Source organism: Nicotiana tabacum, chromosome 17 (assembly GCF_000715075.1).
Source record: "Nicotiana tabacum cultivar K326 chromosome 17, ASM71507v2, whole genome shotgun sequence".
Lineage (NCBI taxonomy): Eukaryota > Viridiplantae > Streptophyta > Magnoliopsida > Solanales > Solanaceae > Nicotiana > Nicotiana tabacum.
Genome location: NC_134096.1, coordinates 12,707,747 through 12,779,835, shown reverse-complemented (window position 1 = coordinate 12,779,835; position 72,089 = coordinate 12,707,747). Strand labels below are relative to the sequence as shown.

Below are 72,089 nucleotides of genomic sequence, written 5' to 3'. Positions count from 1 at the left end.
CTTATTTACACTTACCAAATTTTTTTGCAATACTATAATAGCCAAAAAGTAGTAATTTTTCCAAAACAAATCTACTTCATTTTAACTCTTAGACTACCACCTTCATCAAGAAACTATGAAACTCCAATTTCACTATAATAATTGTGTTCATAAACTTACGCTCAAAGATAAAGGATCATTTTTGTCATTTTCTCAAAAAAAGGAGTACAAAAAAGCAAATAAGAGCCATTGCTACAGATTACAGAGATTATAAATCATCCAAAAGTGAAAAGGAATTATTAAGAAAAAAAGAAACTTACAAAACCTCAAGACTTGAATCTTGATGATGAATGATCCAAAAGGATAATCTCAGTCTTTCTGTCTCCTTTGGGCAGTAATTTGTTTTTGAAAAGGAAGTACTTTACAGTTCACTTTGGCTGTTGGGCACTAGTAGCCGATAACTAGTAGTACTGTAAAGTGTAAATAAATATCTAGATCAAAATGAAAAAGAGATCAAATTTGGGGTATGGTATGTTGTATATTGCGTCAAACTAATTGGTCAGACAAGTTACCAATCAAGTGGTATCAAGGAATACACCAAAAAGAAAAAAGACAATAGATATTTTTTTGAACGGCACAATACATTTTAAATGTTTGGACATAAAAATAGTAATTTTTGAAAAAGTGTAATATTTGAAATTATGTTTGAACATATAATTCACTTAAAAAATATTGTAATTTTGTGAGTGGCGAAAAAAAATTAAAAATTTTGGAAAACCATTTTTTGTTTTTTAGAAACTCATTTTCGAAAAAAATTCAAAAATTTACAAAATTTCAAATTTCATGGACAAACACATTTTTGAAAAAGAAAATTGATTTTATTTTATTTTATGGACAAACGGGTCCTTAGTGACTTTGAAGTCAATAACATATAGTACTCCATTTGTCTCAAATTATCTGTCATTTTAGAAATGCAAGACAAATTAAATTATACTTTTCTTGTTTTGTCCTTAATAATATTTGTTCTTGAAAATTGAGATAGCACATACAATGAGTAAATATTCAATGAACAAAGATCATATCTTAAGACATAAATAAGGGTAAAATAGTCTAAAAATCCTCCTAATTATTATTTTTGAGGGACGTGTAAAAGAAAAATATGACAGACAATTTGAGGCGCTATTCGTGGTTTTGATGTTGTTTGATATGATTTGAGGCCTCGAGCAGGTCCGCGTTATGTTATGAAACTTGTTGGTATGTTCGGACGGGTTCTTGGGGGCTCCGGGTGTGTTTCGGATGGGCTTCGGGCCATTTCGTCATGTTTTAGAGCTGCTGGTTTTCTGATGCTTCAGGTACTATGCGATCGCGTGTATGCTGTCGTGATCGCGATGTGTTGCGGGAGCTGGGCATGGTTCTTCTTCGTGTTCGCATAGTTGTTTCTGTGTTCGCGATGCATGAGTTGTTTGTAAGTCGTGTTCGCGTCATGGAGATAGCGATCATGTAGTATTGTGGAAGGAGGCAGGCTCGTTGTCTTACTCGTTCGCGGAAGATGTTACGCGTTCGTGCTTCTTTGGTTCGCTGGCCTTCACGATCACACTGTTTTTCTCGTGATCGCGTAGTGCATTTTTTGGGCAATTATTGTTTCCTCTTCACGGTTGTATGTGTATTTCCGCTATCGAGGTGTGCAAATGCCTGGGCAGAATATAAGAACTATATTCCGATGGTTTGGCCATTTTTATCATATCTTGAGTTATAGACCTCGAATTTGAGCTATCTTTTAGGGGTTCTTCACGTGTTGGATTGAGGTAGGTGTTATTTACCCGGATTTGATTTTCTTCCATGATTCCATCTTTGTTTTTATCATTAAATTAGTGGTTTGAGTTGGGGAAAATGAGAATTTTGTGAAAACTTTCAAAAATGTAAAATGATGATTTGAAGGATGAATTAATGTCAGAATTGGATAAATTTGGTATGGTTGGACTCGTATCAAAATGAGTGTTCTGATTTTATGATTTTATCGGGTTTCGAGGTGCGGACCCGGGATTGACTTTTTAGGTTGACTTTTTAGTTTTGATTAAAGATTGAAGCTTTATTATCCGAAATTAATTCCTATAGTTTTTATTTATAATATTAAGTTATTTTGGGCTAGCTTTGAGCCGTCCTAAGGGTGTTTCACACGAGAAAGTCATTTTAGAGTATCGGTCTAGCTTCTTTGAGGTAAGTATCTTACCTAACTTTGTGTGGGAAAACTACCCCTTAGGATTTGAATCGTTTGTGCTATTTGTGTCATGTGAAAGCCGTGTAGGCGAGATGACGAGTACGTACTTGGGCTTATATGTGGAAATTGATCGGTCTAGAGTCTTAAGCATATTTTATGTACTTATTTAGAACTGTTAGCACTTGTTATATCTTTTATTCTTCATGTCTACTATCACATTCTTTATTTGAAATTGTCGTTGCATGCCACATTCCTTACTTGTCGAGTTTGCTATTATATGCTTTATTTGGAGTTGTTATCACTTTTGTCATTATGTGATTTCTTTTATTGTGGAGCTACTCTTAGTTGGAATTCTCAGCACATGATATACTTTTGTTGCCGGGTTATTTTCATGCATTTAGACGTAGTACCAATTCGTGCCATCTCCTTCATTGTTAGCCTAACTCATACACTAGAGTCTGAAGTTTGCCATTTCATGGAAGTACTTTCACTATCGAGGTTATCCTTAAACAATTAATTGGAATTGAAGTTATTGAGAGTCATTAATCTATTCTAATTGAAGTTGTGTTTAAAGGGGGTGTTGTTCCTTGTTGAGTTATTTTTCCGTTCATTTTGTTGTTATTGAGATTCTATATACGTTGTGTTGAGCCGTGGGCTATTTTTTGTAAAAATATTGATATTGTTGAATCTTTGGAAAGGTTGTAGCCTACAGGCACTTGTGATATGAGTTGATATGTTGTGTAGTTGTGATGATAGCACATGTGAATTGTTGTGTGGTTTGGTTATTGTTATACGAAGTATAAGAGTGGCATTTCACTATTGTTGTCATTGTCCGGACAGAGCGATAAGGATGGCTATTTTACGGAGTGATACAGATGGTTATAGGAGAGATAAGGGTGCCTAATGATAATGTCAGGGCGGAGTGATACATGTGGCTATAAAAAAATATAAGGGTGGTAATGTCAGGGATGTTGTGTGATGATTTGTAGACATTGTGCTGGTGATTTTCGTGTGGTGGTGTGCCTTTCCTTGTGTTTGTCATACACCTTGCGAGACTTGCTTGGTTGTTTCGATGAGCTATTCAATGTATTTGATATTACTTGTTGATTTGGGTTGCAGTAGTAGACTCGCACAAGCATACACCGTAGCATGTCACTTATACTAGCTCAGGAGTATGAAACTTGACATTTATTGATCATGCCCATGTGTTCTTGTATTATCTGTTTTTGTATTGATATTAAGCATATGACTATGCCGGGCAGATTGTGAATGTGAGCCTGAGATCATACCGGGCGGATTGTGAATATGGGCATGTGATCATGCCGGATGGATTGAGATTTTGGCACGTGAGTTGTCCGTGAGGTTGTGATGCGAGATATGGGCATGAGGTGCCGTGAGTATATGATGGTGGTTGAGACCCGTGACTTGTAACTATGAGATGAAGTATCACTGAGTGATTTCGGTATGAAACTTGTGTTAGAACGACTTGATTAATTGATTTTCCTTTGTGTTCCTTATTTGGTATCAATGCAACTTCATGATGTTCTTATTGCTTTACTATTTATATCACATGTTGATTTTGTTGCCATTTTCTGATTTATGCTTTCTATTATTTGATTTACACTTTTATACTGCATAACTTATTTTGTCTAGTGAGTGTCTTGACTTGTACCTCGTCACTACTCCATCGAGGTTAGTCATAATACTTACTGGGTATCGACCGTTGTGTACTCATACTACACCTCTGCATATTTTTGTGCAGATCCAGGTACTTTGGAAACTGTTGATTGTTAAATAGAAGATCAAATATTACTGTGGAGACTTCAAGGTATACCTGTCGTCGTATTTGCAGGCCACAGAGTCGCCTTCAGAAGTTATTTATGTAAAATTTATTTCTATTCCGGAATAGTTGTACTTAGAGAGTTTCTAGTGAACTCAATAGAGCTTATGGATTGTACTACCGGTTTTGGGATTATTGGCTTTGTATAGAAATTTCTATTTCATATTTAATAGTTGTTGGTTGAATTTTGCCATTAATTCAGTAAGTGTTAGGTTTACCTAGTCTTAAAGAATATGTGCCATCACAACATCCTGTGGAGGGAAATTGGGATCGTGACAAGTTGGTATCAGAGCTTTTGATTCATAGGTGCTACAAGTCATAAGCGAGTTTAGTAGAGTCTTGAGGATCGGTACGGAGACGTCTGTACTTAGCTTCGAGAGGCTACAAAACTATTAGGAAAAATCTCCACTTCTTTCATTCATGTCGTGCGGATTTTGTTTATTTCGAAGTTTTACCCTTTGTATCTCTATTCTCTCACAGATGGTGAGGACACGCGCTATCGGATCAGCTAAGTAGATACTTGCGCCCCCTGCTATAGCCGTGAGAGGCCGGGGCTGAGGTAGAGGCCGAGTAGGGGCACACGCCGCAGCTAGAGCACCTGATAGAGCAGTAGTTAAAGAGCCGCTAGTAGCTCCAATTGGGGGGCAGGCACTGTAGGCGCTCAAACCCCCACCGCTCGTACACCAAAGAAGTAGGCTCATATTGGTCGGGTTCGGGTGTGGTGCCGGTATAGCCTGTTATTCTGGTTCAGCCTGAGGTCAGGCCAGGGGCATTAGAGGAGGAACAAAAGAGGCTTGAGATGTTCAAGAGGTATAGTCCACCTACTTTCAGTGGCACACTATCAAGGATGCAAAAGGATTTCTAGAGAAGTGTCAATGTATTCTCTGCACCATGGGTATTATGGAGGTGAGCGGAGTTTCTTTTACTATATTTTAGTTGTCAAGAGCAGCGTATCAGTGGTGACAGGTTTATGAGGAGGGTAGAGCAGCCGATGAAACATTACCCACTTGCGTTCAATTTTCGGAGATGTTCTTGAGAGAGTTTGTTCCCCAGACCCTTCGGGATGCATGGCGCGCAGAGTTTGAGCAGCTGCGTTAGGGAACCATGACGGTGTTAGAGTATGCCATCAGGTTCAGTGAGTTATCCCATCATGGACCTACTTTGGTTCTTACAGTCAGAGAGCGAGTCCACAGATTCATTGAGGGGCTCAGTTATGATCTTTGATTCTGCATGGCTCTGGAGTTGCTGACTGACACTCCATTTTAGCAGGTAGTGGAGATTGCCAGGATGTTAGCGCGTATTTGGAGTGAGGATAGAGAGGATAAGGAGACCAAGAAGTCTCGAGGTTTTGGAGGGTTCAGTGAATTATACTCTTCAGCTATGACTCATCATGGGGGAGGCTCGGGCAGTCGGGCAGTCCAGTCTGCACTTCAGACTACTCGTGGTGCTCTAGTTAGTCAGGGTACTCATGTGGGGCAGTTATCTTTTAGTGCACCACCAGCACGGGGTTCCTACAATGGTTATTCCAGTTATCCGGCACAAACTCGGTACGAGCAGCCATGCCCCAAGAGTGGTTGTTATGAATGTGGTAATAAAGGCACATCATGAGAGATTTCCCTAGACTCGGGTGGGGATGATTTCATCATAGCACTCAGGCTACGGGCTACATTCCAGTTGCTACTCCACCTGCACAGCCAGTTAGGGGTGGAGGACAAACGGGTAGAGGGTGCCCTAGAGGGGAAGGCCCGGCCCGTTGATATGCTTTCTGTGGTATGGCTGAGACTGCTACACCAAATGGTGTCGTTACAAGTATGGTTTCGATTTGTTATAGAGGAGCATCATTCTTATTTGATTCGGCTCTGCTCATCGGGGTGAGTCCTCCTATCTTGCTTCACATATGGGTGAGTTTTGAAATTTTGTATTATGCTTATGTGTTTTACCCCTATTGGGAGATTCTATAGTTGTAGACCGTGTCTATCATTTTATTTTGTTCACTATTGAGAGTTATGAGATTAGAAGTGACTTTCTGTTACTCATCAAGTAGGTTTTGATGTGATTTCTGAATGATTTGGTTACATTTTTTGATTTATATGCTTTACTGGTATGGGGAGTGCATTACGTGTCGTGATTTATTTTTGCGGAATTTAGTTAGTGGAATTTTTCGGTTTGTGTAAGGTGTATTCTACTTGTGATCCATAGTTGAGGATGAGACCCTCGCGCTTTCATGCGGTTTGTTATGTTTGGACCGAGTTGCGTGCCGCAGTGGAATTATATTAGGATGAGATCCTTGTGATTAGTTCATATGTTTTGATTCTCCCTTGTGAAATTGATTTGTAGTATGGTACTGATAGGGAGTTGTGCCTTTTGGGCTTGTTTTATAGTTCTCTAATGTGTCTCTCTTTGCATATTTAGTCATATTCACGTTGTGCTAATGGGGTTTTAGCTTACGAGGTGTGTTCCTAGGTTTGGGGGGTTTTGACGGCTTATTAGCACATTTTAGCTTTTGTTTTAGTCTAAAAGCATTGAATTGTGTTCCCGAAACTAAAGAAATTGTGCAAAATTGCAGGAATGCTGCAAGTTGGTCTCCCGAGATGAAATCCGACTAAAAAATGAGTAATCTTAAGTACAACGCAATAAAGGGCAAAGAAGCACAAATGTGCGATCCATAGAAGGCATTCAACGGCCGCAGAAGAAATTGTGGACCGCACAATTCCATCTACGTCCACAAACAAAGAGGAAAAATCTAGCGGACATTTGCGCAAAGTGCGGACCACATATGAATTGTGCGGCCGAAAAGCTGGGCTAAGAGTCGATGCTCAGGGAGTATGCAAAAAGACCAAGTCTAGGAGCTTCTGTGAATTGCGGTCTGCACAAGATTTGTGCGGCTGCAGAAGAGTGCCTTGCGGCCGCATTCCTAATTATGCGGACCACAGAAGTGTTACCTTGCGGCCGCAGTCTAGAAATGTGCGACCGCAGAAGAATGCCTTGCGGCCGCAGTTCAGAAATGTGCAGCCGCAAAACTCCAGTTCCTGCCAGATGAAGAAACTTTTGGACCGCACATGGAATTGTGCGGCCGCAGAACCTCCCGAGATGCATTTTTGTCCGAGATTTTTAGTGTTGTATAAATAGACGAGTTTCACAAAATTAGGTCAAGTTTTGAACATAGAAAGTTGTTGTAGCCGTTTTTCTTTGCTATTTTAGGAAATTTTAGCTTATTTGAGTATTTCAACATTAGATTTCATCATTTTAATATTCCATTATGAGTTTAATTAGCTTTTCATCTTTATTTTCTTCAAATCCCATAAGGAGTAGCTAGATTTTTACAAGGGTTGAGACCCAACCCTAGTGTGTAAACCTTATGGGTGATTAATTTTATGTTTTTTTATGATTGAGTGTTGATTATTTAGCTTAGTTCATACTTCAATTTTAGAATTAATGGTTGCAAACATTGATTCATGCCTGTTTTTACTTAGTCTCTACTTGATAAAGGGGGACCTAGTCTAGAATAACTAGGCTAACAAAGAATTGGATCAATTGAGAGATTGATTAACCTAATTAAAGGGTTCAACCTAGAGATAATAATAACCCGACTTGAGCTCTTATCAATTGTTTCGGGTGATACCCATTTGGTCTTCAGAAAGCCAAATTGGGTAAAACCACTCTCTGACTGAGAGGTAGTGAGTTGGTAATTTAAAGTTGAGAGCTATAATACACCACAATCGACAAAACAAGCAGTAAAGCCTTTATCCATTAGTCAAACACCTAGGTCATGGTCACAACCCTAGGACTTTTATCTATTTGGAAAAACCTTAAAAATAAATATCTCTAGTCTTGTTTCTTTATTTTGCAATCATTAGTGTAACATTAGAAATACAAACAAATCCTTGTTGTGGGAGTACAATCTAGATAATCTAGTTGCTCAACTTGAAATATATACCCCTAACTCTCATCTTAGCTCCCTGTGGATTCCACCCCGACTCTTAGTTGTTTGCAATTGAGAAGTTCCGCTCGTACTTTATGGGTGCAAAGGTCATTGTCCACACGGATCATGCGGCACTTCGTTATCTTATGAGCAAGAAAGATTTCAAAGCTCGGTTGATGAGATGAGTTCTTTTGTTGCAAGAGTTTGATATTGACATCCAATATAGAAAAGGGAGTGAAAACCAAATGGCGGACCACTTGTCTCATTTGGAGAAGGAGGGGAGGCCGCATGATGGCCTTGAAATCAATGATTCCTTCCCCGATGAACAATTCTTGGCTATTTCAATAAAAGAGGTGCCATGATTCTCAAATCTAGCAAATGTCCTTGTGTGTGGTATCATTCCAGATGAATTCTCTTCAAACCAAAGGAAGAAGCTCAAACGGGATTGTCAAGATTATTATTGGGATGAACCATACCTTTTCCGAATTTGTACGGATAGGGTGATTAGAAGATGTGTACCGGAAGAAGAGCAAGGTGAAATTCTTGGAGCTTGTCATTCTACACCATATGGTGGCCACCATGGTGGAGTAAGAACGGTGACCAAAGTGCTAAGTTGTGGTTTCTATTGGCCCACTCTTTACAAGAATATTAGTGAGCCCATGAAAAGATGTGATGAATGTCAACGGGTTGGTGGAATCTCGAAGAAAAATTAAATGCCTCTCACCACCATTTGGATATTGATATTTTTGACGTGTGGGGTATTGATTTCATGGGTCCTTTTGTGAGTTCTTGTGGAAACACCTACATCTTGGTCGCAGTGGATAATGTGTCCAAATGGGTGGAGGCCGTTACTCTACCCATCAATGAAGCGAGAAGTGTGGTGGCCTTCTTAAAGAAGATTATTTTCACAAGGCTTGGTACTCCGCAGGCTATTATAAGTGATGGGGGGTCACATTTTTGCAACAAGGCTTTCGACACTTTACTTATCAAGTATGGTGTTACTTATAAAGTCACAACTCCCTGTATTCCACAAGCTAGCGGTCAAGTGGAAGTCTCCAACAGGGAGATAAAGAGTATTTTGTCCAAAATAGTGAATGCTAACCAGACGGATTGGTTCAAGAAGCTTGATGATGCATTATGGGCTTATCAGACGACTTACAAAACACCTATCGGAATGCCGCCGTATCGTTTGGTGTTCGTAAAAGCTTGTCATCTTCCGGTAGAACTTGAGCACAAGGCTATGTGGGCTCTGAAGAAGTTAAATCTTGATTGGGATGTAGCCGTTAACTTGAGGGTTGCACATTTGAATGAATTGGATGAATTTCGGTACCATGCCTACACAAGTTCATCCTTGTACAAAGAAAGGATGAAATATATTCATAACAAATATATTTGGAACAAAGAGTTCAAGGTGGGCGATCTCGTATTGTTTTTCAACTCAAGGTTGAGGATGTTTCCCGGAAATCTAAAGCCTAAATGGAGTGGTCCCTTTGAAATTGTGGGTGTGACACCTTTTGGTGCATTGGACTTGAAGAACAAAAATAATAAAGTATTCTGAGTCAATGGTCACCGGGTGAAGCACTATTTAGGAAAAGTTGGATATATCCATGTCGTGGCGGTCATTCATTTCAATTGATGGTATTCTATGTCGTGTTGCGACTTTAAAACAGGCGCTTCTTGGGAGGTAACCCATGTTTTTTTTCCTTTTTTTCTTTTGTAGTTAGGTGTTATTTTTATGCTAACTTGATTTGAAGTATGATACAGGGTTGTGTGTGACTTACAGGAACTATGGACAAAAATGAGGATAAGTATTGAAAGAAGTGCGAACCGCAGTTTATTTGTGCGGACCGCACAATTTGGTGTGCTACAGCAAGAGTGCTCTGTTGCCGCACAACTATCTTGCGGACCTCACAAATGGAAGGTGGAAAATTCCTACTCTCTGAAGTTGGTCTGTCAGAAAAATGGTCAATATGCGGTCGCAACAGGAAATTTGTGGCCGCAACAAACAATCTGCGGCCGCAAGTAGAATTCTGCAGACCGTAGACAAGACACTAACTTAAGTTCAACAGGTAATAGAGTGCGGACCGTAACTGAAATTGTGTGTCCGTACTCGCTTCTCTTTCCCTTAGAAAATCACTAGTATAAATAAAGGGTCAGGGCAACTGTTACTCTTTTTTCTCCCAGAGCACAAAATCTTGCACTATATTGCAATTTCTTAGTGAATCATTTTCCCACACGCCCAACAATTGTGATCACTCATCCCTTGCACTCATTCACATCTGGTATGCTTAAATTCCTTGTTAGAATTTTTCATTTTTTAGTTTAATTTGTAGCTTTTTAATTAATTTTAGGCCATTTGTCAATAGAATTCAATTGTGCATTCATGTGGGGGTAACTCTGTTGTGGGTTAAATAATACATGCTCATTGGGGACTAGGTCAACATAGTTTCATGCCTTTATGCTGTTACCATGTTAAAATTATACGGACCGCAAATCCTTACCATGCAAGCATACTGTGTCTATGACCCTCATTGTGTTTTCTGGTGTATTCTTGTATATCTATTGTGTATGCCTGAACATCGAATTGCAACTAACAACCGTCTTTGTTTGATTCTATCTAAAGTTAGATGCGACACATCCAAAGGGAGGGGTGAACCTTCTCGGGGACGAGGCAAAATAGCTTTACATTTTGCCCAACGGTAGGAAATCAGAAAAAAGACAACAACCTGGAGAGAGAGAGAGGTGCAAATCTCTCCGAGACGAGTTTATCGCCCCGTCTAGGGACGTATCAGAGGACACCTCAGCCTCTGTTCTAGAACAACCGGTAGTACAGTCCAGTCCCCCAGAGAGACTTCAACTTAGGAACGAGTCGTCCTCATCTCACAACACTTCCAAGGGATTGGAAAGTTCTAGTCAGGCTTCTGAGCCTTCAGCAGCACTAGTCCCTAGGACACACGATACACACATTCAGGACATACCCGATGATGGTAGAGGGGAGATGCCACAACTGCTGGGATTTAAAGAATAAAGATGAAAGAGGTTTGGGTGGACCGATTTGTTAGCCTAGCATATTTCACTAGTTTCCGCACATGGTGGTCGGCGAGGTTGCTAACACTTAAGCGACAGTTCTTACTGACAGATTTAGAGAAGTACAAACTGGCCGTGCTGAGGCAGTTTAGAGAACGCAAAGGGTGGATGTGGTTTAACCAGAGTGTGGTGGATGCTAAGGAATACCTTGTCCGGGAATTCTACGTGAATGTGGCGCATATCAAAAAGGGGACAAAGGTGACAAAAATGCGAAACCTCAAAGTGCAATTTGATCAGCACACACTAAACACATACTTGGGAGTTGATGATGTCTAGCCAAAAGAATATCTGGAAAAATGTGCACTTGGGGATGCAGTTCGTCCTTGGTTAGCGGAGATTCTAGTTGCACTAGGGCCACCACCACCATGGATCACCGCTGGGGTTTCTATCCACCAGAGCACACTGAGCTTCGAAGCAAAAGGGCGGCAATCATTTGTCTGCAGCAGACTGGACCCGAGTCAAAATGAGACTCACTTGACGATTCCTCAGGCAGTCTTAATTGCCTCTATTATGTTTGGGTACCCTATCAATGTGGGTGTCTCAGTGATCTCCCGACATGATGACTCTTCCTACCCGTACCCAAACACCATTACATAATATCTTATGGATAAAGGGGTGGAACTAAGGGATTTTGATACAAAGGTGAGGCCGAAGAAGCCTTTCTCATGGCACTCACTTATGGATGCGAACAACCCAAAGAGAAAAGGTCAACCGTCTACTACCACAAGCCAGTCTGATGAGCCAGTTGTAGTGATTGCGGAGACAATTGATGTTCCATCCACTACGACTGGGCCTTCCTTTAATGCTGCAGTTATGCCCCCACCATCATCTTTGAAGCCGGTGGCCATGCCTACAGCTCCATTTTCTATGCCGCGAGTCTCCTAGACATTGGCAAGCCTCAAAAACTGGATGCAAACATCAACTGCAAAGTTGTCTAACTTATCCATTACTGTTGCAGCATAATATACTATTCAGGCACCTCAGTTTTCCCTAAAAGTTAAGGAGACATTGAATAATATCCTAGAAAACCAGAACACCATCATGGCTACCTTGGTACAAAACGGGTCAGTTATGGAAGAGTTGAGAAAGGAAGTAAAGAAGATGACGAAGTCCCAGGCCAGCAAGAAGTCAGTGGACAATCTCCGGAGACAGGTGACCAAGCTTGTTGCAGCCGGAGACATCCCCCTTGACATGTTGATTGACCCACATGCTTCAGGCTCAGACCCTACAACACCATCAGCACCGGTGGCACCAGCTGGACAGTCTGAGGATCCAAACTCTGTTGCTGACACTGCCGAGGCAGTGCATCAGATGTTCACCAACCCAGTCACACCCAGAGTTGAGGATGATAAGATTCAGTTGGATGAGACTGAGGGCGGTGACATTGCTGGGGACACAGAGATGTCCGAGGAGCCATAGGGAGTTTTCTTTACTCTTCCCCCTCTTTTACTCATATTTTGTTAAGCATCGGGGACAATGTTTATCTTTATTTGGCGGGGGGGAGGTGGAGTTTATTGATCATATTTTATATATTCTGAAACATTTGGCCCGTAATAACTTGATATTAGTTTCTATTTCTTTCTTATTCTGTATATATTCTCTCTTTTTCTTTCATTATGTATATTCGGTAGTTTTTTTATTTATTAGCTTCTTTATTTTTGTTCCTTTGTTAGTTCTTAGTTTGAGTTTGTAGCTTCTTTGTTTGATTTAGTAGCTTCTTCTTACGTTCTAGTAGATAATAAGCCTTTAGTTTTCTTAATTCCACAGTTCTTTTCAAGGTAGTTGTTGTATGAACTAGGTGACTCATCCCAACGATGGATGGCGTGTCAACCTTCTTAAGGGAATGAGTCCATTTGTGGTGTTTAGGTAATAGTATTAGTAGTAATGAATATAAATACCTAATTAAGTCATGCTCTAAGAGTCAAACATGCTTCAACGGGTACCAACACACTTAACTACGTGCTTATGATTAGAAACAAGGTTTATGAAAGAAATAGCTCTAGTTAGTAACTTTGTTACTCTTGTGTTGACTTTGGAAACCATCGAATGGTTTAATTAAACCATAGTGATTTTCAATCTTGGATGTGGTCATTGTGGGCCCTCGAATCTATCCTCTTTAACAATCTAGTTGTGTGAGGGGTGAGATGCTTTATTACTAGTCCAAGTATCCGTGCGAAAGGTCTAGAATTTGCCCCGAATGTATTTTAAGGCAAAATCTTAAGTTTCGCTTGGCTTGAGAAGTGATTGTAGGATTTCCTTGGCCTGTTTGAGTTTTCTATTGCCTACTAATGTTTTCATCCCTATTCAACCCTTTTGAGCCTCGAGCGTTTCTCATTTGATAACTATGTTACAAGCCTTTACCCGTTTTGTCGTGACCCTCTCTTGGCACCTGAGCTTTCCCTAACACTCTTGAGAAACAAATAGCTAAAAATGTAAGTTTGGGAGAGAGAGAAGGAACTTGAAAAGGGTATCAAGCCACAAAAAAGATAAAAGAAATTATGAGAAGGAAATGCAAGAAAAGAAAAGAACAAAAAGAAAAATGCAAAAAAAAAAAGTTAATAAGTGGAAGAGTTGAAGCCAAACATGGAGAAATCAAAGAGAGAGAAGATGAATGTAATGATAAAGAAAGAGTGATGTTAAGTCTCTCTGGTTCCCCAAGGAAAAGAAAGTGCCTCAAAGAATTGGCAAAGTGTTAGCCAAGAAATAAAAAATGGAGTACTTAAGGAAAGGTGTAACCACTCACCCATACTGTATCCAACCCTAATTCAAAAGCCTTCATTACATCTCGAAAGAATTCATACTTGATTTTAAGCCGAGTGAGATTACATTAATAACAATCTACATAAGGGGCGAGCCTATGGTACTTGAAGCCGTACTTGCGACATTCTCTTGAGAGAGATGAGTGAACCTTTCATAACTCTTTGGATTGAGTGCTAAATTTTTTAAGTGAGCCAGGCAAATAGAATGTAGAAGAGGAAGAGTTTGGAGTCCACCATGACCTACATTATAGAGCAACAGTCCTTGATGAGTAAAGTCAATTCTTGCAGCTCAAATGTCATATTATATTATATGTGCATGAATGTTTAACTTGTCTCCTTGTTGATAATACATGAGTAGTGTGGGTAATTGTTGGTCCCAACTGATTTGTGGATGACTCATCTTTGACTCGTTGAAATCACCATTAACTTTTGGAGGTGGGAACTAATTTATTTACTTGAGGACAAGCAAAGACTTAAGTTTGAGGGAGTTGATAAGTGGGGGTTTTGACAGCTTATTAGCACCTTTTAGCTTTTGTTTTAGTCTAAAAGCATTGAATTGTGTTCCCAAAATTAATGACATTGTGCAAAATTGCAGGAATGCTAGAAATTTTTCTCCCGAGATGAAATTCGACTCAAAAAGAAGTAATCCGAAGCATAATGCAATCAAGGGCGCATAAGCACAAATATGCGGTCCGAAGAAGGCATTATGCGAACGTAGAAAAAATTACGGATCGCAGAATTCCATCTGCGGCCACAAACAAAGAGGAAAAATCTACAAGACATTTTCACAAAGTGAGGACCGCACATGAATTGTGTGGCCACAAAGATAGGCTACGAGTCGAAGTTCATAGAGTATATCCACGAGCTTCTATGAATTACGGACCACACAATATTTATGCGGCTGCAGAAGAGTCCTTGCGGCCGCAATCCTAATTGTAAGGACCACAGAAGTGTTACCTTGCGGCTGCAGTCCAGAAGTGTGTGGCAGCATAAGAATACCTCACGGCCGCAATCCAGAAGTGTGCAGGCCGCAGAAGAATGCCTCGCGGCCGCAAAACTCCAGTTCCTGTCAGATGAAGAAATCTGGGGATCGCACATAGAATTGTGCGGCCGTAGAACCTCCCGAGGGGCATTTTTGTCCTAGATTTTTAGTTTTGTATAAATAGACGAGTTTCACAAAATTAGGTCAAGTTTTGAACATAGAGAGCTGTTGTAGCCATTTTTCTTTGCTATTTTAGGACGTTTTAGCTTATTTGAGTATTTCAACATTAGATTTTATCATTTTAATCTTCCATTATGAGTTTAATTAGTTTTTCATATTTATTTTCTTCAAATCCCATAATGAGTAGCTAGATTTTTACTAGGGTTGTGACCCAACCGTAGTGTGTAAACCTTATGTGTGATTAATTTTCTACTTGTTTATGATTGGGTGTTGATTATTTGGCTTAGTTCATACTTCAATTTTAGAATTAATAGTTGCAAACATTGATTCATGCCTTTTTGAATTAGTCTCTACTTGTTAAAGAGGGACCTAATCTAGGATAACTAGGCTAACATGGAATTGGGTCAATTGAGAGATTGATTAACCCAATTAAAGGGTTCAGCCTAGAGATAGTAATAACCCGACTTGAGCTCTTATCAACTGTTTTGGGTGATACCAATTTGGTATTGAGAAAACCAAATTGGGCAAAACCATTCTCTGACTGAGAAGTAGTGAGTGGGTAATTTAGAACTAAGATCTATAATACACCCCAATCGACAAAAAAATAGTAAAGCCTTTTTCCCATTAGGCAAACACCTAGGTCATGGTCATAGCCCTAGGCCTTTTATACATTTGAAAAAACCTTAAAAACATGTATCTCTAGTGTTCTTTCTTTATTTTGAAATCATTAGTGTAGCATTAGAAATAGAAAACAAATCCTTGTTGTGAGAGTGCAATCTAGATAATCTAATTGCTCAACTTAAAATATATACCCCGAACTCCCATATTAGCTCCCTGTGGATTCGACCAAGACTGTAAGTTGGGTTTCTATTATTGCATACGACCGTTTCATACCTCTTTTGAGGTGTTCTTTGGACGTGATCAGTGGCGTTAGAAGTGACTTATTGATGCATGTGAATGGTTATGAGGTCCTCATGTTTCTTGTATCGTTGTTAGCATTGTAAAGGTTTGGGACGAGGTTTAAGCTGAGATAGGGTTATTCGTCGGTGCTATAGTTGATTATAGGCAGCTATGGTGGTCAGAGATATTGTTATGGACTTATGTGTGATGTGTTATATCATGTGGTTGTAGGTGTATACATGAGTTGTTGCAGTTGGTTGAGGTTGATATCATGTGTTGATATGGGAATCGAATCTTTGGGAAATGATCGGATAGTGAAAATTTTGGTTCTAAGGCTTATTAGTGTAGGTTCGAGGAGAAAGTTTCAGTTGATATGGTGTTGTCGGGATATGTGGATTGGGGTGACATGGGATCACCCCGCAAGTATATGTACGGTAAGTTCATTCAGCGATTTGATGACTTTGTAACGACTCTTGGCACGTTTGAGGAAGAACGTTTGTTTAAGAGGGGGATGATGTAACGACGCGACCAGTCATTTTGTGAATTATCATCCCGTTTGGTACCTTAAGGTCTCGAGCAGCTTAATATTTTGTATTATGACTTGTCTGTGTGGTAAAGTTTGGATTTCAGATGATTCAGGATTGATTTGGAAGGATGTTTCTTGTTTAAGAAGCTTAAGTGAAAAGAGTTAGTTAAAGTTTGTCTTTTGTGTAGATGACTCTGGAATGGTGTTTTGATAATTCCAATAGCTTCATATGGTGATTTTGGACTCAGGCGTACGTCCGAATTTAGATTTGGAGGTCCATACGTTAATTTGATGCATTTTGGCAACAATTGGAAAGTTGAAGGCTTGGTAGGTTACAAGGTTTGACCGAGAGTTAACTTTGTTGATATCGATTCAAATTTCGATTTCGGGAGTTGGTATAGCTCCGTTGTATTATTTGGAACTTGCATGCAAAATTTAACTTCATTCCGGGTTGATTTGATATGATTCGACGTGAGTTATAAAAGTTGAAAGTTCATTAAATTCGATTTGAGGCAGGATTCGTGATTTTGATGTTGTTTGATGTGATTTGAGAACTCGATCAAGTCCGTGTTATGTTATGAAACTTGTTGGTATGTTCGAAAGAGGTCCTGGGGGGCCCGGTGTGTTTCGGATGGGCTTCGGACCATTTCGTCATGTTTTAGAGTTGCTCGTTTTCTGATGCTTCTAGTACTCTATGTGATCGCGTGTACGTTGTCGCGATCGTGATGTGTTACGGGAGATGGGCATGGTTCAACTTCGCGTTCGCATAGCTATTTCAGTGTTCGCGATGCTTGAGTTGTTTGTCAGTCGTGTTCGCCTCATGGATATCGCAATCGCGTAATGCTGTGGAAGGAGGCAGGCTCGTTGGCTTACACGTTCACGGAAGGTGTTGCGCATTCGCGCTTCTCTTGTTCGCTTGCCTTTGCGATCACACTATTTTTCTCGCGATCACGTAATGCATAGTTTTTGTAGCTATTGTTTCCTCTTCGCGATCGCATGCGTATTTCCGCGATCGTGATATGTAAATTCCTGGGCAGAATATAAGAATTATATTTTGAGGGTTTGGCCATTTTTATCATATCTTGAGTTGTAGACCTCAGATTTGAGCGATATTTATGGGTTCTTCACGTGTTGGATTGGGGTAAATGTTCTTTACCCGCATTTGATTTGTTCCATGATTCCATATTTGTTTTTATCATTATATTAGTGGTTTGAGTTGGGGGGAAATGAGAACTTTGTGAAAACTTTCAAAAATATAAAATGATGATTTGAAGGACGAATTCATGTGAGAATTGGATAAATTTGGTATGGTTGGACTCGTATCGGAATGTGTTTTTGCATTTTATGAATTTTATCGAGTTCCGAGGTGCGGGCCCGAGATTGACTTTTTTAGGTTAACTTTTTAGTTTTTATTAAAGATCGAAACTTTATAATCCGAAATTATTTCATATAGTTTTTATTTATAATATTAAGTTATTTTGACTAGATTTGAGCCGTCCGAATGTTTTTTCACATGAGAAGGTCATTTTATAGTATCGATCGAGCATATAGTTTTTATTTATAATATTAAGTTATTTTGACTAGATTTGAGCCGTCCGAATGTTTTTTCACATGAGAAGGTCATTTTATAGTATCGATCGAGCTTCTTTGAGGTAAGTATCTTGCCTAACTTTGTGTAGGGGAATTACCACTTAGGATTTGAATCGTTTGAGGTATTTGTGTCATGTGAAAGCCGTGTAGGCGAGGTGACGAGTACATACTCAGGCTTATATGTGGAAATTGACTGGTCTAGACTCTTAGGCATATTTTATGTACTTATTTGGAACTGTTAGCACATGTTATATCTTTTATTCGGCATGTCTACTATCACATGCTTTATTTGAAGTTGTCGTTACATGTCACATTCCTTACTTGTCGAGTTTGCTCTTATATGCTTTATTTGGAGTTTTTATCACGGTTGTCATTATGTGATTTCTTTTATTGTGGAGCTACTCTTAGTTGAAATTCTTAGCATATGATATCCTTTTGTTGCCGGGTTGTTTTCATGCATTTAGACGTAGTATATTGTTGAATCTTTGGAAAGGTTGTGGCCTACGGGCACTTGTGATACAAGTTGATATGTTGTGTTGTTGTGATGATAGCACATGTGAATTGTTATGTGGTTTGGTTGTTGTTATACAGAGTATAAGGGTGGCACTTCACCGTTGTTGTTATGTGGAGTATAAGGCTGATATTTCACCGTTGTTGTTATGTGGAGTATAAGGGTGACATTCCACCATTGTTGTCATGCGGGGAATAAGGTTGGCATCTCACTGTTGTCGAATGTACGGAGTGATACAGGTAAATATTGTATTATTGTCCGAACAGAGCGATAAGTATGGCTATTAAACAGAGTGATATAGATGTCTATAGGAGAGATAAGTGTCCCTAATGATAATGTCAGGGCGGAGTGATACAGGTAGCTATAAAAAAGATAAGGGAGGTAATGTCAGGGATGATGTGTGATGATTTGGAGACATTGTGTTGGTGATTTTCGTGCAGTGGTGTGCCTTTCCTTGTGTTTGTCATACACCTTGCGTGACTTGCTTTGTTGTTTCGATGATCTATTCGATGTATTTGATATTACTTGTTGATATGGGTTGCTGTAGTAGACTCGCACACGCATATACTATAGCATACCACTTATACTAGTTCAGGAGTATGAAACTTGACATTTATTGATCATGCTCACGTGTTCTTGTATTATCTGTTTTCATATTGATATTAAGCATGTGACCATGCCAGGTAGATTGTAAATGTGAACCTGAGAACATACCGGGTGGATTGTGATTGTGAGCCTGAGACCATGCCGGGCGGATTGTGAATGTGAGCTTGTGATCATGCCGGGAGGATTGTGAATGTGAGCATGTGATCATGCTAGACGGATTGAGAATTTGGCATGTGAGTTGTCCGTGAGGTTGTGATACGAGATGCGGGCACGAGGTGCCGTGAGTATATGATGGTGGTTGAGACCCGTATTTATATCACATGTTGATTTTGTTGCCATTTTCTGATTTCTGCTTTCCATTATTTGCTTTGTACTTTATACTGCATAGCTTATTTTGTTTAGTGAGTGTTTTGACTTGTACCTCGTCACTACTCCATCGAAGTTAGTCTTGATACTTACTGGGTATTGACTGTTGTGTACTCATACTACACCTTTGCTCATTTTTTGTACAGATCCAGGTACTTTGGAGTCTGTTGATTGTTAGATAGCAGATCAAATATTACTGTGGAGACTTCAAGGTATACCTGTCGTCGCGTTTGTAGGCCTCGGAGTCACCTTCAGAAGTTATTTATGTACAATTTATTTCTATTCCAGAACAGTTGTACTTAGAGAGTTTCTAGTGAACTTAGTAGAGTTTATGACTTGTACTACCGATTTTGGGATTGTTGGCTTTGTATAGAAATTTCTTTTTCATATTTAATAGTTGTTGGTTGAATCTTGCCAATTATTTAGTAAGTGTTAGGCTTACCTAGTCTTAAAGATTATGCGCCATCACGATATCCTACGGAGAGAAATTGAGATCGTGACATTTGCTTATTCTACTTTCAGTATGCAATAATAATCATTATATATACTTTTAATTTTATTTGAATATTTTAATTTTTGTGTTAACAATGCTAGATTTAAAATTCGAGTTATAATCAAATTTTAACGTCATTAACTTAAAGATGTTGATAACAAGCACCTTTAAAATGTACGTTTATAAGGTGATTTGTTGAACATTTGCTTAAATCAGATACAATATTAATTTATTTTATCAGTTTATTATATTTTATCTATCTCATTATGGCCAAAAAGTTATAGTTCGATTTTTCTATTCTCATGTATAAGGTGTTTATTAATAATAATTATCCAAATTAAAAGTGGTAATTTTATTTCCCCTATTTAAATTGTTCCCAAAACAATTGCCACAATTAAATGGAATGAGTTAAATAAAATAAAAAGTAACAGTGGGAAAGATGGAGAAAATCAAAGAAAGAAGAAAAAATATATAGAAAAAAATAGATGTACGGATAGGGAGAAAAAGGAAAGAAGGAAAATCAATAGAGTATAGAGGATGAAAATTGAGAGGGAGACCGGAAAATAGCAATTGGAAGAAGAAAGAAAAGCAATATGTACATGAAACAATTAGGAAATATACATAACAAAATTGCAATTCAATCACAAACTATGCAATTATACTGCCCCACTTATTTTCTTCTTTTTCTTTTCTTGTATTTTATTTATTTACTTTTGGTTTCATGTTCCTGTTATTTGAATAGAATTGTTTTTAGAAAAACAAAACATTTGTTTATATTACGAAAGAATAATAATAAATAAACCAATAAATTAATTAGTTAATTTGTAATTAGACTAATATAATTGTGTATTGAACCCAAAAAGATACATATATAAAAGTGAAAGTTTTCTTTAAAAATTATTTTTTATAAGCAAATTTGATAATAAGAAATGCAGTTCAATATAATGTATACTTTAATTCTAATAATGATATTTATATTTGTAATTTCATTAATATATTAATACTTTTTATATGATATACTTGAAATATTTTTCTCGACTAACTTTATAAAAATATAATTTCTCAAATTTATTGGTGTTTTTCACACGCCGTGAAGCGCGTACAATTATACTAGTTATCGTTTGAAAGATAAAACATCATATGATTAAACATACCATGCAATAATATGTAATTCCTTTATGTCCCTTCCTTTTATTTGATCTCACTTCTTTTATGAAGCATGAGATATGAGCAAGAAAAAACTTATACCAACACTAAACGTATGTAATAGGCGTAGCTAATTCTTCTAAAAACATTCTCGAAAATTTTCTTACAAAATAATTTACCTTTGCATTATTCTCTCTTCACTATTTTTTTTTCTTCAAAACTTTAATGTGGAGCTAATGCTCGAAACTTAGAAATGAAGAAATTTTTGGTATGGAGCCCTTGCCTTTTAATAGGTCGTATGCGGTGCAAATTCGAACTTGTTGTGCCAATATCTACTATCTCAAATGGTTAAACCAAAAAAAAGCCGAAGATTTCTAGAAAAAGAAAAGTAAACTTAATTGCAGCCTACTAATAATTAAAAAGAAAAAAGAATTAAATTGCTCAATATCTTACTGGTTTATGGGGGCCAATATGTGGTGGATAATTAGCTCATCTATATAATGGATAGAATATGTTAAGATTTGTTATAAATGATTAGGTTAATTGCATCAAACATTCTCAATGATTGTGTCTTAATAATAATTCTGAATGATCAATAAAAGTAACAAAATATTTGTTACCGCCCATCAATTTTATCTCTATTTGACCACACACATCAAAATATACCAAATCAAATATATTTTAAAAAAATCGGATGATGTCTGAAATGATACTCTATGTTGTTTCCGTATAAACAGTAGTCACGGGGCATTATCGTTATACCTTTGGCAAAAGAGATAAATAATTTTCTGGCAAGAATCTGCAATCCCTTCTCGCTTATATGATCCATTCTTTTGTGCCACAAATATGCATAAATCTCATCTTGTGCCTGTGATGACCTGATAGGTCGTTTTAAGCACTAGCCTTTATTTTTGTATTTCGAGATCTTCATTAGCTCCATTTGATACTTTTATTGTGTGTGTGAAGTACGTGTCATTTTTCAGAAAATTTTACGTAAAAATTTGAGAAAAATGTGATTTTGGGCTTTAAAAACAACTTGAGTTGACTACGATCAACATTTTGGGTGAACGATCTTGGATCTATATTTTGACAATTTTGGTAGGTCTGTATTGTTATTTTCGACTTGGGCATATGCCCGAGATTGAATTCGGAGGTCCCGTGGTTGATTTGACTTGCTTTGCCGAAAGTTAGCAATTTGAATGTTTGGAAATTCCCTAGGTTTGACCGTAGGTTAACTTTATGATTATCGGGTTCGAATTTTAGTTTGGGACTTGAAATAGGTTTGTTTTGCTATTTGAAACTTGTATTCAAAATTTGGTACAATTCCGAGTTGGTTGATAGGAATTGGACGCTTGGTTTTGTGTCTAGTTACTCTTGAGTTTCCTTTTGAATTTCATGTGTTTTGATGTCTGATTCATGGTTCCCGATATTATTTTGGTACTTTGATCGCGCGAGCAAATTTATATAATGTTATTATACTTATATGCATGTTTGGTTTGGAGCCCGATGGGCTCGGGTGAGTTTCAGATGCGTTACGGAGGAGTTTGAATAGTTTGAGGACTACTGGTATAGTGCATGTATCTGGTGTCTGATTCATATCTCGTAATTGCAAGGTCTGGCTCGCATTTGCGAAAAATAGTTCGCATTTGCGAGTAGGGGCATGGGCTGGGGTGACCTCGCTTTTGCAAGGAAATGGTTTACATTTGCGAACTAGCTAGGGTCGCTTTTGTGATCATCTTGGTCGCATTTGCGACCGCCGACAACATAGGACAGCTTCGCATTTGCGAAGCTTTGGGAGCATTTGCGATCAATTTGTCGCAATTGCAACTTCTGGGTTTCTGACGCACAATTTGCATTTGCAAGCTATGTTTTGAATTTGCGATGGTCGCAATTGCGAATAAGAGTTCACAATTGCGATACCTGCAGCTGGGTAAAAGAGGAAAAAACATGAGTTAGCTCATGTTACACCATTTCTCAATCCTAAATACTCTAGAGATGATTTTTCAAGAATATCTTCTTCCCAAAATTATTGGTAAGCAAGTCTAATCCACTTTCTTTCAATTCCCCATTACTTTTTATGTGTTTTTACATCAAATCTAGGATTTTTATGGTAGAAATTAGGGATTTGTGTAGAATTTGGAGATTTTATAAGATTGAGATTTAGATCTAAAGTTGAGGTCGGATTTTGAAACGAATCACATAACCGGACTCGGAGGTAAATGGGTAATCAGATTTTTGTCCGAATCTCGGATTTGACCATGTGGGACCGAGGTTAACTTTTGTTGACCTTTTCAATTTCATCAAATAATGAACCTTTTTCATTCATGGTAGTTTCTAAAGATTATTTTGAATGATATTTGGCTAGATTTAGTTGATTTGGAGGCTTGTTCGAAAGGAAAAGTTGTGGTTGATTGTTGAGTTGGTTGCGCAAAGAGGTAACTGTTGTGTCTACCTTGACTTAAAGGAATTAGGACTTGTTGAACTACTTGTTATGTAAATTATGTGGGAAAATGGCGTAGATGCGAGGTGACGAGTGTATAAGCATCGTCATGGGATTAAAGCATGCAGGATTGTGCTATTTACTTCCATATCTTCATTTATCCCATGTTATCTCTTGTCGCATATTTTTACTTGCTTTTATTGTTCTTATGTTAATTGATGCACTCTATTATGCTAGTTCGATTATGTGAGCCATTAGCTATTTCAGTATTAATGTTTTGCCAAGGTTTGGGAATTTTGAAGTATTGGCTAATCTATGTTTGTACTATTAGTTGAATATTGCTCTGCACGTTTCATTTCTCTTTTGTGTTGATATTTCGTAAATAGTGGTGATTGAATTGTTTATGTTGAAATAAATTTATATTAGGGGATCGGGTTGCGCGCCACAACGATACTGAAATGAATTGATATTGGAGAATCGGGTTGCACGCCACAACGAAACAGGAAATGATATGATATTGATATTGGAAATGAGTTGTACGCTGTAAAAAATATTGTGTTGAAACTTGGGATTGGATTGTACACCGCAACAGATTTGATGTATTATAGTTGTTTATGGCTGTAGATTTTATTCTCGGTATTGTGATATGAGATTTGAGATTATGTTATATTGGAGCCCTTTGGTAGTTGACTTTCGGATCCATTTATATGAGTTTATTGCTTTATTTCTATTCTTATTATTTTTTTTGTTATTATTATTATTATTATTATTATTATTTCATATAGGTTATTTGTGTGTGACTTGCCATAGCCTCGCCACTACTTTGTCGAGGTTAGACTCAGTACTTACAGAGTATATGGGGTCGGTTGTACTCATGCTACACTTCTGCACTTCTTGTGCAGATACCGATGTTAGTCCCAGCGGTGCGTAGCAGAGACTGATCAGATTCACTGCTTCCGGAGACTTGAGGTAGAGCTACTAACGTTCGCAGTACCTGAAGTCCCCCTCCTACCCTTCCTTATTTTGAACAGTTGTAATACGTTCAAATTTTATCTGTAGAATTCTAGTATGCTCATGTATTCGTGACTCTAGATTTTTAGGATATATTTAGACTAAGCTACGTTGTATTTATCACATCTATTTCAGACTATTACAACTTAATATTATTAATATTCTGTTTTAAATTGTTAAAATTGGTTAAGTAGTTAGCTAACGTTGGCTTACCTAACAAGTGGAATGTTAAGCCTCATCATGACCCCGAGGTTGGGATTCAGGTCGTGACAGTGCCGCATTCAATTCAACTCGGCATATTTATGCATTTGTCATGTACAATGTGCCACGAGAAACTCCATTTGCAATCACCAATGATCCCTTAGTGAATCTCCACTTTTGATTTGCAAAATAATTATCTTACCTATCTCGGTCCAAAGCAATTCTTGAGATCACGTTCATCCACAAATCAGGTACATGCCACACGTCCTTTAGAAGCAATGTGCATCCGATATTTGTCTTAATACAAATGTCACAAATCCCCACAATATTTGAGTAACTTGTGTTACCCATTCTCACAGTATCGAAATCACCTGCTAAGATGTTGTGTGGCATGGTAAGATGCTGCTGTATTAACCATCCATTTTGACTCTGCACCTGCCAAGTGCATGCATTCCACTTCCTCATTTATGATGAGAACAATATTATCATTGTTTTGCACTATAGCGATTGCGTTGTCATCATTCTTCTGGCCACTGCTTTCACCTTTGCCCTTCCTTAGATTTGGGCAGTCTCTTTTAAAGTGACTTGGTTAATCGTAATTGTAGTAATTTCTAACTTTTGATTTGGATTGATTCTTGGACTTCTCACGACCTCTGAATTTACCATAGTTGCTCGAACTCCTTTGGTAACACCTATCTTTACCTTCTGTGATGAGAGTGTGTCCTTGATTTTCAAGCTTCTTTCTCATTTTTTCATTGAGTAGAAGAGCCGATGTGGCGTCTTTCAACTCAATGGTGGTTTTACCGTGCAAGATGGTTGTTTCCAAATTGTCGTATGAAGATAACAACGAGTTCAAGATAAATATGGCTTTATCTTCTTCCTCGATCTTTACTCCGAGGTTGGTGAGCTATGTTATTAATCCATTAAACACATTTAAATGTGACAAAAAATTTGAACCTTCACCCATGAGGGCGTATAACTATTTTTTCAGAGACAAATTATTTATCAGTACTTTAGACATGTATAGGCTTTCTAACCTTATCCAAATGCCACATGCAATATCTTTATCAATGATGTTATTTATCAAATCATCTTATAAGTGCAAACTGATTGCACTAGCAGTCTTTTCATCCAAGTCAGCCCAATTCTCAGCTTTCATGATATCAGGTTTTTTGGCATCAACATTTAGTACCTTGTGTAATCCCTGTTGGATGAGCAGATCCCTCATCCTTGTTTGCTATGTTGAGAAACCGGTATCTCCGTTGAATTTTTCTACTTTGTACTTTACTCCAGATATTTTTTTTTCTGAGTATAGTACTACCAACCGTGAATTATATTTTTGTGTACGAGCAAAACCTGTGCTCTGATACTAATTATTGGTAATAAATCCCCCCCCCCCACAGTAAATAATACACATGGTAATAAATAACGACACTAAGATTTTTACGTGGAAAACCCTTCCAAATAAGGGAAAAAACTATGATCCCGAGAGGAGCAATTGATATCACTATAGCAGAAAATTTTACACTTTGTAGGCCCGAGTAAAACATTCTAAAGACCACTACAACACTCAAAATAAATAGCCTTTTTTTATATTCTCACCTCACTACAATATCGCTCATATTTTCTATTTTTCTCATAGAATATTTTCTTATACCCTGTCTGTGATGCCTCACTCTTATTTCTCTCTTTCTGATGGTGTGATGAAAGAAGTGAAAGAGCTCTCTTTTTATAGGAGAAAAATATGTAGCCTCCAAGAATGCTACAGGAGGAGCTTTAATTTTCCTCCACTCATTCAAACTTTTGGCCAAAGGAATCATAGGCACATGCCTATTACAAATAGGAGGGACACCATTGGTCCAGGGAAGAGATGCATCTCACGGGATGTGAAGTAAGCATTAATGGTTGTTTTCACGGCTCGAACTCGTAATTTATAAGGTACACGAAAATATTTTTGTCATTTCTCCAAAGCTCCCCTTCAAAAGTTTAGATTCATAAAAGCTATGAAACTAAAGTGCAACCACATTCATAAATGCAATGAAGAAACATCAAATTTTTTGATTTTGTGAATTATGTTACACTTATTAGAAATTTTAACTGATACTAATAAATATATAGATCAAGCAACAAACAAAGAGGAGATAATAATGCATTCAAACTCTTTCTAAACGTTGCATATGTAATTGTTTACAACACTGGTGTTCGGACCTTCATCTTCCGTGCAGAACGTGTTATAGCCTGTTTGGCCAAGTTTTTTTCTTGGCCAAAAGTGCTTTTTTCTCAAAGTTAAGGTGTTTGACCAAGCTTTTTGAAGGGAAAAGTTCTTTTGAATAGAAGCAGAAATAATTTTTAAGAAGCAGAAAAAAAAATAGCTATTTCCCAAAAGTACTTTTTTGAAAAGCACTTTTGAGAAAAAGACACTTAGAATCACTTTTTAAAAGCTTGGCCAAATACTAATCGTTCTTCAAAAGTGATTTTCAAATTAATTAGCCAAACATAATCACCAAAAGTACTTTTTTGAAAAGCACTTCTCAAAATAAGCAGATTTTAGAAACTTGGCCAAAAACGCTATTAGTCTCTTTAGAATTAGAAAAGTGAATGTGCATTTATGCATACCACTATGCTCCTTCTATAGGTGTTGGAAAATGTAGTAAGACTCCTTTTTCTACCGAAAAGCCTGATAAGGTTTATCAAAGATATCTAGAATTTCCTAACGGTTTGGACTACATAATCACGTGCAAGTGTGCAAAATAATCAACATTCCAATATTATATATATTGATGAATTTTCGTCCAACAATGGAAGGCTTTTAATTCAACAAGAAATAAAGCTATAAGAGTTGCAATTGGAGGAGGAAACTTTTGTTCAAATTGAGGAGAATAGCTCTCCTATGTATACACACGTTCTACAACAACAGTAGGATAAACTAGAATAAAATATGACCTAACTAGCGTAAGGCTTTTATCCCTTATCACTTGTAATTCAATTTGTGCTTTTGTACACGGATAGATCTTATCTCAAAAAGTTCCCCGCAAGTGCAGCTGAGGTGCAACCAAAGCAAGCTTATCTCGAAGAAAATTAAACCTCCTGGATGATAAGCTTTAGTGAGAATATCAGCAATTTGATCAAGCGAGCTGATCTTATCAAGCATTAGATCAAAAATATGGTGGGCATCAAGTATGATCCTCTTTTTTCAACAATGATAGAACTCCTCCCAATTTTTAACCAAAGTAGAGAGAATTATAGTTTACTACTCCGTATACAATCACAACAACAATTTTTGTAATCAATTTCATGCACATTAGGTACACCCCCACCATAGCAACATAAAGTGTAAAAGAGACCTAGTGGGGATTGGGGAATGGGGGCCGTTTGGGATGGGGGATTGCACTACTCACTAAGAACTTAGAAAAAACAAGAAAAGAGAGAGGAAGAAGAAGACATACCTGTAAGTCTTGAGATGAACGCAAGCAAAAGAATTGGAAAACTTGAGAGAGAAGGGGAGAGAGAAACGGGTGAGAGATACAGAGTAGAGGAACGCGGGTTTAGAGAGGGAGGGAATGAATTTGGACTTAGTTTTATTTTGATTAGAGTGGGTAATGGGTATGGGTTAGGAGATGAGTATAAACGGTCTCTGGGTCGGGTTAAGTATTAATGGGTTTAATAAAAGGAGAAAAACGAAACAAAAAAAATAAAACCTTACCTGACCCCAGCCTAGCGCGTCGTGCTAAACCTAGTGTTGGGGTTGTGATGTTTCTGTAATGTGCGCCACATACAACGTGGGGTGCTGGCCTGAGCGCTAGTTCGCCGATTTTTTTAATGATAAACATCCCCTTACCCGAACACTTAATACATCCATTATACACACCCCACACCGTTCCTACCTATTATTTCTATAACTACAAAGAAAATAAAAAAATCTAGTCTACTCTGACTACAAAAATAAAAAGCTAAGTTATGAAAGCATTAAAAATTGGGCTGCCTCCCAACAAGCGCCTGATTTAACATCGCGGCACGACACAACAAGTTTTTCAAGCATCGGCCAAGTCCACCGAGGTCTTGTGACGTGCAATTCCACCGCTCCATGAGGCTTCACACTAACCACTTCGAATGGACCCCCCTCCCCCCAATCGAGAATTAAGCTTTCCAGGGAAAAACTTCAACCTTGAATTAAACAAGAGAACTTCTTGACCTGGCTCAAACTCGCGATGTTGGATGTGCTTATCATGCCACCTCTTGGTATTTTAGTTATACAATTTGGCATTTTTATACGCGTGCAATCGAAACTCCTCAAGCTCGTTGAGCTGTAACAAGCTCTTCTCGGCGACTAAGTCCATATCTATATTTAGCTTTTTTATCGCCCAATAGACTTTGTGTTCAAGCTTGACGGGAAAATGGCACGCCTTTTCATAAACCAACTTATACATAGATGTTCCTATGGGGATTTTGTATACAGTTTCATACGCCCATAATGCGTTGTCAAGCTTTTCGGCCCAGTCCTTTCTATTTCTACCTACCATTTTCTCCAGAATTTGCTTCACCTCTCTGTTTGACACTACCACTTGATCAGTCGTTTGGGGATGATAGGCGGTGACAACCTTGTGCTTAACTCCATACTTTGATAGAACGTTGTTCAATAACTTGTTGTAGAAGTGAGTTCCTCCGTCACTTATCAGAACCTTTGGAGTCCCAAAGCATGTGAAGATGTGCTTTTTACAAAGTTTACCACTACCTTTGCGTCATTAGTAGGAAGAGCAATGACATCCACCCACTTAGACACATAGTCGACTGCCAACAAGATGTATCTGTGACCATTAGAGTATGGGAACAGTCTCATAAAATCAATCTCCCAAACATCAAAGATCTCCACAGCCATAATATTTTGCAAAGGCATCTCGTGATTCTTCGTGATTGTTCCGGTTCTTTGGCTCCTGTCACAATTTTTAACAAAGGCGTGTGCATCCTTAAACAATTTTGGCCAATAGAAACCCGATTGCAGTATTTTTTGGGTGGTTTTATCCCCTCCGTGATGACCTCCATATGGAGAAGCGTGGCAGTCATGAAATATTGCGTTCATCTCCTCCTCAGGAACACACTTTCTCACCAACTGATTTGCGTACTACTTATATAGGAATGACTCATCCCACACTTAGAGCCTCATATCATTTAGAAATCTTCTTCTGTTATCTGATGTCAACTCTGGTTGCATCACCCCACTTGCAATAAAATTCACGTAGTCTGCATACCATGGGGGTGTCACCCCGCTTGCAATAAAGTTCACATAATCTGCATACCACGGGGCTGTGCTTGAGGTGATTGCCAATAACTGCTCATCAGGGAATGTTTCTTTGATTGCACCCCCTTCAGCTACATGATTCCAATTTTCTAATCTGGACAAGTGATCAGCCACTTGATTCTCTGTTCCTTTGCGATCTCGTATCTCTAAGTCAAATTCTTGCAAGCGGAGAACCCATCGAATCGGCTTTGGCTTGGCGTCTCTCTTTTCAAACAAATAACTTATAGTTGAGTAATTTGTGTAGACGATAACTTTGGTTCCCACTAGATAGGATATGAACTTGTCAAACACCCACACTACTGCAAACAACTCTTTTTCAGTAACAGTGTTAGTTCATTTGAGCTGAATTTAGAGTTTTGCTCATGTAATAAATGGAGTGAAATTATTTATCCCTCATTTGCCCTAAAACAGCTCCGATTGCGACGTCACTCGCATCACATATCAACTCAAATGGTTGCGCCCAATCCGGGGCAATGATAATTAGCGCAGTCACCAATCTTTTCTTCATCTCCTCAAATGCTCTCAGACAAGCATCATCAAATTTGAAGGGGATATCTTTCTCAAGAAGCCTGCACTGAGGAGAAGAAATTTTTGAAAAATCTTTAATGAAACGATGATAAAAACCTGCATGGCCCAAGAAACTGTGAATTCCCTTAGCGTATGTTGGTGGGGGTAATTTTTCAATCGCCTCTACCTTTGCCTTGTCCACCTGCAGACCATTTTTGGACACCTTGTTCCCCAAGACTATATCTTTTCGTACAATGAAATGACACTTCTCCCAGTTTAGTACTAAGTTTTTCTCTTCACACCTAGCAAACACTTTATCAAGGTTCATCAAACAATTATCAAAAGAATACCCAAACACAAAAAAATCATCCATGAACACTTCTATAAATCTTTCAACCATGTTAGTAAAAATAGCCTTCATACACCTTTGAAAAGTCACAGGTGCACTACAAAGACCAAACGACATTCTCTTGAACGCATACATAGGGACACATAAATGTGGTCTTCTCTTAGTCCTATAGGGCTATAGCAATCTGATTATACCTTGAATAGACATCTAGGAAACAATAGTATTCCTGCCCAGCTAGTCTATCAAGCATTTGGTCAATAAAGCGGAGGGGAAAGTAGTCCTTGCGCGTGGCATTGTTTAATTTTCTATAATCTATGCAAATTCTCTACCTAGTCACAGTTCTTGTGGGAATCAAGTCATTATTTTTATTAACTACTACAGTCACCCACCCCCCCCCCCTTCTTAGGCACACATTGGACGGGGCGTACCCATTTGCTATCAGAGATTGAAAATACAATACCTGCATCAAGCCACTTAATCACTTCTTTTCTTACCACCTCTTTCATGATTGGATTTAGGTGGTGTTGGTGCTCTATAATTGGCTTGTGTCCTTCCTTCATGACAATTTTATGCATGCAGAAGGCCAGACTAATGCCTCTAATATCATATATCGTCCACCCAATTGCTCGCTTGTGCTCACGCATCACTCTCAACAACTTTTCTTCATGCAATTTAGACAACTCAGAGGAAACAATAACAGGTAGAGTGTCAGAACCACCCAAATAAGCATATTGAAGGTGAGGGTCAAGGGTTTAAGTTCCAATTTTGGAGCCTTTTTAATCGACGGCTTTGGTGGAGGCCCACTTGGTCTATTTAGTGCCTCAAAGGGTTTAATCCCTGCAGGTAGACATAGGATGCATCTAGTATATGCATCATCTCCTCAACCTCGTCGTCAATCTCCAAGTTATGAAACAACATGAGTGCTTTCTCTAGAGAATTGTCTAGGTATACACTCATGTCTATAAGTTGCTCATCCACCTCCACAACAGATATCATAGAGAGCTCCTCATAATGACAGGGAAGTTGAATCTCCTTGTAGACATTGAAAACTGCTACCTCGTTGTCCACCATCATAATATTTTTTTCCTCTCTCACTTTAATAATTGCGTCACCTGTAGCTAAGAGAGGTCATCCCAATATGATTGGAACTTGTTAATCAGCCTCATAATCTAGGATAATGAAGTCCACTGGGAAGATGAATTTCCCAATATGTAGCAACACATCTTCAATCACTCCTTAAGGTAAGCTATTGATTTATCAGCTAGTTGCAACATAATAGTGGTTCATCTTGGATCTCCCATACCCAATTGTTTGAAAAAGGACAAGGGCATTAGATTTATGCACGCCCCAAAATCACAAAGAGTCGGGCCCATATCAATATTACCAATCTGTGCAGGGATGGTAAAGCTGCCAAGGTCCTTAAGCTTTTTAGGAAGCTTGTTTTGGACCCTCGAGAATATTTAATCCGTTTAGTACTAGGGTCGCGGGCACAACCTGGTCCTGTAGACAGAGTTGCTCTACGACCCTCGATCGAATGATGTTGGCCGAACTACTTGGATCAATTAACACACACTTAACTTGAGTCTTCTTCATGAGTACAGATACTACCAGTTAGGGCTGCTTATCGGGTGGATTAGGTGGTTAATTACTCTTAACAGTTTGGCTTAACGGTTATCGGCTTTTAAATGTATCAATCCGCTAGCCGCCCGATAAGATATCAGGCGGATTGGTATCGGTTTAGCTCTTATCGGGCGGTTATTGGGCAGTTTATCGGCCTAATTCAATCTATATTGCGTGTATTAATTGTTTGCTGACCGTCTAACATACAAATTCAGAATAGGAAATTATACATTGAGTCGAGACATACATGTCTGTTAACGCCTACATAAGAATGATGTAGTGTGTCATGTGTTGTAGAGTGAAAAAAGATGTGGCACAACACTGTTGTTCTTCTATTAAACATAGACAACATGCATTAGTTTTAAAAAATAAATGCAGAGGTGAACCATAGACATCAACTTAAACAATCTTGTTGTAGGGTGGGAGAATAAGCTAAGCTAAGCCAAGCCTGGAATCTTCTGATGCATAGTACGTAAGGGTTCTAATTATTTAGGAATTAGACGTTAGAACTTAGAGATAGAGTACTAGAAGAAGTAGAAGGGTTTTGTGATCTTTAATATATATATATATATTCTTAACGGGTTAACGGATTATCCGTTAAGAAAATTAAATAATCCGCCCCCAAACCGATAAGCCGTTAATAAAAAAATTTCAATCTGTTCCCCGTCCGTTAAACCGTTAACCCGATACCAATAAGCCATTAAGCTTCGGTTTCGGTTCGGTTTTCGGTTTCGGTTTGGTTTTGAACAACCCTACTACCAGTGCATCGTTATGGGGCTGCATGATTCATTCTGCGTCTTCGTCACTGAAGGACAAGGTTCCTTTCGGTATGTAATCCTGGGCCCGAGATCACTTCTCCCTTACGATCGACACCTTAGTGCATTTAAACACTAGCCCTTGGGGAACATCGATCCCTCCGATAATTATGTGAATAATGTGTTACGGTTCTTCTTGCTCGTTTTGTCTATTGAACTCTCTGTTTTTGAAGTGATTCTTTGCCCGGTCACTTAAAAACTCCCGAAGGTGCCCTTCATTGAATAACCAGGCTACTTCTTCTTTAAACTGCCTGTAATCTTCCATTCTGTGGCCATGGGTGCCATAATACTTGCATACTTGATTGGGATTTCTCTGGACTAGATCGGTCTGTAGAGGTCGAGGCCATTTAGTATCTTTGATGTGTCCGATAGCCGATACGATGGCTGATGCATCAACATTGAAGTTATACTCCGATAATTGCGGTGCTTCCTTAGGTCGGTATGCATGTCGAAACCATTCTTTCTCATCAGCCCTTGAGATCTTTGGCCTCGATCACTTCTCCTCTCACCTCATACGGAGTTGTGCCCAGGTCCGTTGCCCCTACGATCTCTATTATACGGCTGGTATCGATCCTTGTTCAACCTTGGTTCTCGATCGATGTTTCTTTTGGTAACGGATCCAGAAGGATCCCCCCAACTGGTCATCTTCGACTCTAATCTTTGATTGATATCGATTATATATATCGGCTCAAGTATCAGCCGGGTACTTAATCAAGTTCTGCTTCAACTGCTGTGAAGCCATTGAGCTTTGTTCATTTAGTCCTTGGGTGAAGGCTTGAACGGACTAATCGTCTGTGACTGGTGGTAGATCCATTCGTTCCATTTGGAAACGAGATACAAACTCTCTCAGCATCTTGTTCTCTTTTTGCTTTACCTTGAAAAGGTCCGACTTCCTTGTCTCGACCTTTATGGCCCCGTCGTGTGCTTTTACAAAAGAATCTACAAGCATGGCAAAAGAATCAATAGAGTTAGGTGGTAAATTATGATACCATATCATTGCTCCCTTTGATAGGGTTTCCCCAAATTTCTTTAGTAATACAGATTCGATCTCGTCGTCCTCTAGATCATTCCCTTTGATGATACATGTGTAAGAGGTGACATGCTCCTTGGGGTCGGTCGTTCCATTATAATTAGGAATCTTGGGCATGCAGAACTTCTTGGGGATCGGTTTGGGAGCTGCGCTTAGGGGGAAAGGCTTTTGTACGAACTTTTTGGAATCCAAACCCTTCAATATTGGTGGTGCCCCCGGGATCTGATCAACCCTGGAGTTATAAGTTTCCACTTTCTTGTCATTTGCTTCGATCCTCTTTTCCCCTGATTCTATCTGTTGTCTGTTCCTCGAGCATTTTTATAATTTCGGGGTTAGTCCCCGGTTCTTGTTCATTTGGCCTTACCACAGCTGGCCCCCTTCTATGGATAACTTCTTAGGGTGGATCGGGCTCAGCCCTACTCGGTGTCAGGGTTTGGATCTGCAACTGAACTATCGCCACATGTTGAGTTTGCAGCATTTCGAAGATCATATGCAGACTGATCCCGTCTTCTCCAATATTTTGGGTATTTTGAACTGCAGATCGGATTCCACAATGGATGTTGTTTTTGGGACCGGAATGTTGGTTCGCTTCGATGGCCACATGAGAATTAACATCAATCGCATCCACGACCTGAGTTTTAATGGGGTCAACGAGTGGCCTTTCATACCTGGGCATTCCATTGCTATTCTCCCCTTGATGGCTAGATTCGTTGTCGATATGTAGGGGTATTAATTGAGAGTTTGTCATTTTTAGCCTAAAATCAAAGATACTTCTAAGAACAAACGTAAAATAGTGTGTTTTACAGATATTTATATCACATAACCACTATTATTGTTATCCCCACGGTGGACGCCAAATTGTTTACCCGAAAAATAGATAACAATTGAATTTATACGTGGTTCTAAGGATACGTAGTATAACTTGGTACAAATTGAGAAAATATATAAATGAATATCGAAATTGACTGTAAAAGAAATGAATGCAAACCGAACGAATCAATTAGTCTAGGCTTTCAAGTTTGATCACCCTCAACTGAATGGAGAGTAATGAATACAAGAGCAAAGTGACTCAATATCAAAACCAGAAGAAAAGGCAGTATATTGCTTTATATTCTATGAATCTGAATCTGTATGTGTCTGCGAATGTGAATGTATATGTTGCCCCCTTACAAATGATCAGACCCCCCTTTATATAGTAGGAAAGTCCTATTCTTAATATCATTTTTTAAATACAGCAATGAATCCCATGATAGATTAATTAATTGATCTCTCATTGATATGTGCCGTGATTTCCGCCGAGATTTTTGCCCAATTGCGAATATTTTGGCTTTTTGTTTTTTGGCTCGATAAGCTTTCCTTGATATCGGTCGATCTCGACTTCGATCGGTCTCTATTTTGCTCGATCTCGATCTTGATCGGTGTGTATTTTGCTTGACCTCGATCTTGGCCAATCTTGATCGGTCTCTATTTTGCTTGACCTCGATCTTGATCGGTCTCTGGGTCTCGAGCTCGGCTACCTAACTTTGCATCATAGCTCGATATTACACAAAGTTGAACCTTGGTCTATCATGCAATCTCGATTAATCATACGAAGGGCAAACTTGATTTTGACCGTATACATCATGGTTAATCAATCCCATTAGAGAAAAGAAAGTAAAAGAACAGTACAATATATATATATATATATATATATATATATATATATATGTATTGTTTGCACATTAATCTGCTAATATACTTAAACTGTATTTTGACAAGCTTCCTCCTCTCCATTTGTTGTTTTATTTAGTAATTCATACAACACATATCTCAATAATTTTCCAAGTTAAATATTTTCCTAAATAATAAGTTGCATACTATGCATAACTTTTAACGTGTGATTACTAGAATTAAAAGACAATCATATGGTGACTTGTAGTACGCAGAGCTACTGTTTTTGCTAGCTCAAAACAACTTGTATCGCTTATTTAATTAACTTACAACATACCGTACGCAACTATGACAACCATATGAATCTTCGTTTAAGTTATTTTAGTGAAGTTTAAAGTTAAATCCTAACGGAGTAGGTCATAATTTTTACGTCTTTATAATAGTATAAATTAGGCAAATCAGTTCTCGAAGCAAAAAATTTGCAAAAGTATACTATTCTAGCTGTTAATATCTGAAGGAAAACAAAAAACTAAAAAGTAGTACGAAAGTATATGAAAATGTATACGGGTGAAACCGAGCCCCTTGGACGCCTCGGTCCCCGATGAAGTAAACGGAACAGAGATGTGACTATAAGGAATCGGAGTCGGGGCAAGGAACCTCTCAAATCGGGGTCCGGGCAATACACCTGCCCTTAGAAGAATCGGGGCCACGTCCCCTAGGTCCGATTCGAACCCCAAAACTTCGGAGATCATTACCAGATAATTGAGTACGACAAACAAAGGGATGTGATATCCGTGCCCATCTGGATATTACAGCGTGAATCTCGGCACGTGTCGGCAGAAAATCAGTGATTAGTAAAACAGAAGATTTTTACCTCTTTTGAAATTGTACTTCGGGTAAAACTCCCCAACTATATAAAGTAGAGTCTAACTATTCATTAGGTATCATTGTAATACGCATATCAAGGAAATATATTCTTATTTTCTATCTTATTCAAAATTCTAATTTTTGTTCATTAGTTCTTCATTATCGTGAGCCCGGAATCGAAGGCAGGCATTTCATCAAAGTTGTTACTGAGTCCGGGATCACTTCCCTTAATTGGTTCGACAATTTATTACGTCATTTATATGTTTAATCTAACGCAATTTATCATTTATATTAAATTAATCCGCGTATCTTTAAAACCACATATAAATTTAATTGTTATCAGTTTTTTAGGGTGAACGTTTGGTGCCCACCGTGGGGCTAAGGATAATAGTGGCAATTTGATACAAATTTCCATAACACACTTTATTTTACACTTGTTCTTTGAGCTCCTAATTTCATGTCAAATTCTCAATCTGCCCATTTGAACGTTGATGTTGAATCCGGCCACCATGGAGAGAACAACAATGTGGTGCCCAGCAACGAGGTGCTCCATGTTGACCCCAACGGAGTTCCAGTCGCGGACCCGATCGATACTAACTCACATGTGGCTATCGAAGCAAACTTGCCAATCGACCCCAAAAACAGCATTCGCGGGGGAGCCTGATCGATAGCCCAGAGTACACACGACGGTAAAGTTGATGGGATCAACTTGCGGGTGATCTTCGAAATGTTACATGCTCAACAGGCAGCGATAGCCTAGTTGCAGAACCAGAGTCGCGCCCCCAGCAGAGTTGAGCCAGAACCGTCCCGTGAAAACACTCACAGAAATGAATCAGTCACAGAAAGGCCGAGTGAGGCTGAATCCGGGACCAACCTCGGGATAATAAAGATGCTCGAGGAGCTGATGAAACTAGTGAAATCAGGAGAAAAGAAATTCGAAGCCAACGATAAAAACATGGAGACCTATAACTCCAGGGTCGATCAAATCCCAGGAGCACAACCGTTACTAAAAGGCCTAGATTCCAAGAAGTTTGTCCAAAAGCCTTTCCCTCCAAGCGCAACTTCGAAGACGATCCTGAAGAAGTTCTGTATGCCCGAAATTCTGAAGTATAATGGAACGACTGATCCAAACAAACATGTGACCTCCTACATGTGCGCTATCAAGGGGAATGACTTGGAAGATGATGAAATTGAATCCGTCCTGCTGAAAAAGTTTGGAGAGACCTTGTCAAAAGGAGTTATGATATGGTAGCACAACTTACCCCATAATTCTATTGACTCATTTACTATATTTGTAGATGCCTTTGTAAAAGTGCACGTCGGGGGCATCAAGGTCTAGACGAGGAAGTCAGACCTTTTCAAGGTGAAGCAAAGAGATAACGAAATGCTCAGGGAATTCATGTCGAGGTTTCAAATAGAACAAATGGATCTGCCCCCAGTGGCAGACGATTGGGCCGTTCAGGCATTCACCCAAGGACTCAACCCCCAAATTTCATTAGCTTCGCAACAGTTGAAGAAAAATTTAATAGAATACCCGGCGGTAACTTGGGCCGACGTCCATAACAGGTACCAATCAAAAATCAGGGTCAAAGACGATCATCTCGGGGGACCGTCCGGATCCGTTTATATCGTTAGGACTAGTGACAGATCCAAAAGAGGCATCGATCATGACCCAAGATCGAACAGAGATCGGTATCAACCATACAATGAAGATCGAAGGAGTAATGGGTCTGGACGCAACCTTGCAAGGAGTGAAAGAAGAAGCGATTGAGGTCATAATAACCGGGGACTCATGAGCAAAAACAGTTTTGACAGATCTATCGGGTCCAAGGAAGCACCAAGGTTATCAGAGTACAACTTCAATGTCGATGTTGCCGGCATCGTATTAGCCATTAGACGAATCAAAGATACTAAGTGGCCTCGACCGTTGCAATTCGATCCTGCCCAAAGGGACATCAACCTAATGTGTAAATATCTTGGCACTCACGGCCACAGAACCGAATATTGCCAACAACTGAGAGAAGAAGTAGCCCATTTATTCAATAACGGATACCTTTGAGAGTTTCTGAGTGATCGAGCCAAAAATCACTTCAGGAATAGGGACTCTAACAAGCAGATCGATCAAGAGGAACCTTAACACGTCTTTAACATGATCATTGGAGGAGTTGACGTCCCCTAAAGGCCGATGTTAAAGCGCACTAAAGTGTCCATTACAAGGAAAGAACGGACTCGAGATTGCGTACCGGAGGGAACCGTATCTTTCAATGATGAGGACACTGAAGGCATCGTACAACCACACAATGATGCACTAGTAATATTTGTACTCATAAATAAATCTCGAGTTAAGCGTGTGTTAATTGATCCAGGTAGCTCGGCCAATATTATCAGATCGAGGGTCGTGGAACAGCTAGGTCTACAAGACCAAATAGTGCACACAATTCGAGTTTTAAACGGATTTAACATGACATGCGAGACCACTAAAGGGGAAATCACCCTGCCGGTAAACACCGCCAGAACCGTTCAGGAAATAAAGTTCTACGTGATCGAAGGAGATATGAGATATAAGAAATGTAGCCCATAGAGATTTATGTGTTCTGAAGCTCCACCATCTTTTACGGGCAAAAGAATCACTAATCTCTTCAAGTCTTCTAAGTCCAATCCCCCCTTCCTCCTTGGGCCAACATAGATTTGCCCATGAACTCCAGTGGAGTTTGTCTTTGCCATTGTCTTTGCCCAAAAAACATCTAGCCAAGTGTCTTTCAATTAGCTTGAAAGTTCCTTTGGGCGGGTCCATTGTCGCTAATGTATAAGTTGGAATTTCCTGTAACATATGCTGAATGAGAATCACTTTGCCCCCTATGATAATTGTTTACTTTTCCACCCCGATAGTCTTTTAACAATTTTGGTTATTAGGTCATCAAAGTATTCCAATTTCTTCCTTCCTACAAATAAAGGACACCCCAAATATGTGAAAGAAAATAACTTGTGTCTGAAACCAGTTCTGTCTATCATATTGTTGATTCTGGAATAAAGTCGGGAATAAGAAGTTGATCGAGACTGAAAATTCCAAAGGAATCCCTTTTCACATAAAAAGGATAGGCCAAGTAGTTAAGTAATACAAGGAAGGAGTCCACCAATTTAGTATTTTTAAAAAATACTTAAGAGTTATTTCCAGCTTAGGTTGGCCAAATGCACGGGAGAAGTCAAGTTCCTTACCTTCTCACGTCAATCCGAGAGAGGTGATCAAGTTCCTTACAAAGACTCCTATGTGGCATTTGAACCGTTAGCTAAGTGAATGTACTTGGATTGATCATACAAATTAATTTGTTGTACACATGGAATGTAATCGGATTCATCCGAGCTTACTCATTGTTTGAACATACTAATCTTCTCCCAACGGGTACATTATTTAGTTAAGGATCATTTAATTAAATTAAATACTTATTCTACCAAAGAAGGGAGGAGTTGGACGTGAGTACAAATTCGGCAATTTGTTTCAGGTGAGAATGGTATCGAACAAATTGTCTTCACCTAAAACGATGACATGCATGGGTACTTCAAGTCTCATCTCTATGGTTCGTCAAGTCTACACCTCGACAAATCTTGAAGTAGGGGGCATCTGTAGACATATAAAATTTATTGGGTCTAATCCATACAAAATTTGAATTAAATTCAATTGGGTTAAATAATTAATTTGGACTTTACAAATTAAATTAGTCCATTTTATTATTTTCAAGCCCAAGGTCCATTTCATCTTAAGACCCAGACTCATGTCATATGTCAAGTGACATGGCATATCAAGTCAAACTGCAAGCCAACAAGATGACGCCATTTGTTAAATGATGTGACAATCCAATTCAAAAAGCAAGAACCAACCACAGGTCGCCAAATGACTAAAATGACATGTCATAACCAATCACAAGCAAGCTTATCATATAACTTGTGAGATAAGTTTGATGACTCACATGAGTCAATCAGAATCAAGCAAGAGAGTTCCTATGTAACTGGACTGTCCATCTTCTACAACTATAAATAGAGGGGTTACATAACTCTCTAGAGAGGATTCAGAGTCGGAGAAGAACATTCCGTAATTGATGAAGACATCTACAAACAGAGAGATCAATCATCAAGTGCATAGTTCTTCAACAAAGGAGTGATCAACAGAGTTCTTCCCAAAAATCAACCTGTAACAACAAAGTGATGCTCGACATTTTTGGCGATTAAATACATCACAAGGAGGTGTGCATCATCCTACATTCGAGAAAGACGCTTCTCAAGCCCTTGAATCATGAAGAATTTCAGAGAGGAGAATCAAAGCATACATAGAATTGTACTCACAAATATTCATCAATAAAATCTTTTTTTCTTCATATTATTTTTGTTGCAATTTATTTTTTGTACTACGAAAATTTGTTGCGAACATGCCCTAACTATCCAATTTAATTCTAATGATAGAATCAGAACCACTTATTTAGGAGAATTAAAATGGGCTTTTAACATATTTATCCTGTCGATCAAAAATAATTACAGCCGCTACTAAATATACAAAAAAGATACACTAATTATGTATAATTATTATACATTAATATACAAAAAAATAAAATAAAATTTACTATTATTTTGGGATCTTCAAATCGTAATTGGACGCAGATTGTCCATTCTTTGCGATATACTATTTGTCTGCACTTTTCACTTCCCTTTCTTCTTAGCTTAACTCCACTATTCCACTGACCATTTTCATTTTTGGTCAGTAAATCTCACATTTCAATTCATTACTCATTAAAGATCTTCACCTCTCTATAAATCTCGAGCAAAGGAAAAATTCTCAACTTTAAGCAATGGATGATTGCATCTACAAGAACTCATCTGCTCCAATCGAGGCAAGAGTCAAAGATTTGCTCTCTCGAATGACTCTTCAAGAAAAGATCGGTCAAATGACCCAAATCGAACGCACTGTCGTCGCTCCTTCTGTTATCAGAGACCTCTCTATAGGTGCACATTTTTCTTATAATTTCCTCTTGTCCTAAAAGCAAAAAGATTCATATTAGTAGGTGATAAGATTAAATTAGTTGTCTGTGTCGATATAAGTGTGATCTTTAGAGCCCTTTATTCAGTATTGGAATGAATTGGACTTTAATAGGTGAAAATAGTATGAGCTAGCCTGTTTTCGGATCAGTAATCGAAAAATAACCCGTGTTTGCAAAGTCATTGAAAAATAGTATTTTAGCTGTAACACAGAAAGTTCTAGCATAATATGCTGGATTATGGAGCTCCTGCATATAAACTTCTAGCATATTATGTTGTAACTCCAGCACATTACGTTGGAATCTCATATGTAAATGTTCCAACTCTAACATATTATGCTGGAATTTTAAGGGCGTTTTTTTGTTTAGATTTTATCTTTACATGAAAAAACTAAATTTTGATTACTTTTGAAATTGATAGTGTGAGTATTCTTTTTTTTTTTTTGATAAGGTAAATAGTGTGAGGATTCTTTTCACAGTACTAGTGAATTATAACATGTAATAGTTGGTTAGTTACCATTTTTAGATGATTATCAACTAATGATTATCAAGAGATTCACGTGTAATTGCATAATGAGTGACTTGATTGTGTAAATAATTTTTACAGAGTTAGTGCGGAGAACTTTAACTCTATTACGAATAGATTTAGTTATGAGTTTAAGTTTTGTGCATTGATAGTGTCAATATTAATTACACAATCAAGTCACTTAAAAAGGTAATTGCAGCTAACTCTATTGATAACTTAAAATAAGTGGTTAAGTGACCCACCGTAACTAGTTAAATTACACCGACGATCAGTAAAATTTAACGTGTTACATTAGGTTACTTACCATTTGTTGTTGGTTACTAAATGAATGCTTATTAAGGAGATTACGTGCAATTACCTTTTTAGTGACTTTATTGTGCAAATATGTTTTTAGAACTTAAACTCATGAATAATTCATTTAGGTGGTACTAACTATACCTTAATAAAAAAATAAAAGGTGAAGTACTCACTAGTTGGAAAAGTGTGACATTTAGCTAATCCCTTATTTAGTATTGGAGCGAAATGGACTTGAATAGAGTAGAATGGGTAGAGGATTCATTTTTTCATCATCAAAAAGAAAATAAAAAGGATATAAAGGATTCATTTAGGTGATACTAACTAGTTGGGTTAAGCTAGTTATCCGTGCGAGGGACAAGAATTCATTGTATTGAAATGAAATGAAACTGAATAGAGCGAAATGAATATAAAGGATTCATTCAGGTGATACTAACTGTTAAGATTTAACTAGTTATCTATTTAGGTTAAGATTGGGATTTAGAGAGCACTTTTAAGATGAAATAGACCTAAGTGGAGAGAAGAAAATATGGAGGATTCGTGTAGCTGACCCCAACTTGTTTTTGAATTGAGGCATAGTTGATTGATTGAATTTTAGGTGAACCTTTTTTGTTATGCAGGGAGTATACTCAGCGTTGGTGGCAGTGCGCCATTTGAGGATGCCCCATCAGAAGCTTGGGCGGATATGGTTGACGGATTCCAAAAGGCTGCATTGGGATCGCGGCTCGGGATTCCGCTTCTTTATGGAGTTGATGCTATTCATGGAAATAACAATGTTTATGGTGCCACTATTTTCCCGCAAAATGTGGGCCTCGGGGCGACCAGGTTGAATCTATGATCTCTGTTACCAACTTATTGACAACTTCCTTTTAAGACCAAAACCTAAATTAGATAAAATGTGGAGCAGAGATGCAGACTTGGCTCAAAAGATTGGGGTAGTAACTGCTCTTGAAGTCAGGGCATGTGGCATTAACTACACTTTTGCTCCATGTGTTGCTGTAAGTTGAAAATCTTACTTATCCCTTCTTTGTCTTTGTTTTAAGTTGATTTAGGATGAATGAATTTAAGCGTGAATAACACCAGACATAAATAACCCTTAGAGCAAAATGAAGAAAAAAAACGATACCGCCTCGGCCCCTCCATTCGTATTATAGGACAGCAGTTAACTGAAAAATGGAGTTTAAGATGTTAATTTGACTTTTTCTTAGTATTATCTTAGTAATAGTGAAAGAATACTAAAGTTGTGTTTGAAAAGTTAGTTTGATAGAGGAACATATCACTTCAAAGTTTAAAATTTGTATCATTTAATGAATATGAATTCTTGAAAGTTATCGTTAAATCAAAGTGTATCAAACATTTGAATGGAAGGAGTTCAATATAAATTGGAGTGGGTTATATACTAGAGAGTAACTTGCATTATAGCATGGATTGGGATTATTACTGGTGTTTATAAGCAACCAAGTAGTGGTTTTCCTCATGATTATCACAAGGGTAGAAAGAACCTCAATTTGCTCGCAAATGCATTGCTTTGTAGAACTAATAGTAAAAAAAAGTTAAATTCCAAGAGCTTCTGTTTAGTTAGTATGTTGCACACTGAGACAAGATGAATTGTCATTTGGTCTTTGTGGGAATTCTTGGTGAAGATTTTCCTGTTCCCCTTCCCTCGTAACTGCCATCTCTCTTGTTGTCTTTTTCTAAATCTATTATCTTAATGCATACTAACTTCTTCATCTAAATAACGTGAAACAGGTATGTAGAGATCCCAGGTGGGGAAGATGTTATGAGAGTTATGGTGAAGACACCGAACTCGTTAGGATGATGTCCTCAATTATCACAGGATTGCAAGGGGAACCACCCCCTGATTACCCCCAAAACTATCCTTTTTTAGCTGGAAGGTAGTAGAAGTTAGCGTTCTACAAATTCAAATAGATTTCGGTGCTGAAAAGTGTCTGTTAGCTGTTACCTCTTTTGTTGATCATTTTTATGGTTTTCTACTTTTGCATATTTTTCTCTTAATGCCATGAATTTCTTTGGACTGAATGATGCATTTTACTCCAGAGACAAGGTTGTTGCATGTGCGAAGCACTTTGTTGGAGATGGGGGTACTGACCAAGGTGTAAATGAGGGAAATACTATATCATCATATGATGATCTAGAGAGAATACATATCACCCCTTATATTGACTGTATTTCTCAGGGAGTTTGCACAGTCATGGCATCCTACTCTAGATGGAATGGGACCCACCTGCATGCTAACCACTTTCTTCTTACCGAAGTGTTAAAAGGAAAGCTCGGATTTAAGGTAAGGGTTACCCCTTTTTCTTAAATAACGGAGAAATCTTTCAAGGGTATCACGGTTTGATACTCGGTGGATAATAGGCCGGTATCTCTACTCTTCTCCGTTTAAATACCAGGCTTTTGCCTGCGGCATGTTTGAGCCCTTTTTCTTAATACTATACAATGCTTTTGGGCCATTACTTCACGTCTTCCCATATAACTCCTCAAACCAAATCAAGCGTGCGCTTTGTACTCAGAATCATTGTTTAAAAACAAGATAAAACAAGATAGAAACTAACCAAATTGGTTTGAAGCCCAAATGTGCTTTGGACTTATTGTCTCGGCCTTTCATATTGTCTACATTAGTTCCATTTTCTTTTTCGTACGTTTTTTCGGGAATACATTCAGTAGTATGAAGTTATTTAGTCAGTTTTAATCCATTAATTTTGCATATATGATAGCCTCAAAAGCTGGTTTAGGGCTCTGGTGGTAGTTTACCCGAGAAGACAAATCCAAAGCTCTCTCGAAACCAGTTCTCTCAAATTTAATCCAAACACTCACGAGTTTGTTCTAACATACAAAACCAAATTAGTTCTAGTAAAACCAAAAAATTCTCTGATACAAAGCTTCTTGGGACTAGCTTAGTTAAAACTTCATCAAATCAAAAATTGCAAAAACTTGGTTTACATTTTTCCTATAGTTGAATGAAATGCTATGCGCTAATGTTTCTAAGAATGTGATTATCGCATACACTGCAATAATCTTAATGCTAACTCTTGTAGGGCATTGTTATTACTGATTCCGAAGCACTTGACAGGCTTTCCCATCCTCATGGATCTAATTACGATCAATGCATTTTGGCAGCCATCAATGCAGGGATTGATATGGTAAACAAAATCTTGATTTCAGAGTTAGGATTTATTTGCATGACTTGTTTCTCTTCTTACGGCTTCTTACAATTTTGCAGGTGATGGTTCCTTTTCGGTATCGATTATTTCTCGATCATTTGAGATGTCTTGTGGAATCTGGGAAGATTCCAATGACCAGAATTGATGACGCTGTTGAAAGGATCCTGAGAGTTAAGTTTGTTGCTGGAGCCTTTGAGTACCCTCTGAGTGATCGGTCATTGTTGGACACTGTTGGTTGTAATGTAAGTTTATATTGTCCTCCATTTTGACAGACTATCGAATTATTTGTCTTGGATGATGAAATCAAATAAGCCCTCTATACCTTTTATATGTGTGACCTACTATTTGGGGTGTGTTTTGATGGAGGAAAATGTTTTCCTGGAAAATACTTAAATAAGTGGTTTTAGTACTTATTTTTTGGTGTTCGGTAACTAAGCAGAAAATAATTTCCCAAGAGCGTTTATTTAATATACGGAAAATGGTCATATATATCTCTGTACTATCAAATATTGTTTAAATATATCCTCCGTTTCACTATTAGTCTAATTAACACCCTACCGTTATACTATGAAACATATTTACCCTTAACATAGACGGAGCGCCACGTGGCAGCTCAGGAACGAATGACCCATCCGCAATTTTAAATACCCGACCCTTATTTTTAACCCATTACCAACCCATTACCATCTTCTTGTTTCTATCATCTTCTTCATCTCACAAAGAGGTTTTGGCCAACAGGGGCGAAGCTACAGTGTAGCAAGGGTGGTCAACTGACCACCCTTCGTCGGAAAATGTCGGAAAATTAACACTGTGTATATAAGTAAAATTTTGGATTTACATGCATATAATACATATTGAACACCCTTAAAACAATGAAGAATCATAGCTCAGTGGCAAAGGGTGGTCAAGAGGGCCTCATGGTCGCGGGTTCGAGCTTCACTCTCTACAATTTTATTTTTCTTGTTCAAGTTTGAACACCTTTAAAATATTTTCTAGTTTCGCCACTGTTGGCTAATATTGTCCCTTATCTCTGAGGGTAGGTTTATTTTGGTCCCTCAAATATAGCCCTGAGCATATTTAGTCCTTTAAGTATGCTAAAGTGGAGCACCTTTAGTCTCACTCACACAATGTATTCAAAAACTAACGGTGTTACCCAACTCTGATTCATGAAGCAAATCTTCTGCTCTGAAACAAAACGTTTACTCTCATTTTATTGGATAACGCAAATTATCACTTTAATTCCTCATTTTTAGATAATGTCTTCTAAAATTTATATACATTTTGTATGTTAATGTACAAAAATTATACAAATTTTATATATTTTTTTCGCTACCAGATGTAAATAGTTTCTGGCACGGGCTAAAAGTGATAATACAACCTGGTTATTCGTTTGCTTCAATAATATGCCTAGAAGTGATCCTGACTGCTATATGTTTTTCAAATTTTAACTTTTCTTTTTGGAAAAATCAACCGAAATTTTTAAATGTATATATATACAAAAAAATATACAAATTTAATACATTTTTCGGCTATTATTTTTACAGCGGCTATACAGTGTCATTTTCTCATTGAAAACTGGCACAAAAGGGGATATTTTCAAGGTCAAAATTTTAGAAGACATTATCTAAAAATGAGGAATTAAAGTGATAATTTGTGTTATCCAATAAAAGAAGAGGAAACATTTTGCTTCAGAGTAGAAGATTTGCTTCATGAATCAGAGTTGGGTAACATCGTTAGTTTTTGAACATATTGTGTCGGTGAGACTAAATGTGCTCCACTTTAGCATACTTAAGGGACTGTATATGCTCAGAGTTATATTTGAGGGACCAAAATAGACCTACCTTCAAAGATAAGGGACAATATTGGTCAAAAACTCTCTCACAAACTATCTTTTACTTTATACCCAATGTAATTTTCATTCTTCAATGTTTCTCAACTTCTTTCTTAAGATTTAAGTTTTCAAATCTGAAATTTTAAGTTTTAGGATTAACTTCTCTATTTTGAATTGACAACTTGTTTTGTTTTTGTCATATTTTTCATGGATCAATTAAATTTCGTTGTACTGTAGAATAGAGATGCGAAGAAAACTAAGATGAATACTCTTATTACTCATCATCTACATTTCTCTGTTCTTTAATGGCTCTTGAAGTCATGAAATGAGTTCTTTATTAGCTGAATGACCATGGAGATATTTGATGATTGAGAAATGGAGAAGAGGAACATATGATAATCAGATATTCTAATCGTACTAGTAGGAAATGGATATAAGATCTTAGTAGGAAATGAAGATCTTAGTAGTATGAGATTAGATCGTAGTAGTAAAGAATGGGTTTTTCTCGGTTACTTGTCCTTTTTTATGAAAACTCCAAATTGGTCACTAGTCTATGCCAATTTATTTCAGCTATTTCTTCTTGTGTTCATCAAATTGTTGGAGCTCTTTTACCATTTTTTTCATAACACTATTCATAAGTTTGTAACTTAAGCTTAACTAAAAAAAATTGATGAACCCAATTTCTGAAGTTGAAGAAGATGGCTGCTTTTTGGTTTTCTGATTTTGGGTTGAATGTGGGTGATAGAGGCGGTAGGGTGTTTTGATGAAGAAGAAAGAGAAGGTTGAAAAGAAAATGAATAATAAAAAAATAAAGAGATTTGGAGGGTAATGGGTCAGGTATTGGGTTAAAAATAAGGGTGAATTTTAATCTGAACCGGGTACTTAAAATTGGGGGTGAGTCATTCCTTCTTGAGCTGCCACTTGGCGCTCTGTCTAAATTAAGGGTAAATATGTTCCATGGTATAACAGTAGGGTATTAATTGGTCCGATAATGAAATGGAGGATATATTTAAACAATTTTTGATAGTACAGGATATATTTGACCATTTGCCGTTTAATTAATTAGGGCAAATATGGGGGTGAGACTACTGGTTAGGGTAGTGGGGGTGGGGGAGGGGGGTGAAGGAGTTTAGGGGTTTGGGGGTATGTGCAGGGCGGGGTGTTGGGGGTGGAGAGGAGACAATCAACGTGGAATGCCACTTATGGAACTTGTTTCTCTACTCCCACCAGTTAAGTCATTTTCCTGATTTGTAAGGAACTTGTTTTCCTAAAGAAAATGTTTGGAAAAATATTCTGACCAACTAAACTTGGGAAAATTGGGAAACATTTAGTTTTCCACTTTTCCTCCATACCATACACACCCTTGAAGTAATCTGCTTTTATTGCCAACAAAGTGAGCATCTGCTTTTTATTGCACTTACAAAAGTTTAACTATGTTAAATGGCAGACTGTTTTTCCTGTCTTTACAATGCCCTTATATATTGCTAATTCTGTTTGTTCTGTAAAATAAATATTTTCTGGAAACTGGATAAGAGAATGGAGTTTATGTGCATGTGGGGCTGCAGATGTCTCATACTAGTCTTTTACCATTGTGATAATTCTTTCAGCAACATCGGGAACTAGCACGTGAGGCAGTTCGGAAGTCGTTAGTTCTTCTAAAGAATGGAAAGGACGTAACAAAACCATTTCTTCCACTAGAGAGGAATGCGAAGAAAATTCTTGTAGCAGGAAAACATGCCGATGACCTTGGATTCCAATGCGGAGGGTGGACTAAAACTTGGGAAGGAATGGGAGGCAGAATCACGATTGGTAAGTAATTACTTATTGCCTGTAAGTAATTACTTATTGCATGTATTCCAGTTTCCAGTTTATGTGACACTCTTTCCTTGTTAGTCTGTTCTAAAGAGAGTGACGTAAGATGTACACTGTATTGTTAAAGGCTCACGTAAAGCGCTTAAGCCATGAACCTCAGTGAAGCTCATGCTGTGCACTTCGAGTTTTTCCATTTTTTGTCCAGATAATTATTATTTGTCTTTACAGTTAAAGTTTCTTGCATTGCATTTTTATTTTTTATTTTTTCTTCATTCGAGCTTTTCTTCGGTAAAGCCGACACTTCAATTTAGCTTTGCGCTTAAAGCTCCCACAGACGCTGGCACTTTTTTGTGCTATTCGCTTTTGAATACTCTGCCGTACGCAGTCAAGCACCGCCATATAAAAAGAAACAGATGAAGTACTATGCAAATATGACCTTAGTGACTCACTTTCTCAGGTAAATCTTCACCAGAAATCCTTAGAAGGTTAATTAGTATCTCATATTTATAAAGGATCATTTGTTGTAGGTACAACAATTCTGGAAGCTATTAAAGATGCTGTTGGAGGGGAAACAGAATTGGTATATGAGGCAAATCCGTCACCTGAAACTTTTGCGAGTCAAGACTTCTCTTATTCCATTGTAGTTGTTGGTGAACCTCCTTATTGCGAGAGCGGTGGAGATAGCCAGGACCTCAAAATTCCTCTTGGTGGAGAAGAACTAATAAGTTTGGTTGCAGACAGAGTTCCTACATTGGTGATATTGATCTCCGGAAGGCCTTTGTATATAGAGCCTTCACTTCTAGAGAAAATGGATGCGCTCGTCGCTGCTTGGTTACCGGGCACCGAGGGAGCTGGAATTGCTGATGTCGTCTTTGGAGATTACGAGTTTCAAGGTAGACTTCCTATGACATGGTTTAAAAGTGTAGATCAACTGCCCCTGCATCAAGAACAGAACTCCTATGAACCTCTATTTCCATTCGGCTACGGGTTAAATAGTAAAAACAAGGTGCTCTAGAAGAGATTATCTATCCATAGGTAATGCCAGTGCTGAATAACTAGTATATGTCCGAGGACCATTGGCGCAAGGATTGAAATTCAGTAGATAATGAGCCCATCGTTGTGCTTCCCCCGGGGCTCAGGCATATGATGTTACATTAAGTGCAATTTATGAACTGGTATTATTAGCATATGTTAACATAAGTTCTTGAATATTGTGAGTTGTGCCATGTAATGAAGAGATCAATGTGTCTATGAACAAAATAAAATTAGAAGCGAGTACAAAATATTGGTAAGAAAAAGAGGTATATGTTCTCTTGTATCTGTTTTATCACATGTTCCAACTCATTCTTCATGTTCTCATAGCTTTCTCTTGAGGAAGACATTCTTGCTTTTGGTATATATGTCAAACTTGAACCACTGTGAATGCATACTTTGTTATGAATCACCCCCAACCCAATATTGGGTTGAGAAGAATTATTGGGCCGAGAAGGGGCCGAGAAGAAGTCAGAGGACCAGAAGGCCTTTAAAAAGGTTAAATTGGGATCCAAGCCCAATAGATGCAATTAGGAATGTTAAAAGGATTAGGGATTACCAAGGATAGATTATGCGAATTGTTATTTGGAAATTCCCTTATCCTGGTCTCTCTCCCTCGTCTGTTTCTCTGTGAATCTGTCTTCTCATCCCCTTTCTTTCTGTTACTATCTTTAGTTACCGTCACTTTTTAGTGTAATTTCTTTGTTCTCGTTATCAATATATCAAACTGTTAATTGTGTATTTGGTTGTGGATATTGAATCCATTACATTGGTGCTTTCATTGATTTGGACTCCATGGATCTCTACACTTCTACCGTTGTCAACTATCACCTTAACGTCATCCAGAATTTGATGATGGCGATAATGGATAATAACTCTCGTATGCTCAGACTGCTCGACAAAATGGAGAACAAGTTGTCTGCCTCTTCCAAGACGATCCCCGAAGATCCAGAGCATACAGATGTGACTGCGTCTTTGGACGATAAGTATGAATCAGAGCAGTTCTCAGCAGCAGAGATTGATTCTAATTTGGATAAAGGACGCTCTATCCTTGCAGATAATTTCGAACTAATTGAAATGGTGGAAACTGAAAATGTTAAGGAGGAAAATTCAAAAAGCTATGCCGGCAAGGTGTTCGCTGAAATACCTGACAGGAAAGTTGAAGATTCAGTGCAGAATGATTCGGTAAAGCATGGAACCCAGGTGTTCGACAAAATGTTTCAAACAGTTTCTGCAGTCAAGAGTTATTACATTGACCTTCTCATGCTTGATAATCCACTAGCACTACCTTGTATGATTTCAGCTAGCGATCGTGATCAACTTATTGGCAGAGGTACATTTGATTATTCAAGTGAACTCGATCATGCTAAATTTATATTATCCTTGCATCGATTTCCATCAGATCAATTTTGGATTAGACTTCCCATTCGATCATGGTTCAAGTTTTCTTACCACATACCTTAGAGCTATAGGAAATTATGTATCTTGTGATGCGTTGGGCAATTTGATGCTTGATCAGTTCATTAAGTCGACTTTGTGGAATTCATGCATTGCACCTTTGAAACATCAGTTGAAATATCCTATGGATGCATCCAACTGGGTTACTTCTAACAGTATGGGCAACATTGTTCTTATAAAAGTTGCTCTTGATGACTTTTATGCTAATTATGCCATTAATATGGGACCTTTTAGGAAGCTTATACAACCACTTGTGTGCAACATATATTTTTGGACTAATATCAAATTTGACTTTGTTTTAGATGGTAATTTTCCTTTTGTTGTCCAATCCCTTATTGATACATCAGTGACGGTGGGTTGCACTATTATAAACATGGGTGTTCATGCTCCATTTGGTGTCATGAAAGAAGTTTTACAAATTGGTAATGGACCGGGTGTTTCCCTATTTGTTATTCTAGTCCATCAATTTGAAGTTGTCATATTAGAAAGGGAGGACTATCTTAGCCACACTCTTGCTTGCATCATTGAAAATAAAATCGCACAATAAGTTTGTGTCAATATTAAGTTTCTTCAATTATAGCCATTTATAGCCACTCCTCGGAAACAAATTCTCTAGAGACTTGAGTCTTTTGCAGTTAGCAGTGGGATGCAGGAACTTAAGAATGTGTCACGACCCAAACCGATGGGCCGCGACGGGCACCTGATACCTTACTCAACCGAGTACCAATGTAATGTATCTTTCGTATCATACTATCATAGGTAAATGAGTCAGAGATGCTATCGTGAGATAAGTAGAATAAAACATGAGGAAATACTCAATATAGGGTGACCCAACTTGATATACCGACTTATACATATGACGTACTGGCCTATAAGGCCGACATGATCCTTAATATACTCAAAACATAGGCCGACAAGGCCATACCAGTATCTGTATATATGACATATGTCTACAAGCTTCTAAGAGTACATAAGTATTATAAAGGTCGGGACAGGGCCCCGCTATACCAATCAATACATATTCAAATCATACTGACCAAATAGGCAACTCCGTAGCAAGTAGAGTGCACAAACACCTTCTACTGAACTGATAGTCTACTAGGAGAAATCTTAACCTGTCTATCGGGACCTGTGGGCATGAAACGCAGCTTACCGAGTATGTAAGGCACATAAATAAGTACATAAAAGACATGAAAGAAATATAGAGTAAATGACTCAACTTGTAAGTCTGGATAACTCTGTAAATCATGAAATACTTATAGTGTCATGCATATGCGTATGAATGTCATGTCGTGCATAGGTACATGTTTCATAACATCATCAAGCCTCTGAGGGCATCCCATCATATCATCTCAGCCACTGTGGGCAAAATCATCAATGTATACCAGTTGATAAGGTAGTAATGTGTATATAACACTGTAACCTTTTTCCATATCCCTTATATATATAATATACGTATATATAACGCCATCTGGTCATGGATCAATATACATATATACATGAATGAAATGCATAAGAAGTACGTTAATAAGATTTCTCAAAATGTCATAAGATCACTATGCCTTTGATTAATATCATGAAATAAACTTTATCGAATTGCGTATTTTTCTGAGACTCATGAACAAATGATAGAATAATAAGACACATGGAGAATTAAGAATATAGACATCCCTAGTATTTCTATGAATAGAGTCATTTATGAAAGTTGCGTATTTGCTCGTTTAGTTTGTATCGTACAGATCATGCCAAAAGGAAAGGAGGGATAGCCTTAACATACCTTAACTCCGTTGAGTCCTTAATACCTTCCAAGAAATTCTTCAAACAACTCAATCCAATCTACCACATCATAAGGGGATTCAAAATCAGTGCTGAGTAAAGGCTAAGTCCACAACTTAAACTAGTAGCTCGTTTACATAAATTTGGGCAGCATCTCCCCTGTAACTAGGCCCTCCTCCAATACCATATACCAACAATAATAAGAACACAACAATAACAACATGTAAGCATCATTTTCCAACCTTTCCAACCCTACTGCTTGCTGGTTTGACAGGCAAGCAGTAGCTGATTATGTTACTAATCTAGCACTAAAATTTGTCATAGCTTGGCAAAATTACTAAATGCACTTGGTGCGTACATTTTGACAAGAATGGGTACTATATTGGGTCCTCAAAGGATTAATTATGAAAATGTTAGTTTCTCTCACAAAGAAGTTACCAAAATGAATATAATTATCACTACTGGATCTATTTCTTTTGTTCCCAAAGGCATTGGATTTGATGGGAAGATCGAGCTAGAAGATGAACTTCATGCTCTAGAGAAGAAAACTATTGATGAGTTTTCCATGCTCAATCAAAATCGCGACGAACTCATGCATGCTTTACAAGAAGTTGAAAAAGAATATGATATAGTTAGAGCAACAAATCTTAAATATGATGCTATCCAAAAAACAGACACTGCAATAACAAAGGTTCGAATGAGAATTCGATGTTAATGGAGACCGTTAGAAAGCCTGAAATTTCTATAGCTCTCGCTAGGCAACTTTCAGATGATAACAAGATGATTTTCAGAAAAGATGGGATTGTTGGCTGTATTATATTTTCAGTGCTTCCAAACCTCCTTTTGATCCTAGTTGTGCTCCTGATGGATTCACTGTCCAATTGGCTAAGACTTTTATCTACCTGTTGGCCTGTTGTATATATATAACATTTGATAGAGCAAGAATAGACTGTACTCTGTCTAAGAAAAAATTCATTTGGGAATCCATTTCTATGGTGCAAATCAACACAACTAACACTGTTCATCAATGTTTCCTCTCTCAAACCTTGAGGACAAAGTTTTTATTGAGGCCGGGAGTATTGTTATGAATCACCCTAACCCAATATTGGGCTGAGAAGAATTATTGGGCCGAGAAGAAGCCAGAGGACCAAAAGGCCTTTAAAAAGGTTAAATTGGGATCCTGGCCCAATAGATGCAATTAGGAAGGTTAAAGGGATTAGGCATTAAGAAGGATAGATTATGCGAATTGTTATTTGGAAATTCCCCTCTCCTGGTCTCTCTCTTCCTCGTCTGTTTCTTTGTGAATCTATCTTCTCATCCCCTTTCTTTCTATTAGCTAGTATCCTTAGTTACTGTCACTTTTTAGTGTAATTCCTTTGTTCTCGTTATCAATATATCAATCTGTTAATTGTGTATTTGGTTGTGGATATTGAATCCATTACAAAAGGTAACAAAGTTAAATAACATTAAAAATAAATTTACTAAACCAAAACATGATCAGAGGTAATAAAGCTAGAGTTTTGGTTGCTTCTCTACTACTTTTAACAGTTTCTTTTCTTTTTTTATGCCGTAACATATTATTTTGTCCATGAACGTAAATAGGAAATATGGTTAAAATAAACATAATGCAGAAGAAAAGGTAAAATAATTATAGATAAAGAACTATAAGTGAAAGGAAGCTTACATTAACAAAGCCTAACTCAGTTTGTGTAAAAGAGGCATATACTCCATTGTTTATATAGACACCAATGGCGTAGTTCTTTCCTTATTTTACTTCTCTTTTTTACTCGTGCAATTAATTGTAAAATAAAATAACCATATTTTGAAATTGTTTTCCTTTTTTTTCAAATTTTTTATTTGGTAATATATTGCTTTTTGCATAAGACTATATATGGAATAAAGTTGTTGTGCTTTACAGTTTAATACGCTTATTTTTTCTTAAATGTTTTTGTTAATTTGTTTTCTAGCATTATTGATTATATAGTTCTTATAGAATTATTTATTCCATACCATATATATTTGAAAGTACTTAAAAAATTTAGTTCCAATGCATGGATATTAAAGTTTAATTTACGCGCATGGACAAAATCAAAGAAAAGAAGCAACCAACTCTCTAGTGTACGTGCATGGATATTAAAGTTTTTCTTTTGTTTTTCAACTGAAATCAAAACTTTGTGATAATAGTTATAAGGCAGATCGATTCTCAATCAGTGGCATGCGCAAGGGTAAACTAAACTTTCCTTTGTTTAAATACCAAAAAATGATAAAGAAAACAGAACATAAAGTACTAGTGGAATATAAACTTGAATTCCTAGTAACAAATCCAGGAAAATCCTAAATCCCTAAACTTAATAGAATGCAAACATCATAGTAATGACTAGCAATTGATAAATAGCGCTATATGAATCTTTTTGGAACCCCTTTTTTCTCTAGTTTATCTTCGAGCTTGTCAGCCTTATCCATTTTCTTCCATAGTTCACTTGTTTTCTCGTATTTTTCTTTTGTCGAACTTCCACTTTCTTTAAGGTCGTTTGTTTCCTTGTCTATCTCTTCTCTCTTACCTACCAATTTCTCCCATATCTTCTGAATTCCTTTGCCTTTTGAGGATGACATTCTTGCTTTAATTTGGTATGTATATATCGAAATACCTCAAATCACTGTGATTGCAAAAGTAACAAAGTTAATGAAAAACTAAACCAAAATATCAAAGATAGTAAAAGTAGATTCTTCTCTACTACGTTAACAATTTCTTTTCTTTTCTTATGAAATATTGAAGGCGAGATTTCGAGAAATAGTAAAGTTGTCTCTGTGCGACCTATAGGTCACGAGTTCCGGCCGTAGAAGCAACCACTAAAACTCACATTAGGGTAAGCTGTACATAACACCCCCGGGTGCAATATTCTTGCTCAAATATTACATGAACGCGAAATATTTTGTGCACTAAGTTGCCCATAGAGACATTGATTTCGTCTATGAACGTAGTGACAGATTATAGAACAAGGAACAATAACATTATTGCAAAGTCTATAGGAAAAACAAAGAACTGATCGAGATATAATCAGATAAAGGAAGCTTACGTTAACGAAGCCTAGCTCACTTTGTGTCAAAGAAGCACTTTACTACAGACATATACTCCATTAATGTTTATATAGGCATTAATAGCCTAGTTCTTTCCTTATTTTTTCTTCTTTCTTTTACTCATGCAATTAATTGTAAATATTACTAAATAGAAGAATTACCATATGTTGAGGGAGAAACTACCAAATGAAAGAAAACCGCCTAAGAAAATATTGGAAATTTAGGAAAAGAATATGTTAATAAAAGGACTTACCTTTGGGGGCAATGGGCATTGAATGTTCGAACTGTTTATAATTAAGAAGGTATCAAAATGAATAATAGGAACGAAAAGGCAGTTCCTCGTTCCTCTCTTCCCATAAGAATATAATTATTTCCTTATTTCATTTCAATTTTTTCTTTTCTCTTTTCTTGAATTTGACTTTTCCTAAATTTTAAAACTGCTTTCCTAGTCTAAGATATGGTAATTCTCATTTTTTGCAATGTTTATATTAATTAGCACTGATTTAATAAAGAAGGAAAGAATTAAAGCATGTAATAAAGTATCTTTTTTGACATAACTAGCTGATTTAGGCTGCCTTAATAAGTTTCCTTTCAACAAAGATTCTTTTTCCTTTTTCTCAAAATCTTTTGTTTAGACTATGGAATAAAGTTGTTGTACTTTGCATTTAGAACGCATTTTTATTTTATTTTTTTACTTTTTTTGTTAATTTGCTTTTTAAAAATATCCATTGTGCTTCTTACATACTTATTCCATACCATATGTGATATGTGCTTGAAATTACTTAAAACTTTTTGTTTCAAATAGCTTTATAGACTTGTAGTACGTTCATGGACAAAATCAATATGCATTGTTATTGCATATGATGGATTAATCCTTGTTGTATTCTCCAATTTTAACAATTAACTCTAATCAAGTAATATGATATTTGCTATGATCAAATGTATTTCTTTACGTACCTTTTTTCTCTTAGTTGATACTTGATGGTTTTGGACAAAGATTTTGTCGACAGTCCGGTGAGCTTAGAACGTTTTCAGTGAGTACTTTAATTAAGAATATTACATTCTATAGTTCTATGCATTAGTTAATATTCAAGTCGAATAAATCAAAATTACCGAACCGAATAAATCGAAACCGAAAGGAGAAAAGTCGAACCATACCGAATAGCTATTGGTATGGTATTGGTATATCATTTTAAGAAACCGAATCCCAAAAATACCGAACCAATTTGACTAAATACCGCACCGTACCGATCAATGAACATCCCTATATTTCACATATAAAAAGAAATGAAATTGTTAACATAGTAAATAATCTCTGGTTTTACAATCTTTGGTATTTTTGTTTAGTTTTATCTTATTTTATTTAACTTTGTCTTGCATTTACAGGGGTTCGAGTTTAGTATTCGTTGTTACTAGGATTTGAACAAGGTTTATTTTCCCTTCACTTTTATTTTGATTTATCAAGATTTTAAGAGAAAAAAATCATACTTTACCTTCACAATCGTACACATTCAAGTATCACAGTTAAACAACAAAATCTATCTACATCTACATCTACATCTACATATCTATATAAAAGAGGGTTTAAGAGAGGTGTCACCTCTCTTAAACTAGGATTCTTATTTATTTATTTTTCTCAATTTTTTGAATTTTTGGCTTGTTTTTTATTAAGTAAATTAGCCCAATAATGCATTTAACTTTTTATGTTACCTACTTTATTATGCTCTTTAAACCACACTAATTGTCGAAATACTCATATTTATGTGTTATGTTAAATATCCAAAGGTCAACTTCTGTGATGACCCAAAGGGTCATCTTATGTCTTAAAACTCGAATCTGCACTCTTAAGCCTTAAAAATCTCATTTTTATCCTTCTCGATTTGCGTGCGCAGTCCAGGCATGTTTTCGGAAAGCTTTTATGTTGAAAACTAATAATTTTTTTTTTTGCCTTAAAAGTTGATTTTAGTTGACTTTAGTCAATATTTTTGGTAAACGGGCCCGAATCCGTATTTTGACGGTCTCGGTGGGTCCGTATCAAATTATGGGACCTGGGTGTATGCCCGAAATCGAATTTGGAGGTCCCTAGCTCAAGTTATGAATTTTTGATAAAAATTAAAAGTCTGAAAATTAATTATTTCTAAGAAATGATTGATGTTTGGCATTGTGATTACCGGGTCTGTATTTTGGTTTCGGAGTCCGGTACAGGTTCATTATGATATTTAAGACTTATCTGTGAAATTTGGTGAGAAACAAAGTTGATTTGATGTGATTCGTACGTCCAGTTGAGAAGATAGAAATTTTAAAGTATTTTTGAGAATTTCATTTGATTTGGTGCTAAATTCGTAGTTCTAGGTGTTATTTTGGCGATTTGATCGCGCGAGCAAGTTCGTATGATATTTTTAGACTTGTGTGCATGTTTGGTTTGGAGTCCAGAGGGCTCGGGTGAGTTTCGGGTAGGCCACGGGATGTTTTGGACTTTGAAAATCTTGTATTTTGCTGCAGCACGTGTTCTGGCATGTCCTTCTTCACGTTCGTGAAGGTACTCTCGCGAACGCGAAGAGTAAACTGGGCAGCTGGAGTTTTCTTCTTCGCGAACGCGTAGTGTTAGGCATACCTGGGGAAGAGTCGATCGTTCCTTCACCGCGAACGCGAGCAATGTCTCGCGAACGCGAAGGCCGGGGGGGGTAGCTTATGCGAATGCGGTAGCCTAAGCGAACGTGAACACTGTCTCGCAAACGCGAAGGCTTGGCAGCCTATACTCTTCGCGAACGCGACAAATACTGTCGCCCAGCACTTAACAGAATCCAAACACGGGATTTAGCCAAAAATTCATTTTTCTCAAAAACTAAACGGTGAGAGGCGATTTTTCAAGAGCCATTTCTTCCCCAAAGTGTTGATAAGTGATTCAAAATCATTTTCTTTCAATTACCCATTATATTTCATGAATTATCAACCTAAAATCTAGAGTTTTCATGGTAGAATTAGGGGTTAGGGTAGAAACTAGGGATTTTGAAAATTTGGGGATTTAGACCTCAATTTGAGGTCGGATTCCAAAACCAATTACATATTCGGGCTCGGGGGTGAATAAGTAAATGAAATTTGGTCCAAACTTCGGGTTTTGACCAAGCGAGCTCGAGGTCGATTTTTCGACTTTTTCGAGAAAAAATTAGAAAATTTAATTCATGCAATATGATTGATTCCTTTAGCAATATTTGATATTATTGAGTCATTTTTGAATAGATATGAGTGGTTTGGAGGTGAATTCTAAAGGAAAAGCTGTGATTGAGAATTAAGTGGCCTTCGGAGCGAGGTAAGTGTTGTGTCTAATCCTGACTTGAGGGAATTAGGAACCTTAGACTATTTGCTATGTGAAATTCATGCGAGCGGGTATATGTGAGGTAACGAGTACTTATGCGCCGCCAATTTACCTGTTTTCCATGTTTCTCTGTTTTTCTTATATTGTCTCTTTCCTATGCCAAATTGCTACGTGTTATACTAATGTTGTTCAATTTATCATTCTTATCATGTTTACGGATTTTTTGGTGATAATTGTATTTTTATTTCAAAGTTGAGATTGATATTATGGAACCAAATGTTGAAGTAAGGGTTGTACTTGTTATTTTATCTCCCTGTTGTTATTTATGCATTGCATTATGGTAAGGGAGAGTGTTAATGCACATAAGGGTGATTTCGTGCCATATTGTGAGTGTTAATGCACGAAGGGCGATGCCGTGCCATATTGTGAGTGTTAACTGCACTTGCAGGGCGTGGTGCAGTTAGGGGTGGTGCACCAGGTTCGGGAAGAGCCAGTATGTTCTATGCGATGAGGGGTCGCCAGAGTTCAGAGGTTTCTCCAGTTGTCATCACATATTTACTGATTGTCCAATCTCATGATGTGTATGCTCTTATAGATCCTGATTCCACCTTATCATATGTCACTCCTTATGTTGTGATGGAATTCGGGATATAACTGAAACACCTTCGTGAGCTGTTCTCCGTATATACTCTATTTGGTGAGTCTATCATGGACACGCATATTTATAGGGATTGTGCTGCTATAGTGCATAGTCGAGACACCACGCTCGATCTTATTGAATTGGTGATGGTGGATTTTTATGTAATAATGGGGATGGAATGACTTTGTTCATGTTTTACTAAGCTTGATTGTCGAACCAGAACCGTCAGGTTTGAGTTTCCAGATGAGCCAGTCATTGAGTGGACGGGGGATGATGTTGTGCCAAAGGGTATGCTTATTTCTTATCTTAAGGCCACACAGATGATCAACAAGGGGTGTATCTACTAGTTGGTTCGAGTCATGGACACTGATGCCGAGGCACCGACACTTGAGTTTGTGCCAGTTGTGCGCAAATTTCCAGAGGTCTTTCCTGATGAGCTTCTTAGGATCCCACTAGACAGGGAGATTGACTTTGGGATCGATGTATTGTCGGGCACACAACCTATATAAATTCCACCTTATAGAATATCTCTAGAAGAATTGAAGGAGCAATTGAAAGACTTTCTAAAGAAGGGTTTCATCTGACCGAGTGTGTCTCCTTGGGGAACACCAATCCTCTTTGTAAGGAAAAAAGATGGGTCATTAAGGATATATATTGACTATCGGCAGCTCAACAAGGTCACAATCAAGAATAAGTACTCGTTGCCAATAATAGATGACTTGTTTGATTAGTTGTAAGGTTCTAAGTACTTCTCCAAGATTTATCTAAGATCGGGGTATCACCAGTTAAAAATCAAGGAGCAAGATATCCTTAAAACAACTTTCAAGACCAGGTATAGGCATTTTGAATTTCTAGTGATGTCCTTTCGGCTAACGAATTCCCCGACATCTTTCATGGATCTTATGAATCAAGTCTTCAAGCCTTTACTCGACTCTTTTGTGATATTGTTCATTGACGACATTCTTGTATATTCACGGAGTCGACAGGACCATGCTGATCATCAGGGCAGTTTTCCAGACTCTACATCAGCATAAGTTGTACGCAAAGTTTTCAAAATGTGAATTTTGGCTCGAGTCATTCACTTTCTTGGATCATGTCATCTGTAGTGAGGGAATCAAGTCGATACTTATAAGATTTGTGGAGGGGTTCTCTTCTCTTTCCTCTCTATTGACTATATTGGCGCAGAAAGAAGCTAAATTTCAGTGGTTAGATGCTTGTAAAAAGAGCTTTCAAAAGTTAAAGTCAAGGTTGACCACGTCACCAATTTTGACCACACCAAAAGGTACGGGTGGGTTTGTTGTATATTGTGATGCTTCAACGGTTGGACATGGGTGTGTAATAATGCAACATGGAAAGGTGATCACTTATGCTTCCAGGTAACTCAAGAGCCATGAGAAAAATTATCCAACACATGACTTAGAGCTTGCGGCAGTGGTGTTTGCATTGAATATTTGGCGTCATTATTTGTATGGGGTCTATGTGGATATATTCATGGATCATAAGAGTCTTCAGTATATTTTCAAACAAAAGGAGTTGAATCCAAGGCAAATGAGATGGCTTGAGTTACTCATGGTCTACGACATCGATATTCAATATCATCCCGGGAAGGATAATGTTGTGGAGGATGCTCTTAGCCGGAAATCTATCTATAGTTTGGCTCACACAGAGGCACACCAAAGGTTGTTGGCCATGAAAGTTCACCGGTTGGCTAGTTTGGAAGTTCGACTTATGGACTCTAACGAAGATAGGGTGTACAAAATATGGTTGAATCATCACTCGTAGTCGAAGTCAAGGAGAAATAATATGATGTAACATTATTGGTGCAATTGAAGGAGGGAATTTATGAGCACAAAACCATGTCTTTTTCTCTTGGCACGAATGATGGTACGTTAAGGTACCAAGGGCGATTGTGATTCCAAATGTAGACGGTCTCCGGGAAAGAATCATGACCGAGGCTCATAATTCCAAGTATTTCCTGCACACAGGCTCTACGAAGATGTGCCATGATCTCAAAGAAGTCTACTAGTGGAATGACATGAAGAGGGGTGTGACGGGCTAGGTGGTGAGATGCCTAAACTGTTAGCAAGTGAAGGTTGAGCACAAGAAGCCCGGTAGTTTGGCACAAAACATCAAAAATTCGATGTGTAAGTGGGAGATGATCAATATGGATTTTTTGGTAAGTCCACCTCGCACGCCTTGTAAGTTTGATTCGATTTGGGTGATTGTGGACCGACTCACTAAATCAGCACACTTCTTGCTTGTTAAGGCTACTGACATAGCAGAAGACTATGCTCAGTTGTATATCAAGGATATTATTAGATTGTATGGCAGTCCAGTTTCTATTATCTCAGATCGAGTGGCACAGTTCACTGCTAAAATTTGGCAAAAATTTCGGCATGGTTTGGGTGCTTAAGTGAATCTTAGTATATCCTTCCATCCATAGACTGACGGACAAATAGAGCGGACTATTCAAACACTTGAGGATATGCTGCGTGCTTATGTTCTTGACTTCAATGGTAGTTGGGATGATCATTTTCCACTCATTGAACTTTCCTACAACAATAGTTATCATGCCAACATTCAAATGGAACCATTCGAAGCTCTATATGGTAGGAGATGTAGATCTCTCATTGGTTGGTTTGAAGTTGGAGAAGCAGAATTGATAGGGCCAGACCTCATGCATTAGGCTATGGAAAAGGTCATGATCATTAAGGAGCGATTAAAAATCTCTTAGAGTCTCCAGAAGCCTTATTCGTATGTGCGTCACAAGGATTTAGAGTTCCAAGAGGATGATTGGATATTCTTGAAAGTTTATCCCATAAAGAGTATAATGCAATTTGGAAAAAAGGAAAATTGAGTCCAAGGTATATCGGACCGAACAAAATCTTATAGAAGGTTGGTCAAATGGCTTATAGGCTCGATTTGCCTGAAGAGATGTCCTTAGTGCACCCGGTGTTTCACGTGTCTTTGTTCAAGAAGGTGGTTAGAGACCGATCACTCATCATTTCGGTGGAGACTATTAAAGTAATGAAGAGTTGACCTATGGAGAGATTCCTGTTGCAATTCTTAATTGATAAGTGTGGAAGTTGAGGAATAAAGAGATTGTCTCCATCAAGCTGCTATGGCAAAACCAACAAGTTGAAGAGGCCACCGGGGAAGCCAAGGAAGAAATGAAAAGAATATAATCTCATTTGTTTGTGTAAAAAAATAGTTGTGTTTAAAGGAGTGTTATAAGTTTATTTTCTATGAGTTATGTTCAACTTGTACCGTTTATGCTAAAATGACCCTTTTGGCAATGTAATGACTATGATGTTATGGTTGGTGTTGTTTTCATGTCTATGGTGCATTATTGTCTTATGAACATGTGTTAGGATTGATTTATGGGGAACTCTAACAGGTGGATAGGCCTAATTAGAGGGAAATTCCGCCGAAATATTTGGGAGTTAGCTAAATTTGGAACTTTTAGTGAGTGGATAAAAAGTTGAGTCATATTGGGTGGCTATGCCAGACTCCAACCCTCATTCTAGGATGAATGATCCTATGAGGTAGAGGATGTAAGGCCTCGTACAGTTCGCCAAGGATTTAAGGTTTTATGGTACCGAGGTAGGCTAATATATTTGGATGGTTGTAGATAATGTTTGCCGCGGTACAGATTTTTTGACTTGCAATGCATTGTGGAGTAGGTGGAAACATTTGCAGAAATATGGCGTTTCTTCCATCCATTATCCGATAGCAGATCTGATACACTGATCGCAAAACCACCATGGATTGGATTAGGAGCAACTTAATTTTGAGGGTCATTTCGGGGTCCAATGTTCGACCACATAACCATTTCACGTACCGCATACAAGTCATATAATTAGCATGGAAAATTTTGGAAGGATATTCTGCAGTCCAGTGTGTGACTACGAAATCTATCCGCCAGCCGCAAAATCGGTCGCTGACTTGAACAAGACAACCAAGATTTGTAGCTCAACTCCGCGATCCGTTTTACGGACCGCACAATGATTCTGTAGTGCATTTTGCAATCGAAGACCCAGCTCGAAGGTTGAACATTTGGGAAATCTTACCGGACCGTATTTTAATAAAGACTCTATGGGTCATTTTGGAAGGCCAAAGCTGTTATTTTAGAAGGAGGGGAACATTTTATAGGGATAAGGAGAGAGCTCCAACATATCAACACCTCAATGTTTTGCCCAAATCTTGGGGATTCAAGAAGGAAAGCTTGCAAAGGTTTTCTACTAAAGAGGTAAAGTTTTATTCCTAGCGCTCAATTTCGAATTTGGGGTGTATGTGAAAAATGGGAGGTGTGATTCTTGAGTTGGGAGCATATGAATGGGCATGCATGTGCCAATGGAGGTTGTTGGGTATTTTAGGACTATGGTAGATTGATTATTTTCTTTGGAATGGGTTATGGGATAGAGGAATTCCGTTGTTAAACCTTATAGTTGAATTCACATATTAGGTATTTGGCGAAATGCATAAAAAACTTATATCATGGGTTTTCCTTCTAATAATGGTTAAAATTGACTATGTTAATGTAGATTGAATTTCTAAGAGTAGTGGAACACCATAGTGATACTAAGGAAAGCTTAATCGAGGTATGTTGGCTAACATCCTTCTATAGAATCAGAATCCATGAGTTTCTTGTAAGTTCCAAACGTGGTTTGTTCAAGCCCCTATTCTTATTGTTCCAAATTTCTTCTAATAATTGATTTATCCGAATGTTTATGTAATCAAGTCATGTTCCAATTGCCCCTATTATATTACTCTCCTTTAGGAAAATATTTCTAATATGGTTATTGTATCTCATGCTTATGACTTGAATTCAAGTTTTAATTGCAAATAACTATACTCTCCTTATGGAAGAAATTCAATGTGTTTTAGGCTATTATTATTCATGTGTGAGATGGCTTAGCCAGCTGGGCAGTGATCGGACTCCATGCCACGTGCGTGGTGGTGTGTCAGTACTAAGGATCTCCCAACTTAAAATGTTAATGTTTACTTGAAAAGTTACTTTGTTTTAGCTTGGAATTTAAATATTATTGATTATCTTACTACTTCTATGTTTTCTCTCCTTTTATGTTGGCATTCCATTCCATGAGAGGGTATTTATCTTTACATACTAGTACTATTCAATATGTACTAACGTCCCTTTTGCCAGGGCGCTGCATCTTTAATGGATGCAAGTGGTTCCTCAGTAGGTGGCTTTGATCGTTGATAGAATCATACTCTCTTCTTAGCTGATTTGGTGAGCCCTACTCTATATCGGGGCCTAGTGTCATTTTTTATTCTCTTGTATATTTCTTTTTGAGATATATCTAGGGCCTTGTCACCGGTACTTTTGTACTACTCTTCTGTTTCTTTTAGAGACTCCGTAGACATGCTGTGGATTGTGTTTTGATTGTGGAAAACAAACTTAGAATGTTGTAAGTTATTGGATGTTTCCACTTACAAACTATGAATATGTAATATTTTAGGAATCCTAAATGAAGCTTCTATAAGTAATGTAAAGTGGTGTTGTGTATTTTACCCTCCCATTGGCTAACACTTGATATTTATACTCAAATTACTCATGGGCAGGGGTTAAGGATAGGCACTAAGAAGGATTTATTGACTAGGATATCTCGGTTGAGTGTCGATCGCGCTCCCCAAGGTTGGAGCATGATAGGACTAAAGCAGCTCATTATTGTATTATTGATAGTCAATTGTACATGAGGTCTTTTAAAGGACCATTGGCTCGGTGTTTAGGGACATCGGAAGCTGACTACATGATGAGGGAAGTTCATGAAGAAGTGTGCGGGAACCACTCCAGAGCAGACTCGTTGGTCCTCAAATTGATAAGGGATGGCTACTACTGGCTCCGGATAGAGCAAAACACAAAGTCATTTGTACAAAAATGTAATAAATGTTAGCGTCATGCACATTTAGTGCATCAACATGTGGAACTTTTGCATTCAGTGATATAATCATGGCCATTTATGAAATGAGGAATGGACGTAGTTGGTCCCTTACCACAATGACCCGGGCAGGTAAGATTTCTTTTGGTTTTAAATAACTATTTCACTAAATGGGTTGAGGCAGGTGCTTACAAAAAGATTGAAGAACAAGAAGTGATGGATTTCATATGGGATCACATCTTATGCCGGTTTGGAATCCCAAAAGAAATCGCTTGTGAAAATGAGCCGCAATTTATAGGTTCCAAAGTTTCAAAGTTTTTGGAAGGTTTGAAGATCAAACAAAGTATCATCTGAATACTAAGAGACAAGCAGAGTCTACTAACAAATAATAATTAAAAATATCAAATAGAAGTTAGAAGACGCTAAAGGTAATTGACCAGATGAGTTACCAGCGTGTTGTGGGCATATCGAACAACGGCGAAGTCGAGCACGAGTGAAATACCATTTTTACTTGTGTACAATGTGGAAGCTTTGATACCTGTGGAGATTGGGGAACCGACCATAAGGTATTCCCGGGCAAGCGAAGAAGTAAATAATGAAGTATTGCTGATTAAACTGGATTTTCTTGAAGAAAATAGAAATATGGTGTATGTGAGGATGGTGGCACAAAAATAAAGAATGGAAAAATATTACAACTACAGAGAATATTATTGATATTTCTAAGTTGGAGGTTTATCTTTGAGAAAGGTAACTTAAAGTACTCAAAAGATTAACACCGGGAAGTTGGGACCAACATGGGAAGGACCTTATCGGATTTTTGCTGTAACCGAAAAAAGTTCACATCAGTTAGAGAATCAAAATGGAGTTAAATTGCCAAGCAATTGGAACATGACTCATCTTAAAAGGTATTATTGCTGAAGATCTTTATTGATTATGAAAGTATGTCCTGCACTATTTTTTTCTTCGTCCAGTTTTTGTCCTAATTGGATTTTTCTGGAAAGGTTTTTAATAAGGAAGCATTGTAAAGCATACTACGAAGAAAGGGTCATCGGTGATAGCAAGATCTCCAGTATTAGAATTCTTATACTTAGCATCCAAACACTAGGGGGAATTATTGCATACTAAGGCACTAAAAGTGTTACAAGACCGGGGACTGTAAGAATCGGGATCTATGTCTTATCAGGACCGGTGATTGTATGATTAACCCCGTAGAAATAATTTGTACAAGTTAGCCACATGTATTGGTAGCTTTATTTACTTAAGCAAATAAATGTTTATGTAAATGTTCTTTTAAAGATGGAAGGAATAAATCAAAGTTCTTTAAGCAAATAAAGCAAGCCAAGTTTCTCAATTTTCAATTGGAGCTTATCATTTTCAGCTTTCACAATGCTGATCCTGGAATCAAGCTCAATATTAGTTGTAGCATGAAGTTGGTTCTGCTCCATGACTCTTTTGAGCCTTTCTTCCATTTTGGCTCTCTTCTCCTCGGCAGTCATGGTATTATGTAGTTCAGCACACTTGGCTTTCGCCTCCTTAAGATCTTCATATAATAGAGTGACTTCTTGGTTGTGAGCCATTCTGTCTTGCACGGATTACTGTAATCAAGCCTCGAGCTTGCTCATTTGAGCAACTTTTGCTTCCGAAACAAGGAGGCGCTCGAAAATTTGGTTATGTTAGGCCAAACGTTGAATTTGTTCCATTGTAAGTCCCTCTTTATACAAAATCAACCTTTGTAGGTCCTCGGAAGCAGGGAGGTTAGCCTAAAAAGGTTAAAACTAAAGTTATTATGTAAAAATGAAAAGTAAAATTAAAGAGTAGGGAATAAATGTATAAGCGGCATAATTCGTGGCCATGATTACCTTGGAAACTGGCAAAAATATTTGCCAAATCACGGGATAACACGTGACTGAGTTATTAAATGCAAAGAGACGTGCGTCCTTTCAAGTGTCAGAAACTGTTCAAAAACTTACCCGCTAAGAAAAGAAGTTTTATCTACTTTCCGGTAATACTAAATTATTATTACCGGAAAGTAGGGGGACTATTTGTATGAGGTAAAATTGTCTAGCGATAGTTGGACAAATGACGAGATTACATGTGAAACTGAAGAGAAGTAAAATGTGAGTCAGCAAGTAGTTGACATCGGATACAAGCATGTGATCGTTGCTGTGTAAATTTCGAAGGCATGAGAACCGATAACAAAGATTTGAAGGGAAGATATCAGACAACATTCAATGAGTAGTCATTACAAAGAATCTCTGTATTAATAGTGCAACCGTTATGCAACTATCAATGACGGTTTTATTATCATTAAGAGGAGCTTGATTTGGGGATCTTGTCTTCCTAGATAGAGCTATAAATAGGAGAAATAATATCCATTGTAGGAAACGAAAAATCATTTGTACTCAAAGGCTATATTTTTCTCTCATATTATAAAATTATTTGCTTTCTTTTGTTCTTAGGATTGTTCATATTATTGCTTCCGGGGAGGCTAATCATACAATCATGCTTGTATTTCTTTTATAATCTTAACTTTATTCTTATTTATATTATATTTTTGGATCAAGTTAATTCACGTGTCTATAAACCACGTTACTGTACTATTTTATGGGTAAACAAACGTGGCAGTCATTAGGCCTACCATTGAAATCTAATGAAGCAAATTGTACTGGAGCTAATCTACTCCCATTTTAGTTTAAAATACTTTCAAATACATTCTTGAGAATATATGAACTGTAAATTGATGAACAAAGAAGAGCAACAATATTGCTTATCTTAAGGGTGGAAAAAAAAAGAACTAAGAAATCAGCTCATCAAGGTGAAAGGAAGCTATAACGAAGCCTAACTCAATTATGTTAATAATGTATATAATTAGACCACATTTGAATGCAGTTTCTTAATCAAGTAATTTATTATAAATTTAACTTTTCTAATTGCATGGCATAGTACTGCACGTGGAACTAAAAATTTAAAAGCCAATTCGGGCTCGACTCCAGCTTGGTTATATGTTGCCAAATTTAAACTTTATGAGTTTAGCCTTTAAGGTTCTATCATGAACCCATTGTATTTTTAAAATTATGATTCATATTTACTATTTATTGTAAATGTTAGTGAATTTTCACATATAAATATATACTATGCGTCAATAATTATGAGTTTAATTGAACCCGATATCAGTAAGCTGAATCCGCCTCTAACCAAAGCTTGGTTGAGCTCTGCGCGATTCGGCTCACTATTGCAGTAAGCTCGGGTGAGCTCGGCTCGGGCTCAACTCAACCCAGGCCTACGGCCAATGCTATTATTCTTCCCTTCTTCTTTTTTTCCTTTTCTCTCTTAATTACTCCCACCAATTGAAAATATTACTTAGAGAAACGTTGTAATTTTAGTGTACTTTTACTTTTATTTAGAAAAAGTAGACGCACCAATATAATATTAGCGTAAAAAGCTGCCTAAATTCAAAGCTTTAATTTCCTTATTTCTTTTCTTTTCTCTTTACTTGTACCAATCGAAAATATTACCAAAAATGAGAATAACTTTCTAGACGAGGAGAATAACTATTGAAACAAAATAGCTTACACCTTGTTTGGACGGTTGTTACCCATTGTATCGTTATCCCAAAATAATATTTGTTTTGATTATTTATTTAAAATTAATTGTATCGTATTGCTAAATTCATTGTTCCAGAACAACCACCCATTTTATGAAACAAACGGTTTGATGTGATGTGATCGTTTCCTATTTTCTTTTTCAATTATGCCCTTACTTATTACTATAATTCTATTTTATCCTTCACATTTATTTTTTATTTTAACTCCAAATCCCCAACCTATTGACCTACTTTATTTTTTCCATCTTTTCTAGAGTTGGTTCGCCCAGTTCTTTTATCCAAGTCTCCGTTCGATTCTTTGTCTCTTTCCATCATTTTTTTTTGTTGCTAATATTAGTTAACCTTTTTCTTCAGTTTTTTGCTCTTGTTTCCAAGCTACGTAATTAATGATAAATTAGTAGAAAGAGGTTTTCTCAAATTATTTTTATGTGTAATTCTTGATAAATATTATTTAAAATAGTTGCGGGTATTTTAGTGAACTTATCAGTTACAGTACAGTACAGTACGATACAGTCAAATCAAAAAACAAAATTGTTATTTAACAAAAGCAAACGATACGATATATTCAAACGTTGTATCCATAAAACGATACAATATAATACAATACAATACATTATAAAACGATGGGTAACAATGATCCAAACATAGTGTTAGGAAAATATTTATGGATTTTGGAAAAGAGAGGAAAAAGAAAAGGAAATTTGGAAGGAAAAAACGGTAAATAATATACAAGTGGAGAGATAGAAAGGGGAATTGTCACGAGGTCAAAGAATCATTAATTTTGCAATGTTTCTATTTCCTTTTACATTTTAAATTTTTCCTTTTATTATCCCTCTCTTGAATTTCTTAGAGGTCACTTTTCCTAAATTTCCAAGTGTTTTGCTAAGATTCCGTTTTTCATTGGTATAGTATATGTTTTTCCTAGTCTAAAATATGGTAATTTTCCATTTTAATATAATATTTTTAATTGGAAAGAGTAAAACAGAAAAGAAAAAAAATAAGGAAAGAATTGAAACATTGGCATCTATATAAACAAAATAGTGCATATGTAAGGAATTAAGTGCCCTCTTTTAATCGTAAGTTTTCTCTTCGTTTTTGTTTAATTCCTTGCATTTACTTATTCTCATACCATGTTCTAAAAAGTTTATTTGAAAGTATATTAGCTTAAATTTAGTTCAAAAAGAATTATAGTACGTATATGGATAAAATCAATACGTTTTGACATAAGAAAAGTAAAGAAATTGTTAACGTATTTTGGTTTAGTTTTTTATTAATCTATTTAACTATGTTACGTATTGCAGTGGTTCCAGTTTGACATATATACTAAACGCAAGAATGTCTTCATCCAGGAATAGCAAAGAGAACTTGAAGAATGATTTGGATCAGGTGAGAGCACAGATACAACATCAAACAAACTTAATTAACTTATTATTTGAGGCGCAAGAAAATCATGGACATGATATGAGCAGAGATATATCTGAAGCCTCAAATCATCTCAATCGATTAAAGGGGGAAGAAGCCAAGCTTGAACACGAATTGATGAATAGTCATGGTGTTAGTTACTACAAATTATTTTAAACTTTTAGGGACGTAGCTAGGGTTTTCCTATTTATTTGTTACTAGGATTTCAAGTTTTACTTACGTGCAGTTGCTACTTTTTTGTTTCTTTTTCGGGATATTAAGAGTAAGGATAGTATATTTTACCTTGCATATGTTATTGCG

At 37.4% G+C, this 72,089-nt stretch overlaps 2 protein-coding genes across 3 annotated transcripts in view; one reads left to right on the top strand and one right to left on the bottom strand.

The window, feature by feature from the left end:
- The window catches only part of LOC107821429 (protein SUPPRESSOR OF GENE SILENCING 3-like), a 2,827-nt gene extending 2,355 nt beyond the window's left edge, over nucleotides 1-472 (bottom strand). Inside the window, exon 1 of one of the 2 annotated variants that reach the window (XM_075234035.1) lies at nucleotides 305-472. The gene's annotated coding sequence lies outside the window, so the exon portion shown is untranslated. Of the gene's footprint in view, nucleotides 1-299 lie in introns of both variants that reach the window. The other variant, XM_075234034.1, reaches the window with a different exon arrangement.
- A 41,050-nt stretch (nucleotides 473-41,522) lies between these two features.
- LOC107821430 (uncharacterized) lies at nucleotides 41,523-50,861 on the top strand. The gene is made up of 9 exons (XM_075234033.1): nucleotides 41,523-41,883; nucleotides 43,356-43,560; nucleotides 43,643-43,733; nucleotides 44,485-44,630; nucleotides 44,794-45,037; nucleotides 45,795-45,899; nucleotides 45,980-46,162; nucleotides 49,359-49,560; nucleotides 50,091-50,861. The coding sequence occupies exons 1-9, from the start codon at nucleotides 41,730-41,732 to the stop codon at nucleotides 50,576-50,578; spliced, it is 1,818 nt and encodes a 605-aa protein (XP_075090134.1). The 5' UTR covers nucleotides 41,523-41,729; the 3' UTR covers nucleotides 50,579-50,861.
- Nucleotides 50,862-72,089: the final 21,228 nt, after the last annotated feature.

Bases quoted from the DNA above. Each gene is read 5' to 3' on its own strand.
- LOC107821430 (XM_075234033.1), top strand. From the start codon at position 41,730: ATGGATGATTGCATCTACAAGAACTCATCTGCTCCAATCGAGGCAAGA. The intron at 43,561-43,642 runs GTTGAATCTATG...AATGTGGAGCAG, and splicing joins GTGGGCCTCGGGGCGACCAG to AGATGCAGACTTGGCTCAAA. The intron at 46,163-49,358 runs GTAAGTTTATAT...TAATTCTTTCAG, and splicing joins TGGACACTGTTGGTTGTAAT to CAACATCGGGAACTAGCACG.